This window comes from Gasterosteus aculeatus, chromosome 3 (genome assembly GCF_964276395.1).
Source record: "Gasterosteus aculeatus chromosome 3, fGasAcu3.hap1.1, whole genome shotgun sequence".
In the NCBI taxonomy this organism is placed as follows: Eukaryota; Metazoa; Chordata; class Actinopteri; order Perciformes; family Gasterosteidae; genus Gasterosteus; species Gasterosteus aculeatus.
In genome coordinates, this window is record NC_135690.1 from 3,058,233 (window position 1) to 3,126,688 (window position 68,456).

Below are 68,456 nucleotides of genomic sequence, written 5' to 3' on the forward strand. Positions count from 1 at the left end.
GACAATAATAGCACTCTTTACAAAGAATGTTCATGTAAATGTGTTGGAGTATAATATGCTTGTGAGATAAAGCAGAATAAGGGCTTGTGAGTATGGCAAGAAACCATAAAAGAGGATTACATGACAAATACAAACCAGCAATTAATGTTCAACACTTGATGGGATGTTTTATTCAAGGAACATGTTTTGGTCATGTGGGAAAAGCTTTTACAGAATTTGTTTCCCCAAAATCGTATTGATATTTGACCTCTGCTCATAGGTGCTTTTGGAGGAGATCTGAAGATTGCAGAGTTAGATACAAGTCAACCTCTGAATTGGTTTGGAAGTAGTCTCTAAAGTGATCAGGAATTCTCCCCTCACCTAAAGTATCCTGTAAAAACACATATTTGAAAAGTATCGATGTCACACGTGTGAATCTGCAATTTCTGGACTAGAGAAGCAGAAAAGAGCTTTGACTTCGATGGGATAGCAAGTCTGGGGGACGAGAAGTCTTTTCAGAGAAGCTGGAAAATATGTCTAACCTTTATAATTCCAGTAGATTAGTGGAGTTTTCTACTAACACAATGTTTACTTCAATTTAAACTCACGATCTCTGGTATTTTGTAGAAATCACAAGGCAACCACGGATTCAATTAGAATTTGATACATTATGGTATGATTTTCTGCCACAAAAAATAAATCCTTTATATTCGAAGTCGGTTTAATTTGAACCGTGTAGCATAGGCAACTAAAGTATCAGCATCCATAATTACAATTTGAATTAGAGAAAACAGTCATCCACGAACAAAATCGTAAAAGAATACATTACCAGTGGTTAAAACTTTTTGTCTGAGCTTCCTTTGAGGATGTGACATTGTGAGATCGCCCTCAAACAGTCTCCCAAATAGCATTGTTCCATTGTTTTAAATGAACTGCATAAACTTTATAAAGTGATTTAATATAATGTACCAACACCTTGTTTACATTAAAACTTCAGTGGAAAAGCAAAATAAATTTAATTAAAAATGAAGTTGGAAGAGTGCAAAAACACTTAACAGGAAGTTTTTCAAACAGTTTGTCGCTTAGTGTCTTTCTGATGCTGCACGTCTCCCACGCCAATGTGCTGATCCGTTTGCAACTTCTGACGCGCTCGGGGGGGGGCTGTGGTTAAAAAAAACAATGTCAAGTCCGGTCTGTTTCGCTTGGTTCTTATTTACCATGGCTGTGTGTTCGGGGTTGTGGCTTCATCACCAACCCTATGTTTTCCCCCAGTTTGGAAACTACTGCCCAGTAATATAAACTAAAAGAGCAAAGGAGGCACAATTTGCAAACCCCACATTGTTTCCAAGAAAGCAAGACGATTAGCTAACAAACTGTTAAAGACTGGTTAACATCGCAGTCAGTATGAAATCTTACTGAGCTTTTCCAATAAATTAGTGGTCACTATAGTCAGGGATTTCAAAGGCCTACAACTACCTGGATCAAGTGCAGGGATAACATCAAGGTGAAAAAGCCATAGGTTGAAGGATAGGACTCATTAAAAAAAAAAAGATTTTAATCAAAGATATAAAAATTCACTGCACCGTTTAAGACATGATATTCTTGTACTCCAGGACAGGTAGTGAAATATATCCTTCAAGTCGGGTTTATATAAATAGTTGGAGAATTATTCAGCGGTCTATAAAAGTCTAGGTTAAACCCATTCTGTAGCAAGTTGCTGAACAGATAGCATGTCAAACACGTCGGCTGAGAGCAAGCGATGATCAAATTAAAAAATAATAATGTCAACCATTAAAGACACGGACATGAGCATAAAAGTTACATCTTTAATGACTTCATTAGAATCTGAACAGGAAAGAGCATTACGCCTTGAAGAGTCCAAATAAATATACAATTCGGAGTGAAGTTGCAACATGAATCCAGTCCTGTTGAATACAAGAAAGTGTTACGTTGTTTAAAAGGATAAATGTTTAGCACAATGTGGAATGAAAATTACCCTAAGAGAACTTCAAGAAGTCGCATCAGTAATGGTAAGTGGTCCAAGGACTGCTTTTTGTGCCACTCCACGAGTCCCTGTTTGAAAACAGTTCAAGTTCACATCAAAACTAGACAAAGTTAACATGTCAGAAGTAAAGTACCTGATTCTATACTCCTGGTCCTCCTGGACTTGCAGTCAGAGTCACAGCAGTCACAGAGAGTGCTGTATGCGTAGTTGTCCAGCAGCTCCCAGCTGAGTTCATGATTGAGAAGAGGCACTCAATTAGTCGCCAGCATAGCAGTACTATACTGACCAAACAAATAATCGATCATTTAGACGTTGTTACCCATGCTCTTTGACGTAGTGGCAGGCCTTCTTGGTGCTGTCAAGACCGTTGGGGTCCCAAGCCACAAGTTTACAGTGGATGAACACCTGAGGACGGAGGTTGTAAAGCAGAGTTGGCTTCAAGTTTTGACAATAAAGCCCTGAAACTAAAACCTGCACAATTTACTGTTACCTCTTGACCAAGACCAAACCTAAAAGCCTGAAGGGATAGTTGGAGCTCTGATGACTTCTGCCTTGGTTCAAATTTGGAGCCAGACATCCTGCTGTCCACAAGACATCTGGAAGTGGAGAAAATAAAGTGAGGTTTCACATTCAAGTTCTGGACGTCATGAAAAGAATAATTGGGTGATACACGATTACCCCTTATTGCCGATTATCGGGTACGAAGGGCTGTCGGGCTGCAGCTCCGGTGTGGTCGCTGCTACGCATTCCTCAAGAAGCAGAAGCAAGGGCTGATGGGTTTTCTGTGACACGCTGGCCATGATTGGGATAAAAGAGCCTAGAGCGAAGGTAGTGGACTCAGCGGGGCCCGAGAAGTCATCTACAGCAGTAAAGGAGTGTCATTCTGTTACACATCACCCTAAGAACCACCATATACAGTACGGTCTTACTTTAAACCCACCATTCATGAGGCCAATGTGGAACACTAGATGACCCACACCGTGTGTACTGAACACAGGGTCATAAATCATGGGGTACCAGTCTTTCGGCCTGCAACAAAAAAAGCAAACCAATTAAGCAACTGCTGCCATTTTACTAAACAGTCAATGTGGTAGAATAAACACCCACCTTGCAAAGGCACAGACAACAGGATGAGTGAAGGCCGGAGATTGAGAGTCAGAAGAACCGTAGGTCAGGTCATTGCTGTACATCAAGTAATCACCAGTTACCTTAGAGAGACGAATGTCAATGCGCCGCAAGAAACAGACCCGCGGTTTGAAGGGTTATATTAAAGAAGGTTCTACGCACAAGTCTCCTGAAGTTACAGTCATTGAGATCCACTCTGAAAACAGCCTGGGTGGCCGAGAAGCTGGTGGGGAAGCAGCTTCCCAGACGGAAGAGCGAGAGATCAGCCTGGGATCGGCCCTCTGTCCACACCACCGTCACCGAGTCGGGCCTGCAGTCCAGCTTCATGTCTGGAAAGGGGAAAAACACAAGGAACTCAAACTCGTTCTTTCTGAGGAATCAAATCACATACCTTCATCCACCACTTTGTTACATCATTACCTGCATAGACCAACATGGCAGCAGCCAGGCTCAAAACCACTGCTCGTTGCCAAAAGAAAGCCATCATGACTGGATGCTTGCTCCTGGCACTGTGAGGGGTTTTTATTCCTTGTAACAGGGAACATTGATCAAGAAAACCTCTTTCACCTGGTGTGTGTCAACAGTCTCAGGTGCAGAGGCCATCGGACCGATTGCAGCTCATTACAGAGATGTGTTTCACTTAGATGGAGCTTGATCAGCTGCACGTGAGCAGGTTTTGTGGAAAGATTTTCTCTTTATGCATAAAACAATCTTAAAATGTTTCATAGTGCAACGTAACTAAACAACCTGAAACTACTTACCACTATCTATAACAACCAACAACTGACACAACAACGTGAGCAGTCGGGCTCATCAACAGAGCCGGGTCTCCCACTGACTGACTCAGTCATCCCACCGGTCACTCCCTTCACACTCCACATGCACATACACTTGTCCCTTTCCCGTGTCACTTTCTGTTCTTTTTTTTAAAAACTATTATTCCTTTATTTTTAAACTAACACATATCCTTATATACTAACCCATAGCATTGTATTTTATTTTATACCTCTTGCACTATGTCGTCTTATCTGTCTTGTTGTCCTTTGTATAACTGTCTGCTGCACCAATCGCCAAGTCAAATTCCTTGTATGTCTGACATATTTTGGTAATAAATGTTTCCTGATTCCGGGGGGGTATTGCACAAAAGTACAATAAAAAATCCAGGATAAGTGAAAAGGCGCCGCTTGACTTAGTGTGATCCGCTCGTCGCAGCTTTATCGGTTGCACGTTTGCCAAGCCACGATGAGAAGGTGAAGCTAAATCAATCCAGGTGCACACGGTATCGATCACAGATGGAGAAGAAATGGAGAAGACGCTCGCTGCATATCGTTAACCCGCTGAGCAGCAACTGATCATGGAAACTTATGAGGAGGTGAAGCATATAATGTGCAAAACTGCAGCTGTAATTAAACAGAGAAAAGGCCTGGCAAACAATTGCAGACCGACTGAATGCGGAAGGATTTGAAACTGTCTACTTACAGGAAAGTTCTCTATAAGCATTGTCAAATATCTTTCTACAAATAATGTTCATACAGAACAAACAAGACTGGAGAAAAAATATCCTGCCAACAGGTCACGATAAAATATAAAATCATTTTGCAAGCTGGTCTTAACAGTTTGCAAATGGTGTAGAAATTACTTACAAGATGCCTGCCCACATATTTTATTGAAACTGATTTTAGCAGTTAAGAAGAAGGCTCATTTGTCTGGCACTAGGGGGGGCACCAGCACCAGCACCAGGTTTCAACCCAGCAGAGGAATTGGCCATTGTGTTAAACCAAGGGAGGCCTGTGATGGAACGGATTCAAGGTGGGACAGCTACTGACTTTCCACCTGCAGAAACTGCCCTCTTCATAGATGGGGGGGTCGTCGTGGCGCAGGGGTTAGAGAAGGTGTGCTGGGAAGCACAAGGTTGGTGGTTTGAGTCCAGGCTGCCCCATGTTCCATGTCGAAGTGTCCCTGAGCAAGACACCTAACCCCTAATTGCTCCCCAGGCAAATAATGTGAATAAGCCATGGGTTTAAAGTGTAATGTAAGTCGCTTTGGATAAAAGCGTCTGCTAAATGACCTGTAATGTAATGTAATGTGGTACATTTGACTGCACATCAAACACAATCACCCATTTGTACGGAATATGTGGACTGTCTTGTGGAATTTTCTCAGTTGTTAACTTGAAGGCAAATAAGTATTTATTGTGGGTGATTTTAATGTTTGTGTAGATACATTTAGAGTTGTATCTATTTACACAATTTAATAAACAAGCGTACTAAAGATAAAATAAATTCCCAGGCAGAAAACCTACTCGGCTTATTTTAAACCTAAACAATATTTAAATATCACAATATTCTACAGAATATGAAATGAATACTCATAAGCTATGATGACCTGAAATATTTCTAAGCGATGTGATAGATGACAATAATAGCACTCTTTACAAAGAATGTTCATGTAAATGTGTTGGAGTATAATATGCTTGTGAGATAAAGCAGAATAAGGGCTTGTGAGTATGGCAAGAAACCATAAAAGAGGATTACATGACAAATACAAACCAGCAATTAATGTTCAACACTTGATGGGATGTTTTATTCAAGGAACATGTTTTGGTCATGTGGGAAAAGCTTTTACAGAATTTGTTTCCCCAAAATCGTATTGATATTTGACCTCTGCTCATAGGTGCTTTTGGAGGAGATCTGAAGATTGCAGAGTTAGATACAAGTCAACCTCTGAATTGGTTTGGAAGTAGTCTCTAAAGTGATCAGGAATTCTCCCCTCACCTAAAGTATCCTGTAAAAACACATATTTGAAAAGTATCGATGTCACACGTGTGAATCTGCAATTTCTGGACTAGAGAAGCAGAAAAGAGCTTTGACTTCGATGGGATAGCAAGTCTGGGGGACGAGAAGTCTTTTCAGAGAAGCTGGAAAATATGTCTAACCTTTATAATTCCAGTAGATTAGTGGAGTTTTCTACTAACACAATGTTTACTTCAATTTAAACTCACGATCTCTGGTATTTTGTAGAAATCACAAGGCAACCACGGATTCAATTAGAATTTGATACATTATGGTATGATTTTCTGCCACAAAAAATAAATCCTTTATATTCGAAGTCGGTTTAATTTGAACCGTGTAGCATAGGCAACTAAAGTATCAGCATCCATAATTACAATTTGAATTAGAGAAAACAGTCATCCACGAACAAAATCGTAAAAGAATACATTACCAGTGGTTAAAACTTTTTGTCTGAGCTTCCTTTGAGGATGTGACATTGTGAGATCGCCCTCAAACAGTCTCCCAAATAGCATTGTTCCATTGTTTTAAATGAACTGCATAAACTTTATAAAGTGATTTAATATAATGTACCAACACCTTGTTTACATTAAAACTTCAGTGGAAAAGCAAAATAAATTTAATTAAAAATGAAGTTGGAAGAGTGCAAAAACACTTAACAGGAAGTTTTTCAAACAGTTTGTCGCTTAGTGTCTTTCTGATGCTGCACGTCTCCCACGCCAATGTGCTGATCCGTTTGCAACTTCTGACGCGCTCGGGGGGGGGCTGTGGTTAAAAAAAACAATGTCAAGTCCGGTCTGTTTCGCTTGGTTCTTATTTACCATGGCTGTGTGTTCGGGGTTGTGGCTTCATCACCAACCCTATGTTTTCCCCCAGTTTGGAAACTACTGCCCAGTAATATAAACTAAAAGAGCAAAGGAGGCACAATTTGCAAACCCCACATTGTTTCCAAGAAAGCAAGACGATTAGCTAACAAACTGTTAAAGACTGGTTAACATCGCAGTCAGTATGAAATCTTACTGAGCTTTTCCAATAAATTAGTGGTCACTATAGTCAGGGATTTCAAAGGCCTACAACTACCTGGATCAAGTGCAGGGATAACATCAAGGTGAAAAAGCCATAGGTTGAAGGATAGGACTCATTAAAAAAAAAAAGATTTTAATCAAAGATATAAAAATTCACTGCACCGTTTAAGACATGATATTCTTGTACTCCAGGACAGGTAGTGAAATATATCCTTCAAGTCGGGTTTATATAAATAGTTGGAGAATTATTCAGCGGTCTATAAAAGTCTAGGTTAAACCCATTCTGTAGCAAGTTGCTGAACAGATAGCATGTCAAACACGTCGGCTGAGAGCAAGCGATTATCAAATTAAAAAATAATAATGTCAACCATTAAAGACACGGACATGAGCATAAAAGTTACATCTTTAATGACTTCATTAGAATCTGAACAGGAAAGAGCATTACGCCTTGAAGAGTCCAAATAAATATACAATTCGGAGTGAAGTTGCAACATGAATCCAGTCCTGTTGAATACAAGAAAGTGTTACGTTGTTTAAAAGGATAAATGTTTAGCACAATGTGGAATGAAAATTACCCTAAGAGAACTTCAAGAAGTCGCATCAGTAATGGTAAGTGGTCCAAGGACTGCTTTTTGTGCCACTCCACGAGTCCCTGTTTGAAAACAGTTCAAGTTCACATCAAAACTAGACAAAGTTAACATGTCAGAAGTAAAGTACCTGATTCTATACTCCTGGTCCTCCTGGACTTGCAGTCAGAGTCACAGCAGTCACAGAGAGTGCTGTATGCGTAGTTGTCCAGCAGCTCCCAGCTGAGTTCATGATTGAGAAGAGGCACTCAATTAGTCGCCAGCATAGCAGTACTATACTGACCAAACAAATAATCGATCATTTAGACGTTGTTACCCATGCTCTTTGACGTAGTGGCAGGCCTTCTTGGTGCTGTCAAGACCGTTGGGGTCCCAAGCCACAAGTTTACAGTGGATGAACACCTGAGGACGGAGGTTGTAAAGCAGAGTTGGCTTCAAGTTTTGACAATAAAGCCCTGAAACTAAAACCTGCACAATTTACTGTTACCTCTTGACCAAGACCAAACCTAAAAGCCTGAAGGGATAGTTGGAGCTCTGATGACTTCTGCCTTGGTTCAAATTTGGAGCCAGACATCCTGCTGTCCACAAGACATCTGGAAGTGGAGAAAATAAAGTGAGGTTTCACATTCAAGTTCTGGACGTCATGAAAAGAATAATTGGGTGATACACGATTACCCCTTATTGCCGATTATCGGGTACGAAGGGCTGTCGGGCTGCAGCTCCGGTGTGGTCGCTGCTACGCATTCCTCAAGAAGCAGAAGCAAGGGCTGATGGGTTTTCTGTGACACGCTGGCCATGATTGGGATAAAAGAGCCTAGAGCGAAGGTAGTGGACTCAGCGGGGCCCGAGAAGTCATCTACAGCAGTAAAGGAGTGTCATTCTGTTACACATCACCCTAAGAACCACCATATACAGTACGGTCTTACTTTAAACCCACCATTCATGAGGCCAATGTGGAACACTAGATGACCCACACCGTGTGTACTGAACACAGGGTCATAAATCATGGGGTACCAGTCTTTCGGCCTGCAACAAAAAAAGCAAACCAATTAAGCAACTGCTGCCATTTTACTAAACAGTCAATGTGGTAGAATAAACACCCACCTTGCAAAGGCACAGACAACAGGATGAGTGAAGGCCGGAGATTGAGAGTCAGAAGAACCGTAGGTCAGGTCATTGCTGTACATCAAGTAATCACCAGTTACCTTAGAGAGACGAATGTCAATGAGCCGCAAGAAACAGACCCGCGGTTTGAAGGGTTATATTAAAGAAGGTTCTACGCACAAGTCTCCTGAAGTTACAGTCATTGAGATCCACTCTGAAAACAGCCTGGGTGGCCGAGAAGCTGGTGGGGAAGCAGCTTCCCAGACGGAAGAGCGAGAGATCAGCCTGGGATCGGCCCTCTGTCCACACCACCGTCACCGAGTCGGGCCTGCAGTCCAGCTTCATGTCTGGAAAGGGGAAAAACACAAGGAACTCAAACTCGTTCTTTCTGAGGAATCAAATCACATACCTTCATCCACCACTTTGTTACATCATTACCTGCATAGACCAACATGGCAGCAGCCAGGCTCAAAACCACTGCTCGTTGCCAAAAGAAAGCCATCATGACTGGATGCTTGCTCCTGGCACTGTGAGAGTTTTTATTCCTTGTTACCGGGGAACATTCACCAAGAAAACCTCTTTCACCTGGTGTGTGTCAACAGTCTCAGGTGCAGAGGCCATCGGACCGATTGCAGCTCATTACACAGATGTGTTTCACTTAGATGGAGCTTGATCAGCTGCACGAGAGCAGGTGTTTTATTTGGCGGAAAGATTTTCTCTTGACACATAAAAGACTTCACATATACATTTAAACATGTATCACACTTATCTTTTTTACTGTTTCAGTACTGCAGCTATGTGAAAGGAAATCATAGAAAACTATGAATTTCATTGTAGAGTAACTTAAGCGTGAACAGCCACAAAGTAACCTCGTTACTAACAAAGTTTAAAATAAGACCCAAACCAAGTAATTCTCATAGGAATTGATATATCTAATGACACCAAATTTAGAAAACACCTGCAGATTAAAGAGGCCTAAATCTGACAATGTAGAGTGGGGTCGTTTCAGGTTTGTGAATTATCTATTGAAATTTCTGATACAATACACTAAGCGCTGAAGGAAGTAACAGGTATTTAGTTTGAGGAAGAGTGTGTTCAAAATCAGTTGCTAAATACTCTAGAGTACTTCATGAAGAAAGGTCTGACTTAAGTATGAGAGGGAAAACGGATACTTGAGCCTAAAATCAAAATTCATTGAGAGTTGGGCATCTTGCAAGAGCTAGGTGGGGTTGTCGTGGCGCAGGGGTAGAGGGGGCACCAGGAACTGCAGGGTTGGTGGTTTGAGCCCCGGCTGCCCCACGTCGAAGTGTCCCTGAGAAAAGACACCTAACCCCCAATTGCTCCGTGGGCAAAAATGGATAAAAGAGTCAGCTAAATGACCTGTTGTAGCAAACCAAATGTAGGGTATGGACCATAATTATAAGACGCATGTGTCCAAGATGACGTTTGCCACATCAGGACATCTGCAGTAACCTTAGTCAGTACCATTTTATCGTGTGATGACACAGGGAAAAAAAAAAAAAAAAGTAGAGATTCTGAGTAGGGTTTGCAACTGGTTTATTTGTATACACTGTTTATGATGACATTTGACAATCTGCAAACAGTTCAAGCTGAGATCATGTAAAGTGTACTGTCACATTGGCCGAGGCCACAGCCATCTGTTTGTCAAGCAGGACCACCAAGTCTGCGTCAGTTTGGACTGGGACTCCTAGAGAGAACAGAGATTTAGTCCTTTAGTTTAAGCCAAAGTTCCAGTTTCCAAACAAAGACCTTACATTTTTATGGCTCAAGGGGCAGGCACAGACTCCATAGACATGTTGGCCTTTGAGTCAGACGGATCCATTATGATCAGGGGTCCCAACACAGAAAAGTGACTGAAGCCGTGGTCTGACAAATGAAAGGTTAAAATTTCTGATGAAAAAAAAATTATATTTTAGAATGAGGTATATCAAACATCAGGTTTGGCAGAATAGTGATACCCAGTTCAACTCCTCTTTTGAAGCGGGATGCACAGGTGGAGTCACAGCAACTACAGATGGAGCTGTTCGAGGGGTCGTCGAGCAGTTCCCACCTAGAAAAGGCACAATCGTGGAGGGGCATTGTATCAGCAGGGAGTTGACTATTAAAGTTCAGATGGATAAAGCTGGTAAGTCAATTAAATGGATTAACATTTTCTCCTCTGATTAGCAGTTTTAAATGCAAGAGGTAATCTTTATTTTAAAGTCATTACCTCATACTTTCCTTCTTATAATGGCAGGCTTTATTAGTTTCATCAAGAGCGTCAGGATCCCATGCGACCAGTTTACAATGAATGTACACCTGAGGAGCACATGACACTGCAAAGATTAAGTTACAAAATATGAATTTACTAAAAACATTCCTTATGGCAGTTTCAACACTCACCTCCTCTCCGTGACCCAACTGGAAGGCTTGCAGGACAAGGGTCACTGCAGACGTCTGGTAGCGAGGAAGGAACAGAGAGTTCTCAGTCATGCTTTCCAGAAGACACCTGAAGAAATGTAAATGTTGCAGATTAGCAGCAAGTCTTTAAACCTAGAAAAGTCATTAAAGAAAAAAAAAAAAAAAAGACTAACTCCATGCTCCCCACCCTTTATTGCCTATGATGGGGTGTACGGCGCTACCAGCATGCAGCTCTGGTGTAGAGGTCGCCACGCATTCCTCCATGAGCAACAGCAAGGGTTGATGGGACTTCTGCTCCACTGTTGCCCAGATTGGCAGTAGAGCACCCAGGGTGATAACATTGGACTTTGCTACGCTTGATAGCTTCTCTGTAGGGAAACTATAAAGTTGAGAGCGGCCCTGCGAGTGGACCAAGTCAGCATTTTGTAGTACCAGAACTCACCGTCGAGCAGAGCCATGTGGAACACTAGATTGCCTCGGCCTTCAGAAACACCGTATCCAGGGTTCAGGGAAGATGGAACTATTCCTGGGGGTCTGAATTAGAACAGGAGAAATTTTTCAACTTAAACGTTGCAGCATTTAAAAGTGGAATTTTATTCAGTAATAAAGTAAAGATACTGCCACCTTAAATAAACACACTGGACGGCATGCACAAAGGCAGCTGGTTTGGACCTCGGCTCTGGCCTGTAAGTCATCTCGTTTGCGAAGGTGACATATTTTCGTGTTATCTGTAGGAAGACAGCTCATTGAGACATTTGAGAGGCAGGAATTTTAGTTGAATAGAGCTTTTGAATTACCAATCTTTGAAATTGGCAGTCAGCTAATTTTTGGTTGAAGTAGACTTCCCCCTCTCCACTAGGCAGCACATTCAAAGTAGTAGCCATGCAGGTTCCAAGGAAGAGACGGGCGGCATTCGGCACCAACTCCGCACTGATCTTCCATTTGATTCTTATGAAGTCTTTTCCACAGACAACTTTGATGTCTGCAAACAAACAACATGATTCACGTTTTAATTCATGAACAACTACCGGAAGGTTGACACATTTTTACGCGCAAAGAATACCTGAACTAGCAACAGCTTTTGCGTAGGCCACCAAGAGTATCACACCTAGGCACAGAATAGCCACCATGACTGAATTGTCCTGAGCTTGGCGGAACGGACACTATTTGTATACTTCCTGTCAAATGAGTTGAATGATTAACACCTGTGTGAGAGCGAGGTGTCAGTTGGTCAGCGTCAACTTATACTGTGGAGTTTCTGTATGTTCTCACAGTTCCATTTCTACTGTAGAATATTCATTTTGGACAAATGTAACTCACGTTAGGTGAATTTGATCATATAGCAATTAAAAACATTTATATATACATGCACTCATTTTAGTCTACACCTCTATTATGCAATGTATTCAGAGGAAAATATTGTTATTAGTATGTATTATTTGAATTGGTTGTTACTTGCTTCATAAGTTAGCTATATTAGACATAAAATAATGTGAATTTTAACCACCTAGATCAACTGCACCATTCAAATATTTAAACCTTATAATGATCCAAGAACTTTTAGGTCTATTGGAGTTCAAATTTCATTTTTTATAGCTTGCCACTTGATCAGATATTGATATTTTTTGATAAGTCAATGATGTAAATATTTGTGTCCACATGAAAGCTTCTGTGACTTATTATAGCTCGTTTCGCTATTTCTGCGTAAGGCCGGAACCATCTTTTCGTTCGGTTGGACGCTGTCATGCCCGGAGGGGTTAGCTGTGAACACAGGAAGTACGTGAGAGTCAGCCGGAGAAGAGCAGGTTGTAAAACGCCGATACGTCTAGTGTTTTTGTCAACAGAGACATTTCATATAATTTGGAATTGTATTGAATTAGTTATTCAAGATGCTGATCAAAGTTAAGGTAAGGCCATAGTTTGCTCCACGCTAGCGCGTCTCCGCTTCCTCCCAGCTGCTGTTTGCTAACGCCAGTCACCGGCTCGAAAACGTTAATTTAGTTTATACCGAGAGGGGGTCATTTATTATATCCTAATTTACACGTAGCTTGTTTTATGCCGCGACGTCTTTTGATTGAAAAGACCAGAAAAAGACTGTCTATTCGTAGACGTTGAAAATACGTCTATGTTCAGACCACATTTCAACGAGATTTGTTTACGGTAATATTTCGTCCTCTACTTTGTGCTATATCAGTATTTTAGATGTTTAAAAAGAAAGTACGTCCACATTTGTAATTTTACCACCGATATTATGAATCCTGTTGAAAACTGGTCTATACGTGAACGTCTACGAATAGACTTTTCAAAAAATGCTCACAGGGAGAGAACTGCCGATCATTTTCTGAATCCAAGTCGCCCACTGTGAGGATATTACTAGACATTATATGTGGGTGTCTGGTCTCACGAAACCAGACCTTTAACGAGATACTGGGTTCGTACTGTTGGTTTATTTCACTCTCCCCCCTGATATAGTGTTACATAAAATGATGTGACCCAACACAAATAAAAAAGGACACGGCCGTTTTTTTCTCGTGAATTCTTCTTTCTCATGTGTTCAGACACCAAACTACATGATTGTGTAATTTTGTTTCAGACTCTCACAGGAAAAGAAATAGAGATCGACATTGAGCCGACAGACAAGGTGAGAAATTATCGCTATTAGATGGTAAAAGGTGCTGTTGACTCTAAAGGCACCGTATCCTCTCTAAGTCATCTTTCTTTGTGTAAATGAAGGTGGAGCGAATTAAAGAAAGGGTGGAGGAGAAGGAAGGAATCCCCCCACAGCAACAGAGACTCATCTACAGCGGCAAACAGATGTGAGTTCCCCTACATGGCCAACACTTTTGCTCCGTAGTTGCTGCAAGATGCAGTTTGTCATCCATCTCTTTCTCTCACTCAGGAACGATGAGAAGACTGCTGCAGACTACAAGATCCAGGGCGGCTCCGTGCTCCACCTTGTGTTGGCGCTACGAGGCGGCTCGAGGCCGCGCAGGCCAGACACACGCTGCTCCTTGTTGTCATGAGTCGCTGTTGGGGCCAGCTGAGTGCCGAGATTTGAAATCACACGCTCCCTGACCGTCGCAGAGAAAAAAACAACAAAAATTAAGAAAAAAAGGACGTTCTAATTCCTTTTGTAGATGTTTTTTTTGTAAACCCACAGTGTCTTTCTGAGTTGATGCAGGCCCCCATGCCAATTGAGACACTCTGTGGTCTATTTGTTTGTGAATAAATACTGAAATTGAGTGAAGCTTTGTTCTCCAACACACAAACGCACACAAAATGCTGCTGAGGATTCTAAAAAGTGAATTTTGATTTATTTAGAAAAGGAGGCGAAACAGAAGATTAAGACAATTGACATAACTGATTGAATACACCTTGTTAGTTAAGGTAGTGGTAGAGACAAGCATCCGTTTAGAGCACCATGGCCGACATCCAGGAGGGTTTTTAGCAGGCGCTCGTAATCACGGGCCGAGCCGTCGGGTTACTGAGGCGACGCAGTGTCCCATCTGACAACGGTGTGTATTACGTCCTTGGAAAGAATCTTATCTAATTGTGCTTGCGTACTAATCTGAAATATACATCTTGTATCACTAAACACAATCTTCAGAAGATAAAATCACTCCAGACCCTTTGTAAACAGTAGATGGGGATAGTGGGAGGCAAAGGCATGCTTAAATGGTAATAATGGAGACATGTTTCTATTCCTACATTGCTAGTGTTCAAAAACATTTCTAAAATTAAATGGAGTTGCTTTTGTTTTGTACATGGGGGCGTGGGAACCTCAGGGCTTGAGGGGATGAAAGGCACAGGAAAACTAATCCGGAGAGTTCGGCTGAATGAGGCAGGACGAAAAAGATGCAACACATGAGGTTGTGTTTAAGATCCTGCTTTAGTCAATCTCAAATTCCTGTCACGGCGTTTCCTGGTGAAGTCAATTGTTCCGGGTCGGAGCATTTTCTAATTGTAATGGCTCATTAGTAAGTGATTAGCTGCTTGTCAACAAGGTAAGGTTGGTAAAGGCAAATGTTCAGTAAAGGACTCTCCTTTAAAAAGGGAATAAACAGGAGTGCTACAGGAGGACCGAGCATCTAGTGATGCGCACTGACAGAGCAGTCATGTAACACTACAAACCCATGAGGTGAAACAACTGCAACTGGAGTAGGTTTGTAAAGGAAAAAATTACCTTCGGGCAAAAAACTAATTGACTTTTTTTAGTATATTATAAGGGGAATATTCCAAACTCGTGCAGTATTGAATTACACTATCAGTCACATTTACAATTGGGACTGGAGAGCAGGGGAAAAGTCTTATTCAGCCGTAGAAACAAAATCAGGTCTTTCAGAGGCAGCAGTGTCAAGGGTGTGAAAGCAAAGAGCTTTCCATCAGAGAGGGAGGGGTGACGCGTGGCTACTCATCCACAGACTGTCGCCATAGTCCCGTCGGAGTGAATGTCTGCCGTCATTGGCCGGCAGCATCGAGTCCCGGAAAGGAGTCGATCTGGACTGTGTCCTGGAAGGGCGATCCTTGGCGCGTGTAAGACACACGGACCCTCATCTTCAGGTTCACCTGGAGGAGGGACGAGGATTTAGTGATGCGATGCGGCTAGAACTGACTCTGCTTCAACGAGGACGGGGCGCCACGCACACTCTAGTTAATGAGTTTTTGCCAATTACGAAGTGTAAAGAGACTTGTGTTCCAATTTCCCAAATGTATCCATCCTTTACTCCAGAAACATGTGTGTGTGTGTGTGTGTGTGTGTGTGTGTGTGTGTAACCCACCTTGTTTGGGTTGTTGAGGACCACCATCTGGGTCACCTTAGCTGTGCCTCTGGCAGGAAGAGAGTCCCCACTGGGAGCCTTCATGTGTAACTGGACACTCTGGGGGGAGGGGAATCAAATGGAACGTTGAAGTTTGAAGCACCACAACCCGTCCATGCATGCTGTTCACGCCTGTTGCTGCACTGATGTGCACTCTGCTACTAAAGTTTAATTAAAATAAATGATATTCTGCCACGAGCTGCAGGATTCTTTCAGTAAATGCTTGTTTGCTTTTGTGAGCTGGTGAGAAAACCTATAGACCCTTTTAGTCTGTAAAGAGCTTGTCAAGTTGTGTGAGGGGATAAACAAATGGACTTTACAGATCTGTGCTTAAGTGAGTGGATAAAATGAATTAAGCCGTATATGTGTGTGTGTGTATATGTATATTATATATATATAATATATATACACACACATATATACACACATACATACACATAGGTCGAAACGGACGCTAAGAACACAAGCCTTGTCTGACCTGTCCAGTGCAAGTTAACATGTTGAATAGCTTGTAGCTACAGACGTGTCTCGGTTTGTGTTGGAAACGCCTGGAGAACTTGTGGTTCTTCAGTAAAGCCTTCCATCGGTTTTAAATACACACCCACATAAGCGGAATGAGCCACCGCTGACGCGTTCGACTAGGCGTCGCCAGTTAACACTCGTTAAACGGAAACATCGGTTGCTGTGAAGTGGCTGTGGTCCTGTCTGACGTCTGTACAACTCGCCTCCTGTCAAACATGCGCGCGTCTATTTCTGACGTGTGAAAGTCGTCGGCGTGTTTTGCCACAGGAAGTGAGGCGGACCTTGGGCACCGCCGCCTGCAGGGTGAAGCTGCTGAGGTCTGAGTCGCTGGAGTTGGAGGCCGTTAGTGTGACGGTCAGGCCCGTGTCGGACTGCTTCTCACAGCTAAGTGTGAGAGTCACGCCCCCTTTGTCGTACGCCAGCACTTGGGGAGCTGTGGAAAAACAAGCGTTTCAAAGTAGTGAATTAGTTTAAATTAACCAATAAAATCAATCACTGGGTATATTTCAGGAGATTATCTATGCAGTGAACTTGATGCAGTGAACAAACTTTGTTTCATCTTCAAAATCATTTCCTCTTTGTGGTCTCTGTCGGCCTAAACTAGTGTGTGTGTGTGTGTGTGTGTGTCACGCTGAGGGGCTCACCTGGTGAGAGCTCTGCAGGCTCAAACCCTCCCAGCAGATCCAGGAGGTCTCCTCCGGCAGTGCCGGCTGCGTGAACGGACAGGCCGGACACTAAACAATCGACTGCTGGGCCGGGCTGCAGAGTCTCCTCAGAACCTCCCAGGAGGTCCAAGAGGTCACACACCTGGAAAACACACACACACACACACACACACAGGGGGAGGAAATGAGAACACATTGCTCTGCATATTCAAACCGAATGCTGAAAGGACACTAAGGCTGTGGGAACAGTATTTGAATACACGCATCTCTGAACGGTAAACTAGAAAAAACACAGTGCCTTGAACTTTGATCTTTTTGCTCATATATCTGCAGTGCAAGGAAATGAGGGTCAGAATAGCTAGAAAAGCATGTTGGCTTGCATATGGCAACTTGCAACAGGATGTAGTTTCTTTTCGGTATTCTGCATTCACTGGTTCTCTACTGGGAGTAAGCTGCGAGGGAAACAGTTCCATGTTATTGCGAAACGGGTAGCTGAGAAAACACGAGGCCGGTACACTGAACCAGGTCCAGAGGCTTTCAGTTTTAAGCCAGCACTTAGCGAACTAGAGTTTTGCCAGAGGAGAGGTGCTGATGCACTGCTTCATAATCATTAATCCCATAACACAGCTGGGAGCCTGAATTCATGATGCTTGAAAAGTTATTGGGGGAATCCTGCAAATCAATTGGTCTTCCGGCGAGAAGAGGTCGGACACAGATATGGAGATGGCAAACCTAGACAGGGTGGTCAGACCGGTCTTCACTAGGCCGCAGTCACACAACATGGCGTACCTGGTTAGCGGGCTGCTGGAGCAGCAGTGGCTCTCCCTGCTTCATTTTGGCTGTCGGGACGTCCTTGACGGCCTCCCCGGTCGACTCCCCGTTGGTGTGACCCGGGGAGTTCTTCTCGATCACAGGCATCCTCTCCAGCACTGCTGCCCTGCAGAGAGAGGGAACCTCTCAGCCCATTATGTCCACAAACCAAAGGACCTGCTACCACCATCATTTGTAGACAGATCACGACGTACACAAAAACAGCTCTACCAAAACAGAAACACAATATATGAGTCCAGTTGATCGCTTCATTGCATACCTCATGTGGTCATATTTTCTGAACAGCGCATTGTATTCAACTGCCCTCTGCTGGAGCTCCACATCTATACAGCTGCCATAGATGCTGACGATGCTTCTGATGCGACTGGCAGGAGGGGGGGAGACAAGCAGTTAGGGAAATTCTGAGACACGAATCTCGGCTGAAACTCGTATGAGAGACCCACACTAAAATGAAATGAATACATCTGGCTTTAAACCGGCCACAGCGGCCTGGTCCTGAGCTTTCAGCCTTATACGCTGGTGTTTTCTTACTCCACGTTATCAGTGATGCGCGTGCTCAGTTTCATGGTGGCGGTGAGAGCGAAGCCTCTGGTTGCCGGCGACGACATGTGCGACTGTAGAACCGTTTCCAAGGCGTCCAGGGCGTCATCCTCGGTGACCTGAACGAGAGACGGCGTCACTACATGTTCATTTATCTGTTATTTTTATTAAACCACAACTCAGGACACAAGTGTTCATTTAGCCGATGATTCATCCCCTGCATTTTAGAGGGACCGCAGCATCTAATTGTTCCATCGGTATTTGGACCGTCACGTGTTTGATATTGAATAATTCTATGAAACTGTGTTGGTACCTGAACAGGCTCAGTCTCCTGACAATCTCCTTTTAGCAGCAGGTCTCCGTACTCTCCAATGCACCAGCACGCCACCTGCACCAGCGATTGCTGCAGACAAAAATGTTAGACTCACACAACTAGGAAAAAAAGGGATTGGCCGGGTGGTCAGCGGGACGACAGAAACTGCACGACACTGCAGATGAGCACATGGGCTGCTCGCTCGACTGTGTTCCAAAAATAAACCTGGTCGCATCAGGACACAAGCTGCCTCTCAGGGAAAAACAAAGTTAGGGTACATTTAAAGATAGCCTTTAATGATCAGGGAGTGATCAGTGAATGACCAGAAGTTTTTATTTTTTGACCAACAAACTGATCTTCCTTAAACTTCTATGTGCTGAGACACACACACACACACACACACACACACACACACACACACACCTGAGAGATGTCCAAGAGCAGAGCGCGGTACAGCTTGTGGACGGTGTAACAGTGCAGCTCGGAGGCGTTGGTGATGAGCTGGATCAAGTTGGGCACAGTCTCGTCCCTCACGTCGCCCCCTGCCTGGCAGAGTGGAAATCACAGTGAATAAAACACGTGCACACACACACACACACACACACACACACACACACACACACAATACTCCATTAGCTAGACAGCTGGCCCAAGTATTAGGGTCGCCCTACATTTCCTTCCCGACACAATGACCTCACTCGGAGGCTTCCTTCACAGTTTGTTTACATTATAAAGAACATTCATTGACATGGTTTAAGCTTTTGGCCACATCTCCTCCGTTGCCCTCTCGATACACTCCGTCCGTCAGTTAAAAGGATTACCCATAGCATTAGCTCTTACACCAATATCAGTTTTTCCCTTAATCTAGTGGAGCACAAAATGAAAAGGGGGGGGGGGGGTAACAAATGGAGGCATTAGCACAGGCTAAAAGGCCTTCAGGAGCAGGGGCATTTCACCCCTAAATACGTTGTCCATATGAATGCAGTAAGGTGTCTCACAGCATAGCTACGCTAACCCACGTTCATGACGGCAGGATACAACCTACAGTGAGTCGTGGGGGGGGGGGGGCGAAGCGGTATTTACCGTGATGAGGACATGCAGCATGGTGTCAATGTGCCAGCGCTGGGAGGGAGCATACCTGACAGAGACAGAGACACACACACACACACACACTCTCAGTGGTGCTTAACGTTGAGTCAGACTGACAAACACACACACACGCGCACAAATACATCTGCAAATCCATCCACAGAAACAAAGTGCAATGAAGTAAAGTGTGTAGAGCAGAAACACAGGACTAATCATTGTCTCAGGGCCACTTAAAGAGACAGAGCGAAGACAGAGAGAGGGACATGGAGCCACACACACACACAAGCACAGAGACCTTTTTCTTATCCTCTTAGAACACTTCAAACAGTTGCGTCACATCGAATGTATTTGCGTGCATGTGAGCCCATGTGCCCTCCCATGCATGCATGGCTGTGCGTGCACGCTGTGGCGTCAGCGTCGCTCACCTCTCGGCGGCGTTGAAGATGCCGCTGGCGGCGTGCGCCCTGAGCTCAGGGGGGCAGGAGGAGAGGAAGAGGAGCAGCTCCTTCATCATGGAGCGGATGTTGGAGGCAGACACCAGCGCCAGGGACAGCTCCAACGCGCGGCTGGAGAGATGGCAAAGGAGGGTTAATGTTGGAGGTTCTGGTCTGAGTGTAGGCTACGTCCCGGCCCTTTAAGACGAGGCCGCTACAGCTGTGAGCCTGTTGCTATTTGCCTTTCACTTCAAGATCTAAATTTAGACTGCTGCTCTGCCTGTACAGACGCAGCCAGGGTCGGTGTGGGCTCAACAGACGGGACGGTGCAGTTCCGTGGGTTCACAAAACGTTAAATCTCTCTGCATCTATCCACGTCCGCTGAACGCTCCCATGTTATAGAAGCCCGTCTGCGGTCGAGCTCTTGAGCAACCCACTGACCTGTTAGTGGCCGCAGGTTGCCGTTGGATGTGTAGACTTTCTGAGAACCATGTGAGGAGAACCTACCCATAGCGATCAATTAAGTATTGCTCTATTGTCCTCCTGATTAGTGGAGCTGGAAATAACCGTGGAGGTCTCAGTGTGAAGCTATCTTCAGATTTTGTCCTTAATAGCGACATTATCGCCAGGCAGGTGATTATGTGAAAGTGTGCAGCTAAGCATTTGCAAGCATGAAATCAAACTTGTGCTTTATGTTTTCACGGCATCATGCAGGGCTTTGAATTTGACATGCAGTTGACATCAAAGTGTATCGATTATGACAGGAGACAAGAGATCTTTTACAAAAGAAACAACAAAGGCTGCTGCATTAGTTTTGTCCTAATGCTGCTTCATCGTAACAAGCTCACGCTTTATTTAGAAGTATGATGAGTTAAAAGGAAGAAGTTACCGCTTGACGGACGCGTCCTGGTCCTTCAGGCAGTCCACTATGGTTCCCCGGTGGCGCTGCACTGCATTGTGGTCCGTGCCAACAATCTTTTGAAGAGACGTCATGGCGATGTACCTGCACACGCACATAGGAGGCGGATGTGGAAGGTGTCATGTTGTGAAGGGCAGTGAGGAGCTGAAATCACTGCGGTTAGTTTGATTCAGAGTGTTAAGCATGGCAGAATATAAACAGTAACAACAAAATGACGAGCAACTGTCGGAACTGTGTAAACGTTTTCTACTTTCAGAGATAAATAATTCATCTTTCCACTTGAAATGTCTCGCGGACTGTTCAAATATTCATGTATGCACAGGGGAGATGTTATCTATCAGGCAGCTCTCGCAGGATTAAAACCAGTCAGGTTACTGTCAAACAGCCACAGACACACTCGGGGCCCTGCAGGTAAAAAGAAAAAACACACCAGCTCATCCAGCCCCACAACACCGATTCCAAGAAACAACAGCAAGTCAAAACCCGGAGGAACCTGCAATCTACACACTGCCCGATGAATAATGACATACACCCTCCCCCCAAAATTGCGAGATCCGCATTTACAGAGCGACAGTTTAGAGGAACGGCTCCAGGAAAAGTGATTAGTGGGCTCAGACTGATAACAGCCTGCTGGGGAGGTCTCTCACTCTCTCTCAGCCTCGTGGAATGAAAAGAGGTCAAAGGAGCCCGGCGGGGAGGAGGAGAGGATTGAGGGATGAGGTGTCAAGGGAAAGAGACGCAGGAGGAAAAAAAAGCAGCACCAACCGAATGTTCCTGTCATTGTTCAGGAGGAATCTTCCCAGGATGTTCACGGCCAGAACCTGCAGCACAAGTGAAGACAGGTGTGCATTGAGGCAGCAGCCAGGTAACCTTGTTAACCACAGAGAGAAGTGCTGCTGGTCTCTCACCCTGAGGCCGCTCTCCGACTTGATGTCCAGCACCGTGAGAACCGTCTCATACAGCACGGCGTTGCCCACCGTCTTTGTGCTGTCGGTGTTGGTCGCCACCTGTACGGCATCGCACACGCACGCCTTCATTTGTAACGGGGACTAAAGAATTTTTGGGGCTGCTGCAGAAGTGATTGAAGCTTTAAGATTTGCTGATTTTCACTCTGAGTTCCAGGTAAATCTTTCCAAAGGAGAAATTCTGGCAAGTGATTTGTTACACATGTTTGTTTGTGCAGAATGTGGGAGAAATCAGCATGAGCAAGGATACCCATGATAGCTAAATAATGAAACAAACATATACAGAAAGGTTACATCAATAGAAATTGGAAATTCTATTACTCTGTTTCAGCGATGAAAAACTTGATTTTGACCTAAAATAACTAAAAAGAACATCAAAATAAAGAACATATTCAGTTGTTGTGAAAAGGAAACATTATACCTGAGCTAGCAAGTCGTTCATAGAGTCACTGGCTCCCTCGTTGTTGCGGCCGAGGATTCTCAGCAGCCTCAAGATGCGCACCTGTGGGCGCAGAGTTGGAAGGCTCACAGGTTTATTAACGTAAAAGTTTGTGTGAACTGAACGCAAGTACAATATAAACAATTCATAAGCAATACATACCCATTTAAAACAAGAAAAGGTCAACATATCTTGAGTGTTTGAAAGTGGTTTGCATGAAGATTAAATCAAATTGGTTGATTGTTGCAGCAGATTCAGAAAGATGATGCATTACAGCAGACAAGATGTCTGATATTATTGAAGTTTTATTGCATTCAGCTTTGTTTAACAAAATTATGGTGCGATACGATGCAGCGATTTGATCCCACGGGTCCAGACTGACCTGCAGGAAGGGGTCGCTGATTCCCGCCACGTCGTGCTCTGGGGAATAACCTGAAAGGACCAGACCTTTCATGATCTGCACCAGATCTGGCACTGTCTGAAAGCACACAACATCATACACGCAGAGACACCTCACTCATCAGATGCACACGCCCGTGTGTGTGTGTGTGTGTGTGTGTGTGTTTAGCCGTACCTTTCTGAACCGCTCCAGGGTCTCCGGATTCTGCTCACACAGCTCAATGATGAGCACCACGGCGCCGTGCAACACACCTTGGGGCCAAATGAGAAGAGTGGTGGTAATCGGTGTGTGTGTGTGTGTGTGTGTGTGTGTGTGTGTGTGTGTGTGTGAGAAAGGTGGGCTCACAGGTGGGGGCCATGTATGTCCACTTACCGTGGTTCTTCTCCGAGAGGAGGGAGCGAGCGGCGGGCACAAAAAGCTCCCCCAGCTCATGGACTTTTCTCACGATGTGAACAGCACAAAGCGCAGCCTGGCGGAGCAGTGGAACACTTCATCAGAACAGTCACTGGTACATCGAGAAAGGTAAGAAACACGTTATATTTATCTGTAAGAGCCTTTGCTTAAAGTTGCCACACACTTACAATAACAATCCTGTGGCAATAACAAGTGTTTCTCATGATCGTATGCGACGGGGACAAGTTGGAGGCACTTTATTACAGCCCGTCCAGCATCTGCTGGACGCAGCTCCCTCAATAGCTCTAACAGAATCCCCTGTCTCAAAGTCTTTCAGAATGTTTTTTCAGTTCGATACCTGAAATAAGGCCTGCGGTAAGCACAGGCTTAATAGATTTTAACTTGTTGTTGCACCATATAAATTACATCAGTAAACACCCCTCTCTTCTACGTGTCTAGGGACAATCTCAGCGGAAGTGATGTGAATATGGTTACGTGCTCCTGGAAAAATACAAACACCTTCTTCTTTATGTAGGAGTTAGAGGCTCGCAGCAGCCTGTCGATCTCTGGTGCCAGATCTCTGCACATCTCAGCTGAGCCCATACAGGCCAGCGTGCACAGAGCCAGAGACTGCACATACTGGTTACTGTGAGATAGGTCACTGGAAAACACACACAGACATGACGACGGTGAGCACAAGGATGTGGCACTGAAACGAATGTCCCTCTCTTTGTACTTTGTCTGACTTAAGTGGAATACCAGTAGTAGTCTTACAGCATGACACACATATTACAGAACACTTGGTGACATGTGACCCCGCCCACTCATTTAGCATTTACAACACGTAAATAAATAGCTTGTAAAATGTTTCTAAATGTCACTTAATGTTTACTAAATATTACACAGTATAGTAAAGTATGACCATATAAGGCTACTGTAACTCCTCACCTGAAGGAGCCATAACTTGTGCATACAAAAATAGGGAATGATCAATTACGATCATTTATATGTTTGTTGTACTGTGTTATTAGACCTTTATTATTGGAAATACACCTGCGGCAAAAGCTTTATGTGAGGAAATAAACTTCTTGACATGTAATGAATACTGAACAGTGAATACAGTTAAACTAACAGTAGTTTTGCATTCCAGCACTGTCAGATGGACAGTTCCTTATTTTAAAGGATTCAAATCGCTGCATCAGAATCAGAGATTATTTTTAGATTTCACACATTTCTCCCTTGTCCAAACCAGATACCTACATTACCCACAATGCAAATTATCCACCAGCTTGGTTGGAGACAGTGTGTTTACGAGACTCTCTGTGCGGTGAAGATGATGTGTGAAATTGCTGGGGCTCCCCTTCAGCTGTATATAAATGCTAAGGGCTTTAATATAAAGGATTAGTGAAAATGTAAATATGAATTCCTTTAAATGGGTTTATCTTACTTTTTAATGGAGTTGGTTATGAGCAGGCTCGCATCCTGCTTCTCATCCAGCAGCATCATGGCTCCGAGGTATCCCACGCGCTTCTCGCTGTAGCGAGGGCTGGCTATCATCCGAACACACTCCATCTAGTACGGGGAGCGACATCCACTTTAAATGTCAAGTAACGTGAAAGGCCGACACAGGCGATAACACCGGCACCGGGGAAATGTTCTGCCCTTTGCTCACTCCACGGGGAAGTCAGCTTCAGAGGAGCAGCCCTCGGAGCCGAGAAGGATTTATTATTTCTTTCTTTCTTTGACATGGGTTTGCGATGCTGCAGACTTTGCTCTGGGAAATTAACCTCAATTTAAAGTATTCTAATGTAACGGAAAGTCTGAAAAAAATGCAACGAGAACTTAACGGAGCAGTTCACATCCCTAATATCATCAAAGCTTCATGGACCCCCCCCCCGCAGCTGGCCCCTTTAACACAACAGCAAACCCATGACGGGCATTAGCAAAAGCCCCTCACCTGACCGAAGTGAGCGGGGTAGCCCAACATGTGCACGTAGAGCAGCTTGGCCAGGTTGTGAGATCGCCCCCCATTGTCGGCTTGTCTGAACTGAGCCCGGATGGCTGCACACTCCCTCTGGATGACTCCTCGCTCCTCACACTGCGTCCTCGCTGACCTGATAGCCCGGATCATCTCCTGCAGGGGCACTGATGGAGACATGGCTGTGTGTGTGTGCATGTGTGTGTGCGTGTGTGTGTGTGTGAGTAGATGGGGGTGTGGATATTAAATTACACAAATGTTAGCAAAATAACTCGCATACAACAAACCACTTTGCTATGCAGAGTCTCACCGTGCTTCCTGATGTTGAATCAAAATGCCCAGTTGTGGGACGTTACGGTAATGACAACGTTGTTACTACACAACACTAACTGTTATTCGCCGTCCTGACACACACACAACTTTACGGTACAAACTACTATCGTTTACAGTCTGGTAAACTCGACTATCGGGGACGTGTTGTACCGAGAGTCATTCAACTCCACACAATTAAGCGCATGCCTTTAACGTAAGCAACTTGATGACGTTGTGAAAATCCATTCACGCATATATTGAAGTTAGTATGACGCTCGGTGAACCGGTCAGTGAGGCGAGCCAGAGGCTAGCCGAGGAACCGGATGTAGCTAAACTCGCAGAGGCTCTGGTGACGGGCTAGCAGAGCTAGCCGAGGAATGGCGGCAGCTCCATAGCAACAACGTACCTCTGCACTGTACGGAGAGTCGCCGGTAATTAAAAGGGTAAACCGGTTCAACCGAACCCCCCTCCAATACGCGGCGGCGGTCAGTTCGGTTGGGGACCCAGATGCTGTGTGTCCATACAGTGTCAGTACAGTGTCAGAGCATCCGAAACATAATCACACCACTTCCGGTCGCACCTTCCAATATAAAACACGGTGCGTAAATATCACATTCGGAACGCTAGAAAAATATGAATGTACTGAAATGTTAAACGTTTTTTTTGTTACTCAGCAGGTGTTGTGGGTCTGTCGGACCCGCTGTATTTTGGGGGGTTTAATTAAAAAGTAAAGCATTCGGCCAGAGTAATCATTATACATCATCTTATGCGTCATTCTCAGGATGGGGGACATTTTTGAAATATTATAGCAGCACGCGTACTCAATTCATGGTGAATGTTGGAACGCAAGTACTAAGTAGTAGAATTACTAGGACATCGTAGTGTATTTATGTAGCTGTCTCAGTGGCATGAAATCATTAAAAAAAACGCCGTGGAAGAGAGCCGCCAGGGTCAGTTCAATGTAAATCCCACCAACTAAACTGAGAAAAAAAAGTTATATAGATATCTTTCATCATGCTTGTCTACCTACATAATGTGTAATGTGTTATAATGAACAGCACGGTTTTGACTAATAAGATGAATTTTGCTTGCATATCAGGTCTACAGGGAACATGGTTTACTTCTACAGTAATAAATAAAGCTTAACTAGAGATCTGGCCAACTGTCTTACAGCCACATCATATGGCCTTAGTCTACAACATGATTAGGCCTACGAGTGTACACACCTATTCTTGTATAAATATAACCATTGAAATATACCTGGTCCTCCTGTAAACGTTACACAGTATATATAATTTAAAGATATCTAAATTGTTCCCTTTTAAAGGGCAAGTAGCCTTTCCTTGAAAAGATTCCATAACATTCTTTAAAGGAGTTGAAAGAGATTCCTAACAAACTTTAACAGAGTAAGTGGTCAATAGTAGTGAATTACTTAACGGCATTACTAAATGACATGTAATAGCGTTTCTGAAGTGCAAACGCTGGATTACCCAGCTAGCAGAGCGAATGCCCCTAAAGCTACGTCTCATTTCCTCCTGACACCGGCCATTAAGTCTGTGGTGGTTCTGGACAAAACTGTTGCCCAACTACTCATCCATGTGAACTGTTGAAATGTTTACATATATCAAAGATAAGCAGTTCAAATTGAGCTAGACTGCATGAATTAGAAGCGTTGGCTTGAACAAGCCAAAATGTCCAATCAATACGGCATTATTGGGCAGTCAGGAGTTTCAGGCTTTTACTTTGAAAGCAAATAATCTACTGTCCGTCCGTATGGAGCGCCGTGTGGAATCCCGACCCAGCCTGCCTCGCACAGCTGCACACTTCCGCAATTTGATCGCTCATCGTGTATGGACTCCGCCCCTTCTACGCCGGGCGTTCCAACAGGTGGCTAAAACATTAATGAGGCAGCAGACAGCCTCCACCAGCACCACTACAACGAGACGCACAAGGCCTCCCTAAAGCTGCAGCACTGCAAACCTACCAGCCAGTTCTCAACCTCCCATAGCGATGATCACAACTAGAATTAAGGGAAAACCATTTTTGTTCTTTGAAGGCAACCCTTCGATTGTTCATGATTAATTATATAACGTGGTTCAAATCCAAAGAAAAAAAAAATCAGGTAATTTTCATTTTAATTTTTTTAAGCGTATAAACAAGCTTTAACAATACATACAACTTACATGTTAAAATATTTTGACACTAACACGAAGATGTATATTCATTTCTCTCACTTCCCCAGGTACCACTTTTTTTTCTTTAAGCCCAAAGTGAGCATCATAGTGAGTGTTTGATTATGCATGTTTCAATCGGTCTTCTTCATTATCATTGTTGTGGTCTCAGTCTTTGTTTTGTGGCTCGCAGGGCTCCCATCTCTCCTCCGGCTGGACCACCGAACACAGCTTTTGGGACAAATGAGTAATTTTACCTGGATGCAGTTGAGGATGACAGAAACCAGAAACATTATTTTGACTTTTTAACAAATCTTGCCGCTTTATTACACCTTTGTCAAAGATATCTTTTCATTGTATTTTAAAACTACCTAATTACAAGTAAAGCCAGTTGACCAAATACACGAACATCTGTGTATCCAGTCAACCTCTGCATTTACTTTGAAGGGGCAGGCCACATTGGTATCCATCTCAGAGTTCCATTAACACTTTCTTTAATGGGAGACACCAGAACATCCCCTTACCAATGGTAATATCACAACACTTGGGCTTGTTTTCCGAGTACTCCCAGGAAATATACAGGGACACCAGTCAACATGACAGCCACACCAGTACAGGAGACGACAGGCTCGGAGTACGCGGAGAAGACCAAGAGGAAGGTCCAGAACAGCATGTAGATCGTCGGCCAAATCAGGTTCACCTGGTGGACGACACGCAGATGCTGGTATAGAGGAGCACGCAAGATAAATATCACTTACGCCGTCACCAATCCACATCCATACCTTTGACAAGTATTTCAAAAGGGTTCAGGAAATTGGCTCATCGTTCATGAACCAAGCAGAAGTGGTCTCGCTAGTGATCTTTACCTTGATGGTCGATGCATGTCAGGCTCTCTGATGCACAGCAGAATCTGCCTGGCGATAGTGATGCCATAGAAGAGGAAGTTGATGAAACCCACAAAGTTTGAGGGTGTAAACGTCACTGGTGCACAACATCAGCAGGGTGGAGATCAACTGAACGTGGTTAGAGGGGAGTGGGAGTTAGCATTCCTGCACATGGCGAAGACTCACTAAAAGACTGCGCAGTAGTCGGCGGCCCGGGGACACTGAACACCTCCGCAGTCGGCGGCGGCAGCTCGGGGACACGGAACACCTCCGCAGTCGGCTGCGGGGGCTCGGGGGCACGGAACCCCTCCGCAGTCGGCGGCGGCTCGGGGGGAAGGAACCCCTCCGCAGTCGCCCGGACCGGTACTGGCCCGGACCGGGGGTCGGCCCGGCTCGGGGACACGGAACACCTCCGCAGTAGTGGGCGGCCCGGGGACACGGAACACCTCCGCAGTCGGCGGCGGCAGCTCGGGGACACGGAACACCTCCGCAGTCGTCGGGCGGTGTCTAGGGGCCACGGAACACCTCCGCATTTAATTTAATAAATTATATAAATTCATGAAATGCCCAAAGTGAGGTTTGAATGCCGCGTCATGCTCTATCTTAATGCCCTAGCCTAAAAAAAAACAGCCACCTAATCCTGGTTTGAATTTAACAACAGACTCACACAGGCAGGCAGCAGCCAGCAGGCGCAGGGCACTTTCCGGGGGAAGGCAAAGGGTGGAAGAGCGGCTGCAGGATGTAGCTTGAGAAGGTGAGCGCAGTCACCGCCTAGTTAGTGGGGGAGATAACCAACACCACGACCCACAGACGCAGAAACCTGAATGACAGCACCAGCAGCAGGTTGTTGATGTGATGGAGCAACAGACTTCCTGCAAGTTCTCATCAACTACAAAGAGGCCGGCTACAACAAACCTTGCACAGCGTTTACAAATCATTTGAGCAAAAACCTGTAAGAAAAAAAAGAAGAAAAGGTACAGCAAACATTTATCAAAGCCTGTTTGTGATTTTCTGCCCAAAGAGCTCCAGAAGTACTAGACGATGCACCTTTAAAATCCCAGACTCAGCAGCTTCAGACAAACAGCATTGGTTCTTACCCAGCTAGTCCTCCAAAGATGTCTTTGGTGTAGGAGTAGTCTCCCCCGGACCTGGGGATGGTCGAATCAAAGTCTGCATAGCAGCGAACACCAATGGCTTCGATAATGCCGGTGGAAACCCACACAATGAGACAGTTTTTGCTCAACGCTCCACCATATAAATGTATTGTGAATAGTATAGTCACAATAGGAATGGACTGGATGACTGAAATAAGTCAAATTTTCGGGCTGAAAAGCATGATGTTGCAGACATTATGCTCAGCTTAAGCTTTAAAAAAGGGAAAAATACAATTTCCATTCACATGATTGTCGGGGGCATTTGTGCATAGTGCGAGTCTCTCAAGAATGTGACCTTTTAGGTGGGCCTGTGACCTAGGGCAGTCCAGGGTGAGATCAGGGTTGCCCTGACTGATTGTTACGGCCTGCCTATCATGCCATAAAGCCACTGCCCCCCCACTACGCTGCAGCGGCTCATATGCGCTCTACAAGCGCGTTCTGTAATGGTAAAAATGTTATAACATTGGCTTGTGCTAAACCTGTGTCTCAAGTGTCTGTTTGACCCTGATGTGCAAAAGCAGAAAAGATTTAAGGTTTCCATATGCAGCTGTGTCTGAAAAAGGGAATTAACTTGCTCTCACGGGCGCTCGTACAAAGGAGCAGTGTGTGTTACCCTCATCTTAACCTTGGTTCTTATCTCGACTTGGTTTGCAACTTCTCCTACCTGCCACTGAGAATGGCCTTCCTATGTGTATAAAAACTCAGCGTTTTTACTGCTCGGAGACGGCATCTCCACAGAGCGCTGTGATACGTGCTGGTGTATTTGGCCTCCTGCTTGCAAGCAATAAATGGACTTTTTGCAACTTTGATCATTCACCAAGACTGTTTTTATTAGATAAACATTGAAAGAATTCATTCTCTTCTCCAGAACAAGTTTTATTGAAATATTCCACAACAATTTGGCGTCACGAACAGGATACGCTGACCGTCCGTCAAGGCTCCAGGGGACCGTCCGGGGAAAAGGCCTTTTCCAGGATCACCAACTGATGATCCTGCCTCATACCTCCTTAGACAAGAGAGAAAGGACCGGCGGAAACCAAAGAGTCCTGATTGACGTCACGTGTATACAGCGAAAAAGAATTAATTTCTACAAACTCGGGTAAGAAGTTGAAATTCCAATTATACGTACGTTTAAGGTTGAACATAACGGACACAGATGACTGATCAAGTGGTTGTGATAGTTCGGGGAATTATTTTTTTATTTTAAAGTATTGTACATGATTCTGGGATATTTCCAAAGCATCACTTCATGCGGTTGTAGATAGGATTGTGTACGATTAGGTTTTCACTCGGAACAAATTCTCCGAGATCGTAACACAGATCGCTGGACTACAAGAAGACAGGATTGCTTACGGTAAAGATTTCACTCGGAACAAATTATCCGAGATCGTAACGCAGATCGCTTGACTACCCAGTTAAAATAAGACCGTTGTTATTGACCAAACGTGAATTCCACCTGTGGAATAAGACCGTGGAAATAACACACACGTGAGTTTTACACTGAAGCAGGTCAAATAAGACCGTTATTCACCTACGTGAATTCTACTAAAGTAACTGTAGACCGGGGTGATATCTAAACGTGAATTTTACGCTGAATTACATTCAAAATAAGACCGTTGTTATTTCACACTGATGGCATAAAGTTAAAGTTAAAACACTCAACGAAGCCCCATTATTAATGGACATGGCTGAAATCCGGTCATCATTGTCGACAAGCCGAAGTTGTATTGGGGCGCTCGCTGCTTTTGCGGAATTATTATTAATTTATTTATTTAGAGTACAACTTTCGGACAGAAACATTTGATGGTGATGGTGTCCATTTTAGCTCGAGCTAAAAATGTGCAGGTTTGTAATTAACAATTAACCACCAGCCCTGAGCTCACGCTTTGCTGCATAAAGCTGAGGCAACAGTAACGTGCGGACTCACCTTTTTGGGATGCCGGTGACTTGAGACCCCGTGACAGCTGCCGATAAAGTAACGGACTTGATTGAACGGCAGAGATGATTGAACACCTGTACTTAATAGCCTTGATCAAATTTAAAAGTTAGTTGTTTTCAACCAATCAGCGCCGTCAAGACGTCTCAAACCCCGCCCTCTCTAGCATTGAATACCCAGCGCTCCTCTCCCTATTGACTTTATACATTTATTCTTAGCTGGTTTAAATTCAACGCTTATTTTTGCTTATTTTAAATCAGGCTGAGACATAAAGCTGATATGATTGAGATTGAAAAGAAAAGTACCAGTTACCAAACTTACGTGGAATCATCACATGGGGAGATTAAATGTGTAAGCTTATACACTACTTGATCATACTCACCTGCATAAAATGGTTTGATACTGTGTATGAACTTATATAAGTATGCTGTGCATATTCTATATATTATTTTTATCACTTTAAAACCAACTGTTCTGTCTTAGTAACTAAAATTCATGATGTGAAAATGTATCAATAGAGCTGTAACCTTTGACATCTCAGCATGTTTTAGATTAAATCTCCCATAGTCTCATGGTATGTGACACACATACACATGTGATCATGCTTCTTCCTGCCATAATACATCTGATTATTAATTTCACACGTATTGAGGAGAATCTTTTGAACACTTGTAACACACGGTTCCATTATATTGAGCCAGATCAGACATTTGTGATTGAAGAGCATATTTAGCAGCTTTTGTAGTGTCTACAATGGTTAAATGGAATTTGACATTTGCATTGAAGCAGAAAAACACTCCGACTGCAGTTTAGAGCAGAATGACTAAGCTTTCTTACGCCTGAACGGCCGCAAAAGGTGCAAGACCCTTGAGACAATACATTTACACTAACAGCATAAAAGGTATCAGACAGTAAACCTGCGAGTTGTACCTCGATTTTTCGGGTACATGTATTATATACATTGTTAGAGTGAGCCATAACTCTTTCATGGGGGATTTCATGGGGAAAAGTTAATCAGAGAGGGAAATCTCCTTACCATACACATTAAAAACTATGCCCGTATGCCACCATTCTAGACTGATTCAGACATTTCTAATAAGCTACATCAGCGATTCCCAGAGAGGTAATTTACAATAAATAGTTAATTCTCAATTTTGAAAAGTTGGAAATTAATATCAAAATATTTATGATGCGGCACATTAGTTATGTGAAACGTTAACTGATGAAGCACAAACTAAACGAACAGATTATTAAAACAATAAGGTTCTCGCTCGAAACGGCTGCTCTTGTCCACCTGTCGTTATTCAACAGTCATGTCATGTAACCAGTCAGGTGTAGAGACCATGGTGACTGGCTCCGCCCCCTTACTGTCAAAAAGAACAGAGAGCACGTAGAAAACTCCTTCGAGCGCGAGCAGAGATTCTCCTCGCGAGCGACGAAGTTCACGTTTCGCAAGCGAGCAAATATCTCGCTCGAGACGGACTTTTGCTCACGGATGTTTGATTTACGAGCGCGCATCAACCGGATTTGCGCTCTCGAATTTTAAGTGATTTGCTGCCAGAGACTGCAGTAGCCTGCGTATTGTGGTATACAAAACATACATTGTCGGTTAATACGTTTTTAAATAGGTTAAATTCTTAAGGTCATTTAATCATTGTTTTGATCAGAGTTGTGATTAACGATTTGGGTGGGCCGCAAAAGATTTTCAGATTTCAAATTGGGCATTCTTGAGTTTGGGAACCACTGAGCTACATGATGAGAAACCCAATACTTTGTGGAACGTGGTTACACCAAACAAAATTCAGAGCCCAGGGAGAACGTTACGGACTTTTTATTGACATGGTTCAAAGACAAACAAAACGGTACTAAGAGACGGCCCCAAACAGAACGCCCTGTGACCTGAATGGCAGGACTTTCCTCGGACCCTGTGTCATGGCGATTGGCATTTCATTAGTACAGTCCAAGTATCGATATGGAATGCGTGTTTGATAAGGCAAAAGGTTCTGTTGGATTAGGTGTGCATGTCGGCTAAGGTCAGAATAGGCCAGGGGACAAAGAAAGACTAACAAACAGGTGAGTTGGTGTTTGACCAGATCTCACAGCAGTTAATACACTTTGTGTACAGGTGATGTCTGTGCCTGATGAACACATTTCTCAAAAACACACGGAAAAAATCTGGTTTATCCAACAACTGTTTTTATTTGCCGACTCAAAAGTGCCCAACAATGGTAACTTTAAAACGCAGCACTGCACTTTTGTTACACAACACCAGATATTCAACTTAAAAAAACAAAACAAAGAAAATAGGTGGGAACCTCAACTTACACGGCCATCAATTTTTACAGGAACGTGTGTGTCGTGATTACAAGCCAATGGTGTAGGACCGTCCAGCAGGATTGTGGATGGCGGAGCAGGAGGGCTCGGTCACGGCCCATTCATACCACACCTTCTTCCCGTTGTTGCAGCGCCAGAAGCGCACTGTGACATCCTCATCGTGGGATATGGAGATGGGTTGCTATCAGGGGGGAGAATTTGGGTTGATGAACGAATGCAAACGGGTATATGCTCTTCAAATTTGCATAACCTTTTTTTGTCTTTGTGACTTACTTTGAGGGGGAAGAGGATGGGAAACCAAGAGAACATTCCAGGTGAATGAGTTTCTGGTTTTATACCTTTAACACAAAAAACAAACATTTAACATTTTGATGTAAACGTTGCAAGACATGACTCGCCTCTTCATAAGAATGACATACTGAGTGTGACGTCTTTGTACAACGTGGTCTCAAAGTAGCCAGCGAAGCCGTGCAGCACGCAGTTACATCCCACTGAGAAGGTGAGGCACTGATACCGGTTATTGTTCATATCTGAAGGAAGAAAAGACAAGAACAAAGAGTGGTCAACACATTCACCACACATAACTTCAAAAAGATCCATTTGTCCCTGGGCATTCTATACGTGTCAATGCGTTTGCGTATACCTGTTGTGGGGTGTTTGAAGGTGAAGCACGCTTTGGGATCGGCCAACTGGTGGAAGTTATGGAGGCGCACCACGTAGGGCGTCTCGAAGTGGCACTCCGGGTCCTTGTCACGTTCCCGGCACCCCCGCACTTCGTTGTAGAGCTTGGAGGAGGACAGGGGAGCAAGGAAGGACGTGTAGGAACAGGGGATGCTCACGCCGTCATCTGAGAACGACGGGTTTGAGACGCATGAAACAAAAAGGTAATGGAGAAGGACAAATGCTTTCCTCTGGGTTGATGCGGCACACAACGACTTTGCCTCAGCAGCATCTGCATGTGTGGATCCTATAATAAATTTCACACTAATAGCAAAAACTCAAGTACCTTTGAGGAAGTGCTGCGCTCCATCCAAGCACTCGGGGGAAAGTTCGTTGTCCCCGAAAGATCCCAGCAGTTCGCTGACGATTATGTCGGCCTTCTCGGGCGCCGCCCAGTCCCGCATGTCACACGACACCACAGTCACCTGATCCCCCCACTCCTCAAAGCGCCAGTTCTCCAGCCTGAACAAGTACAGGAAGTTGTTGGACCGTTTGTCGGAGGCATCCTCACGCTTTGGAGGTTGGCTTGGCGCTAGTGCAGTGCCAGCTCAACACTTCAGAGCAGGCCGAATGCTCAGCTGATCCGTGGTGTTGCCGCTTTCATCTTTGCACTGAACGTGGAAAACGCTTTCAGAAAGTTCTGTTAAGTTGTTTTTTTTTGTTAACCAAAAACAGATGGCATGGGAATGTTATGCGGATAAGGCCTCACTGTGCGTTATTAATAGTTTTAGTTTGTATTTTCAGAACTTCTACGGCAAATGGCAGCATTCCAAGCTAAAAAGAGATCGAAAAGAAAGACAGCGTTTCCCAAAAGTGCTAAACCAAGTCATGGAAATACACCTAACAGATATAGTTTCCACCTAATAAAAGTGTATAAAGGACACACACACACAAGGACGGAGCTGAGACAGCATGAGCTTTGACACATATTCCACTCACGTGATCACAGCGTTGGGATTTTTCTCCACGGCGTACACCTTCAACTTCCTGTCGGCCTGTCTGGCAGCACGCAGGGAGGCGTTGACCAGAGGACCCCTACCGGCCCCCAGCACCATCAACACCCTGCGACATTGACACATCAGCGTTGGAGCTCAGCACCAAGTTACTTCAGACAGCTGCTGCAGATTTAATGCAGACAAAACAGCAATATTATTCTGTTTACTGATTGTATCCCTATGGTTGAATGCACTTATTGTAAGTAGCTTTGGATGACATGTAATGTAAAGGTTTACGGCCCAGGAACTACAGGTGTAAATTAGTTTATGGCAAAAACAGTATAGCCAGGAAGCTGTGAAATGTCCCTTACAGATGAATAATGATATCTATGTTAGTATGTTACCCTGTTCAGCCACTAAAGGCTTGAAATAGAGCTCTACAATGAAAGGAGTTTTTGCTGGCAAAATGTAATCTTGGGTGCAAATACTCACTGGACGTTTGTGTCTTTCTGCTCCTCTGGAACTCTGTCTAGTAGACATTTATATATAGCCTGTAGACACAAGCACAACGCAGGGAGATCAATACGTTGATGGTGTAACCGTGCAACACAAATGACAATCCGTCCTGACAGTACAAGCTCTCCCTCCAGTTACAGACGCACACGTTGACGGGAGAGCAAATTAGATATTGGCTAATGGAATGGATGATCAGCGTCAATTAGCTACTATGAACACGCCACCATTTGTATCGACCTAGAAGAGGAGGGATTTGGTTCAATAGGCTTACCTGTTGGTACTGGGAATATTTAATAGGATCCTTCTCAAACACTTCGTATGTCTGAGACTCCAGGTTGTCCATGAGTGGCTGAAGGGAGAACAGTATTTCAGTCTTCATATAATTTTTTTTTTTTTTTAAAGGATAACATTTATATTGTAAACATGTGAAAGGTGCTGAGCACTTCCTTACCTGCAGGGGGGACTGCAAGTAGTCCTCGTAGCCCTTGGCAAAAAGCTCGTAGGAATTGGGTGCGGGCCGGTTCTGGTTGAGGTATTCCAGGTACTGCAGGTAGGACCGGAAGTCCTTCTCAGTGTGGCGACTGGTGCCTGTGAAGACGAACTGGGCTTCCAACTAAAAAAACAACAACAATTGATTGTTTACAATAAAACACTTCCGCATTGGGAAGTTTTTTGTTTTATTCAGTTGCAGAATTGTACCTTGAAAAGACTGAAGATTATTTGCTGATGGGCTTTGGACAGAACAGGAAACCCCTTCTTATTAGTTAAGAAGATACTGGTGGGAAGTATGGCTGCTTTGATAGGCTCCCCGAGCCACTTATCAATCACCGCTTCTGAAGGCATGTCTGCTCCAACCTCAATGGCTTCAGGAATAAAAGAAAAAGAACAAAAAACATTTTCAGTAGCAGACACAACACATAACCATTTCTCTGTAATGCACTGACTTTGCCCCAGGCTGGTGCTTCAGTGTGCTCCCTCTCTCACTCACCGAGACAGATCCTCTTGTTGTAATCACAGAGGGTTCTAAATGAGTGCCACCTAAAGGAAGAGAGGGATGTAAACAAAATGAGTCACGGATTTAAAGGAAATCGATGGCAGCTGTATTAGCATGCAGACGGCACCAGACAGCTCAGGAAGCGGACTAACCAGCTCCAGGTCTTCTCATCAACACTTGTGTCTTCGTCCGAAGTGGTCGGCTCATTCTCAATCAGATCTTCCCGCATGTCCTCTGACGCCATCAGCGGGACACGTAACCAGAACTGATTGGACGACAACAACAGTTAGCGGTGCCAGTTAGAAAGCAATGTACATGTGCATGTTGCGTTTGTTTGGGCCTGGTCTTACATTTGAGGTGTGGTGTCCAGTGTGGATGTGGTTAAGCAGCAGACGGGCTAAATTGGCACAGTTTGGGCCTTTCAGAGGGATCATGAAAACCGGCAAACCCAGGTATGCTGAGAAGTTCAACTCCTGGACCAGAGCCTGGACGGAAACAAAGAGGGGCGGAACGATGAGACGCCGATGATACACAGAGATTCAGAGGGGGTTGACTGGAGAAGATAGTAAAATCTGGAGATCAAACTATTTTTTTTAATAGTGTCCACATTCAAATTATGAAGAACTTTCCAGGTTGAAGAACTTACAGCCTCTGAGTTTCGGCGCTCTGTCTCGAACTCTGAATCTGCGTCGATCCATTGAGAGAGTTTCCCAACAATAAGAGTATTCCAATCTACACAAAGCACAACGGTTAGTTGTAAGGAAAGGGGGCATTCACTGATGTTGATCAAAAATACTGTACTTATATATAAAAGCCAATTTTGAGATGCCGGTCTTTTATTCTGTTAGTGATGGTATGACAGCCAGACCAATGGATAAAGTAAACATGTTTACGGTGCACAACAACTAACTATTCATTCTGTTGTAATGTATTGTTTCTGTGTCTATGATACAATATAGGCAAGGCAAGGCAATTTTATTTGTATAGCACTTTTCATACACAAGGCAGACTCAAAGTACTTCACATTATAACATTTCATACAATAAAGTGAAATAAAATGCAGGAATTAAAAGAATTAAAAACAGCAAATAAAATTATAAATTAAAATCTTATTTAAATTGTTTAATTAAAAGGCAGAGGTTAAAAGTGCAATGTAGGTAAAATTTAGCAGAAGGCGAAGCTGAACATAAAAGTTTTCAGTCTTGTTTTAAACGTGGTCAGAGTTGGGGCAACTCTTAAATCTTCAGGAAGTTTATTCCAGCTGTTTGTTGCGTAGTAACTAAATTATGCTTTCCCATGATTTGTATTTACTCTGGGAATCACTAACAGATTGGTGTCAGAAGATCTTAGTGATCTTGAAGGCTTATGTAGTGGAAGCATATCAGTGATATACTTTGGCCCTAAACCATGTAGTGATTTATATGTGAGCAGTAGGATTTTGAAATTAATTCTCTGACATACTGGGAGCCAATGTAAGGATTATAGCTTGTCAGCTTTGTTAAAAATATGTATTTTTCATCTAATACCAGCTTTGTCGCGCTACTTTCTAAAACTCCATTCAAAAGTGATTAATAATAACCCAGTTAAGACAATAGAAAACAGACCTCTTCCACACAGCAGCAGGTCTGACCGAGTGTGCGCTCCGGATCGGGACTTAGCGGGCTCCAACTCAAACTCTCTCCTGAACCTCGAGTGGAACAGCGGCATGCACAGGAAGTCAAACCTGGACGCAGGGAAAGAACGCATCGCACTTCAGCATTGTTATCGTTTATAGTGCCAGGTAGAGGTGCAACACATACAATCACTCTAGTTAACAACCCCCCAGACCGAAGACACGAATACAAACAGCCTATGTCAGTAAAATAAACACTTCGCACCAGTATCATGGTTCGTTGTGATTGGGCACGTGCTGGTAATTCACCGGCTAGCTCAGCTAGCATCACGCATTGACATGTTGCTAGCTAACCAGTGGGTTCCTCTTAGGCTCCGTCTTACCCAAAACAACCTAAATTGAACGTGTAGGGTGCAGTAGTATCCTCACCCAAGTTTGGCGACCGCAGCTAAAGTGTCGGCTACCTCTGGCACACAGTTCAAATCTCTCCCGCAGGATACCCTGCTCCCCGTGCTGCCGGACGCCATGATTTTAGCCGACTGAATGGGTTGACTTGGGACCGTCTGTTAAATACCGCGAACGGGGAAACGGACGCCATCTTGGATCTGCGGGGAGCATAACGCCCGTTGGGCAGCAACGTGACGTAGACCCGAAATGGCGTTGTAAGCGCTGCAGTTGTATACATCGTAAAATACCACGATGACTTCGCATCCAAGGTCTTCAGCTTCTGAAAACGGAAAACAACGTTTCATCTTTACTATCAAAACTTAACCGGACATGTTTTAAACATCCCACAGTTGTATTTAGTTATTTTAGAAATAAACAACAGTAACCGTTTTTTCAGAATAATTAGAAAAAATGTATCCGTATTCAATCAAATTAAATGTTGTTTGCCCTAAGTCTGTTTCAATTCCTTCAGAACTAAATTCTATATCTTGAGGTTATATAGTAGAGAACAAGAGGAAAGAAATTAAGTCTGTCAGAAGATCTGCTGTTGGTGGACGGTGACTTAACAACAAAGTGAAAATGATGAAATGTATGAACTTGCACACAACTAGAAAGATGACTCTGCCACTCTGCAAAACATTAGTGTTTGCAGAAAAGGGCTTCTCTTGATATCATTTTCACAGCAGGCTGGATAAAATTGCACTTATCTCAATTCAAATTGTTTTGAATGCAGGCCTGTGCGTGTGTTTGTATTTGAGAGGGCTATAAAAGGCGAACTTTGGTTCTTCAGAATAGAAGTCAGATGAGCAAGACTTGTCTGCCGCTGGATTTAAATACTGTTTTTCAGACCAGTTTTTCAAAAGGAGAACTTTGGTTTAATCATTACTTTTTGCCCACCAATCTTTGGAAAAGGCACTCGAGAGGCACAAGAATCTATCGGTATCTGCCACATCATGGCGTTGGAAAATATTTCTGGCTTCAGAGACACTTCTGTGCATCGTGAGTGGTTTCCTGCCTATCATTTCGAAGATACAGCAGCATCCTTCCACATGACTGACTTATGCAATTTTGGATTGCAGAGACTGAATACATTTGGAACAAACAGGGGAAACCTACAGGAGTTCTTGTCGCCACCTTTGGTGAACTCTGCCCCTTTCCACCACAGACCTCCAATGGCTGCTTCCCCAGCCAACAACTCAGTGATGGTCCGCAGGCCTTTCCCTCTGTCTCATGGAACAACAACCTTGGGTTTCATCTTCCAAGGCGGTGTCATTGCGGCTGCAGACACACGGGCCAGTGCCGGGGGACTTGTTGCCTGCCCAGCCGTTCACAAGATCACCCCGATTCACTCCCATTTAGTGGTCACCTCCTCTGGAAGCGGTGCGGACTGCATGCTGTGGGAACGAATTCTAGCCAGAGAGATCAGACTCTACCAACTGAGGCACAGACATCGCCTTTCGATACGAGGCACCGCCAAGCTCTTGTCATTCATGCTGCACCCCTTTAAAGGGACTGAATTGTGTGTTGCTCTTACACTGTGTGGCTGGGATGAGGAGACAGGTAACGGCAACTGTGCAATGAGGTCAGAAGACTCATCCTCTGCTGCTGATGATCGCTCCTTAGCTGTTGTCAGGAGACAGGACGTTACTTTGAGGGCACATTCCACATCGCCCAACAGTGGCCCGAGGCTGATATATGTGTGCAGCGATGGAGCCCGGCTGCAGGGGGACGTCTTCTCTGTGGGCTCTGGATCTCCTTATGCTTATGGAGTCCTGGATGGAGGACTAAGGTGGAGCCTAAGTAAAGAAGAGGCTGTCTCCTTGGCAAGGGAAGCAGTGTTCAGAGCCACTCACAGGGACGCCTACTCGGGGAACAGCGTGGACCTCTTCCACATCACAGCCCTAGGCTGGAGCCAAAGGAAGAGAGAGGACCTGAGAGAGGAATATTACAGAGACATGGAGGGAAGGGAGAAAAAAGCAGAGGAAAGAAAGAGAGGGACCGCATCAGAGGATTCGGGATGAAGTAGAACAATGTCGGTTCAGGAGGTGGCTGAGGGTATAGTTTAGGTTTAGGAGTTTAGAATCTCCCTCAATTCATCCACTTTTGTCAGATAGCTAGAATAAATCTTTACTATAAGTATTTTCAAGCTTTTTTTAGCCTTCATTCTAAAATCTCATGTTTTCATCTATCCTTTCATCGCAACAGCACATCCGCTGTCCGCCCAACAGCAGGGGGCGCTGTGGGGTTTCACACCTCGACTCAATAAACGTTCGCCCCGTGTCCGGCGGAAGTTGCTTGTTCATCGGACTATTTTTCAAAGATGGCACTTGCTAGTGTGTTGAACCGTGATTGTGCGAATTTTTCTTTTGATAATTGTCAAACTTCTGGCTTTGGTTGCGGACCCGAACAGAGTGGCCTGGGATTAGACGCCACGCCGGGAAACGGCCTCAGTTTCTCGGTTAGAAACCCTCTGTGTGGTGGAGACGAGGACGGAGTCGAGAGGAAAATAGAGTTCCTGCATGGGACCACCACTTTGGCTTTTAAAGTAAGTTAATGTTAGCTAATTGTAGCAATCTGTTGTTAAACGTAAACGAATCATAGTAGCTGTTAACATAGGTGTTTGTTTGGTACGTTATATTTTGAAGGATTCAACATACGCTACGTTGACTGGTGCATGTAACCGTTAGCATGCTAGCATAGCTACAAACCGCTTTCTCATTGCAGACGTTCACTTCACCATCAGCGTTGTGGTGACTTTTGTTAATCGTGTCTAGCTCCAAAAGCCGGTCGGTGATCGTAAGCTAGTCATCACTGTGTGGACTTCACAGCTTTACCGTGTCCCAGATGCATTATAGTCTTTCCGGGAGCATGAATGGGAAGGCGACAGTCCTGCAAATGGCGCTTGTGCATCATCTACTCATCCCTTATGTTGACATAACGTTAGTTATGCATCTGATCAATATGTATATTATCTATACATATTTTAGTTTGATTGTTAACGAAATGGTTTCATCTGCAATAGGTATAGGTGATTTGTTGTATTGCTATAAGGCGTGTTATAAATGTTATTAACTGTTTCAACGCGTTCAACATAACGTTGGTTGAGTCATTAAAACACCGTATGCCAGATTAAAAAAAAACAGTTTTGCATTCTGGAAAATGTTTTTTCATCCCTAATTAAACTATGTTCCAATACATGGATATTGAGCTGCGCCACAGATTTTTAAAGTATGTCAAAGATTTTTACTTAAATATTTTTTCACTTTTGTTTCAATATCAGACAATCTGAATATTTGTTCAGAACTAGACATCAAATAAATACACCAGGAGTATCCAATAAATAAAACTCTAAAATAAGAATAAGGTGGGAATTCATATAAAAAAAAGAGAATGGAAAATATAAAGTGTTCTTGCCGATTTGGGCTGCAAAGGGTTAAACAAGTCTAAGAAAAGAGGTCAGAGGTGTTTGCGTTCCACTGAAAGAAAAAGGACTGTAATCTCATAGGACAAAATAACAGAGCACAGCAATAAATTCCTGCAACTAACAAGATTATAGTATGAAACACCTTCTGCCTCTGTGCCACAGGACACCATAGTGTTCTGTGGCACTATAACTCATAATAAAGCCGTATTTTGGGGGCATATGCTGTTATCACAGTGAAGCTTTTCCCCTTTGAGAAGTGCAGAGCCATCTAAATACTGGACCAAGTCTCCTGCTGTCGCTTGTGGAAAAAAATAAGATAAAATAAATCAACTTTATCCGTTAATCCCTGAGTGTGGGGGGGGGGGGGGGTGAAAACCTCTCCAGCAGACTGCTTCCTCTCGCTGACCGAAATCTGCTGTCTTTAGTGCCGTACAGCTGCTGTTACTGCCACTTAACTGATGGAGGATTTTAGAGGGAGCAAAGGTCTTTTTATCCTGCAGCTTTCAGACCGAGCTTAGCCGTATATCTCTTCTTGCACAGTTCCAGAACAGCCGCACATGCTTGCTTTGTCTAGATAGGAATAGAAGGTAGCTCATGGGGAATAAAACCGATCGCTGATCCATCGGTGTGAGTGTCCCCCTTCTGCAGTTGTGTACTGCCATTAATGTGTTTCCCTCCTGGGGCTGCCTCTCTCAGTTCCAGCATGGCGTCATTGTTGCGGTGGACTCTCGGGCCACAGCGGGCGCCTACATCGCCTCGCAGACGGTTAAGAAGGTGATTGAGATCAACCCCTACCTTCTGGGCACCATGGCCGGTGGAGCTGCCGACTGCAGCTTCTGGGAGCGCCTGCTGGCCCGCCAGTGCCGCATCTACGAGCTTCGCAACAAGGAGCGCATCTCGGTTGCGGCGGCCTCCAAGCTGCTCGCCAACATGGTGTACCAGTACAAGGGCATGGGACTCAGCATGGGAACCATGGTGTGCGGCTGGGACAAGAGAGGCCCAGGTAAATACAACCCCTGTATATGAAAGCGCTCTCCTTGTAAAAAGAACGACGTCTGCCCAAGGTGATGTCCTCCTTTGTCCATCCAGCAGTCTAAAAACAAATAAAAATACAGAAAATGAGCAACACCATTGAAACATGAGCTGATCAAGCCTAATCAAACCTGTATCGACGCATACATTAACTGCCCACTCGCACCCTGTAATTTTCACACATTACTTTAGATTTACAGCCTGTGCAAGGAGCAAAAATAATTCACTCATTTAAATACAGTTTCAGGGGTATTGGTCACAAAAGACCTGCCATGTGCTTTAGCCTTAAAGAACATATTAATTGCATCCATTACTTTCCAAACTCTGGTTTAACTAGAGTGGTTAGCTGTTCAATATTATAAGACATTATATATAGCTCTGTTCTTGCAGTGCAGGATAAGGACTTCAACTGTCTTGATACAAGAAAGAACTGACAATCAACATTTAATCATGAGATCATTTTAAAGAACGTAAGTTTTTCTTTTCAATGTACAACCCTTTCATGCAGGGACCGTCAATTCATATGGCTTCCCAGTTGTGTGTGCTTTAACCGTAAGCCCACGTAGTTCCCAGACCTCCCCACCTGGTGGTACTGCAGCCTCTTGTACGGCGCGGCTTTTCGACCACCACCACGCCGTGTGAGGCCGTACATCACCGAAGGTGTGCTTAAAGAGGCTGTCACACTGACCCAGTAATGAGAAATCAATGAAGCCGGGACCGCGCGCCGGCCAGAATGCGGCGCCATGATGGACGCCGGGTTCCGGACAATTGGATCGGATGGCGTAATGCACGTGCACCCCACGGCAATCAATACAGGCTTCGTTTGCGGAGCAGAGAGGGCTAGACAAAACAAAAAATGTTGGCCCGCCCGTGTGCCGAATGGCGTGCGTCAAGTCCTGAGCTATCAATCCGGGAAATAATGATCCCTGCGTAGGTTCAGCATGTGCGTGGCGCTCTGCAACGGCCGCCATGATGCCAATGGCCGACTGTAGAGCCAAATGTCATGTAAATAAATCAATCTTGATTAGACGGAGAGCTCATTAGCCGGCTACCATCAAGTCAAGAGCCCTCGTTCCCTCGATGGAGTCGGTGTCTGAAGCTGCGTGTGAGAGAAATCGAATAACGTCCTTGTTGAGGAAGATGTCAAAACCGCCTGTATGCAATAAAACTGAATACTATGACACTCGTAATCAGTGTACGCTAAATGCTTGATAACTCCGTGGAGGCCTTGCTCTCCGAAAGACTCCTCTCTGCGGCGCGCCCCCCCCCTGCACTGCTCCTCACAAGGACATGAAGGGGATGTGTGCAGTGCAATGCTGCTCCCCCCCATGAGCAAAACAAATAAAATCCACATTGGGGTTTGAGACCTTGCCAGAAGACCCATGTGTCAGTTTTACCACCACTCCCTCGAGGTAGCCCCCCCCCCTCTTCCCCCAGGTCTGTTCAACTGCTGCTGCTATTTTTTAATTTATTCTTGTTATGCTCCCGATCCAGCGGTGAATTGTTGTGGGAAGGGCGACACTGACCCAGTTGATGCTAGCCTGTGCTCCTCCCGCCCCCCACCCCCACCCCCGGCCAGCTGCAGGGCTCCTTAAGCACCTGTCAGGGGACTGACTGAGTGGGAGCAGTCTGTTGGCTGCAATGCTCCACACCTTTTTTCTTCTCGGCATTCATCAGTGGCTGCATGCTTTTCTACGTCAGTGTTTGAAGCGCAGAGCCCATTAAGCAGAAGCGCGTCGGGATCCACAAAGACCCAGGTGTCTTTGGGAAGGGAAATGGATGTGGAAAGTGCTTTTTGGTGCCGCTCGGCAGCTATACTTGGACCCCCTAAAGAGTCCTCATCCACCACCGTCACACTCGACACGAGAGGCCTCCCCCCTTCCCCGTCTGTTATGTTTTTAACGAGTCCCTTAGTTTTTCAAGAGGAACAGACGGGTCTCAGAATGGCAAATTACCCCCCTGCATAGACAGGCACGGGATGATTATCATGGCAAGCTAACGACGGGTTGAGGAAGTTGCAATTTGCCAGTTGAAAGCAATGGTAAGATGCTCCCTCTTTTTTTTCTCCCCCAAAAGAGCAAGTGGCTCTCATCCGTAATAGACTGTCACTAGTTTAGTCGGCAAGCGAGGATGTGCAGTCCAAGGGCATTTTCGGAGTGTTTTTTAATGTGGGAGATTGAGCGGTGGATATCGGGAAATTTCCTGCGTGCATTTCTCTGCAAGAGTATAATTTTCACAGGTTTTCAGAGCTGTGAAAAACATGCTTTTTTTTCCAGAGGCTGTCTTTTTTTTTTTTTTTTTTTTCACCATCTGCGGGGCCGGCCGTGGGCGGGCTTACAAGCTGGGGCTGGCTTGTCACCCACTCCACGTCACTCTGAGGGTTAAGGCCCGAGCCAGTGTGTCACGGATACCGACACGCGTGTGTCCATGAAGCGTGGAGCAAACTGTCGCTCACAGGTCTGTTGGGTCTTTCTGCACGCGCGTGTGCGTGGACCTTGAGGTTCCAGGGAAATGTTCAATTGGAGTGTGTGTGAGGATACGAATGTGTCATGTCCAGAAGATGTGAGCACGCTGTTTTTATTTCATTTTTTCCCCCTTTGCTGCTCCCTTATGCGGAGTGCACTTGCACGGATCTGGGTTGCTGGTCGATAGTTCAATTTTGGCCTGTTTGCGGATCAATGAGACCCGGAGCTGAGCCCCCGGGGCAACGATGTTGCCCGTGCCTTGTCAGCAGGTTCCACGTCTGGCTTGGTTTTTACATGAAGGGGTGAGGCTGTTCATATCGGCCAGCCATACTCCACTTTGAGAGCTTGCAGCTATTCCTAGTCGCTCTCTTTCTCTCGCTCTCAGCCTGCCTGACGTAGCTCATCACCTGAGCCAGGGGAACGAAGGACGTTCCTCCCCTTAACACCCTCTCTCCCCTGCCCCCTTACCCCCCCCCCACCCTCCTGACATGCCTTTTTGTCCTCCCCAGGGCTCTACTACGTCGACTCCGAGGGCAACCGCGTGTGCGGCGACCTGTTCGCCGTGGGCTCGGGCTCCATGTACGCCTACGGCGTGATCGACAGCGGCCTGCGGCAGGACCTGACGGTGGAGGAGGCTTGCGAGCTGGGCCGCCGCGCCATCTACCAGGCCACGTTCCGCGACGCCTACAGCGGGGGGCAGGTCAACCTGTACCACGTCCACAGCGACGGGTGGACCAGGGTGTCCCAGGATGACGTGCTCATGCTGCACCAGCAGTACAAGGGGCAGGCTTAGTCGTGTCGTATCGTGGGGGTGGAGGGGCGACTGGGGAGAGTTGGGAGTTTCTACTAGTGTTTAGGATGTTCTAAAATGTCAGTATGGTTTGACACATGAATAAAAATAAAAACTTGATTTCCACTTGTATTACTTGTCTTCTTATTGTACATCTCCAGCGGTGCCAGCGAGCTCCTCCGGCACAGAGGGAGATCTCAGGGGCCGACACGCTTTGATGCCGTGTGGGAGGAATGCGGTGCTCGCTCTGCATACGTTTAATTTGGACCCCACACTGGAAAATGATCTTCAACAATAAAACCTGTGAAGTTTTTCTTTTTTTTTTCCTGAAGAGTGCAGCTTTTTTTTTTTTTTTTATTCCACCTTTTGCAGGTTTTGAGGCGGTGAGCGGCATGCCTCCGAATTGACCCTTTTTAAAGAGTTTTATCTGCTCACTCTCCTCTGTTCTATAGTCGTTTCCCACCGCTGCTGTTTACATTTCAGTCATCTGTTCCCCCAGCTGTGGGGTTGTGAGGTACATCCCTTTTTCCCTTTGTGTTTTGTCGCCCCTGTGTGTCCTGCGTGTATTAGCGCTGTCTAAACAGCACTATTTAATTGCATACCGCCAGCCTCAGTAATTGTGCCTCCTGAGTTGTAACGGTGCGTTTACATTTCATTGGTAATGCTCCCTGCCTCCGCCCGCACTGCAGAAACACGTCTTTTAATTGGAAGCGTGCTGTTTCTTCTTTTAACCCCCCCCCCCGACACTGAGGATGGGCGCTGCTTCGCGCCGATGTGCGCGCCCTGTCGCCGGGTTTCACAGTTGGATATAGACACTAATGCAGGGGACGGGGTGGACGTCCGAAGCGCGTGCACTTGCAAATCAGGGTTAAAAACTAGTATCACAGGTGAGCAGTCTGCTGACGGAGTAGAAATGGGATTTCGATAAATAGAAATGAGCGGGTGTGGTGAGCTTCTTAGTGAATTAACTTCACATGAAATACGGCGTCACAAACACGTTTTGAATTTCCTCTTTTATTTTACATTACATGTATGTGTTTATTGGATAGGTTTGCAGATATTTTTGCACATATGCTCATCAGAGCTGCCAACTTTTCAAAAAACCTTGGAGTGAGATTTTGTCGGGGGTGACCAAAATTTTGCCGCGCACGCAGCCACACACGTTGGTGGCTCAAATATCAGGAAATTGGAATTCATTTGGCGTAGTACCCATGTTGTACCCTGCATTCTGGTGGTTTGTGGGGCCCAAAGTCGTTGATAGGGGCGGCCTACTGGAGATGGACAACATTGGTTACATTCTGTGAAGCAAAGACATAGCTGATGGTCCACCCCCAGGACATTTTGGTTTAAGTAGATGTTATTTCATGCATTCTCGTGGATTTTTGGGTGGTATGCCTGAACTTATTCTGATTTATGTTCATCTGCTCATGACTTGTTGGGCCTTCTAGACTTGAGCTGAACATTCAACCAGAAAACTATTGCTGTGCCTCAATGACTGTCTATGTACCACAATATAGCCTAATTAATAGACCTGTGTTTAAGATTAGATTAGCAGCAGTGCTGCTTGTTATGACAGCTGAGTTTACATTCACCACTCAAAATCACACGCACAAACACAACAAATAATTTCTTTCAAGATTTAAAGTTTAAGAGAGTGAGTACTTAATTGAACCACATGTCATTAACATACCTTAGTCTTTGCTCCTCCTGAGTTTCTCCCGCGGTTGTGTCTGTTTGAAAATCTTCTTCTGTTGCTAACTTCGGGACTCTTTGGGGTAAATAGGATGTCTATGCAGCGAATGGGTTTACAGATGCGCTCCTTAGCGCCATCTATTGTCGGGGAGTTTGAAAAGGAACGAACGCGCTTCGGCCCAAAATCAGATTTTTTTTTTTGCCGTGAGAAATTGGTTGGGTGGCGTGAGTGCGTGTGAAAACATGCAAAAGCGTGTGTCACACGGCGAAACCGTGAGAGTTGGTAGGCCTGTGCTCATGGTTCCCAGAGGAAGAACCCCACACTTGGTGGATACCGTAGTTTTTGTTTTGTCTAGTGGAACTATAATATAAAAGCATACAAAGCAAATAAACTAAGTATAATTGTAAACCGATACTTTACACCTCTTAACGATGTCGTTTATCTTGTTATCGCTGGATGCTTCAGGGCAAAGTGTCTCTGTGGGAAGGGGGGGGGGGATCCCAAAAAAAAGGAAAAAATTGTGTTTTCCCTCCCAAATTAGACATACCGCTATGAAAAACAGACCAGCTGGATATTGGTCGATGCCAGCGTCACCAAATCCCCAGCCCACGTGCTGCCATCTGTCCGCTGGACAAATGGGTCCTCGGTCCCAGGCAGCAGATCCCGTCTAAACGGTCCTTAAGGGTTCCCGACCACTCTTCAGGGACTTCTCCTTCCCAAGGCGTTTGTAATGGGACCTTCGGTAGGGGGCGGCGCATCTTATCAGCTATTGGTTGTTCCTGTTGATGCTTTACTCGAACAGAAAAAAAACAAAACAGCCGACGAAGAGTCTATTTGGTTTGGGTAATGACTCCCTACTGGCTGCCTCTTGCCCCCCCTCGAGGCTTCCCGGGCTTCACATAATCAGCGCGCACTGAACGCACGCCGCTTCTGACAAACAGTCGTCGCGGAGGTTCCGCCCCCCCCGCGAAGACGGCAACGCTCTTGTCATTCCCGTCGGCTCCAATCGCGACCAGCAATGTTTACGGGCAATTCCATTTTCTTTTCTATTTTTTGGACTCAATCAATTCATTGACACGAACGGACGCAGCCTGTTAAAGCGAGCAGCGCCCCCGCTTCCCAGCATGCACCTTGGAGCTCCTGGCGCTCCGGTGATGATGATGGTGATGATGATGCTCATGGGAGCTGAGGAGCACCTTACCATTAACGCACACTGTGCCTCCTGAGGCCTGGAGCGGCGCAAGTGTTTATCCCTTGTCATGACACCTGACTGTACAAATGGGGCCTGTCGGTTTGTTTTATGGTCAGCAGCGGGGGGGCCTGGCCCCCAGGCAAACAGCAGGCCGGGTCAGGGAGACCACGGCTAAAGACGTGCAGCAAGAGCGATGGTGGCTGCCAAGGTCCCTCCGCTTACTCCCATGTGGCTCCTGGCTTTTTCTTTCTCTCTGTCTGTCTCTGTCTTTCTCTCTCTCTCTTTATATATATATATACAGCCCCCCCCCCCCCATCCCCCCCCACCGACAGACTTAGTTGCTACATGTTGAAGGAAAATGTGTAATATACAGATGTATATCTGTCTTTATTGCTTTGTGCTTAGCCCCTTTTACCTTCTATAACGGCGTCAGTGGAAATTCTGAATTGTGTAGGTTGTCATTTTCGTAAATCGTTGAAAAGTAGGAGAGGGGTTCTGCTTTATAAAATGCAGCTTTTGGACTGCGTTTTTTCCCCTTGTGGGCGCTTCTGCTTTATAATTCTGACAGAAGAGTACGACCCTGCAGTGTGTTCTTTGTCGGTTTGAAGTGTCACTCAGAGCTGTGGTAGCCGGCCCCAGCGGAAGACCCATCTCATGAGGGACAACTCTTCATCCAGGCTAGGAGCCCCCCATCTCTCTTCTCTCCCTCCATCCATCCCTTTTTTTTCTTCCGCTTCACATTGACTTAATCCCCCCTGTTGTGCCCTTGGCCAGTTGCCCGCCTCCCCTCTGGCCTGATCCCAATGCTACGTTACCCCCTGGTGATACGGACGTGGGAAAATGGAGGCATTAATTACCCACCCCGGAGCTCATTACCCGGACTCGGCCCACTCAGTTTCCTGGCTTATCACCGACTCGGCAATTGTGATTCAGCTGCAGCCCCGAGACACAAGGGTAATAACGGAGGGTAGCCGTCCAAACCGGACGATCGCCCACTGATAGATGATCCGCAGGGCCGGACGTGACGGAACTGACAGGAAGAGGAGGGGGGTGCCTTCCCCGAAAGTGATTGACACGCAGCGCTGGCAATGGGACGGTGCGTGAGTGAAATAATTTATGGCGTTCTCTTCCGGAGCCGAAACAAATGCCAGAAATGAGTAATGACCCCCTTCAGAAGTTCAGCTTCTCTGATCGCAAACAATAGCCCAGGTTGTCACCGCTGTGGGAATGACAGAGTCGAGGAGGAGAAGCTAATGGACTAGATCATGGAAATGGCAGTTTAATTACACACCAGGGCTCTGTCACGAGTCGGCATTGTAAAATTGGAGACGTCGTCTACGGTCAATGTGGTTCCTTGTTGCGGCACAAAGAAAATCGAGGCAGATTGTTGTTTTCTTTTTGACTGCCTCTCTATCAGTGTGTCCTGCTGCGTTTCTTCTGCCATTGGGGGAATTTGGTGTGAATTGTGAGCCAAAGTCTTGAGTGCCGAGCAGTTGGCCTCGTTTGTGTAACTGTGTCTGTGATGTTTTCAGAAGCACTGCGGTGGTAAAGATAAATGTTTTTATTTTTCAGTCTTTCAAGCATTTCCCCCCATTTGTTCCTGCCACATCCAATTTACCATCTTTAAGTCTGTATCCCTCTATCAGCAACTTCCCCTCATCCTGCCGTGCTATATACGCTGTCCACCCCCCCTCCTGCGCATGCAGCATTCCCCATCCTCACCCTCCCCTCTACATCTCACCCACTTTCTCTACCCTTTTTGCCTTATGCTCAGGACTCCGGCTCTCGTTACATAGTTTGACCTGATGATTCAGTTGAATGGTGCCCTTTCTCCCCAGTGCCCCTCCAAGGTCCCCCCCAAGCAGCAGCACTTAGCGTCTTCGGCAGCCTCGGCTCTTTATCCGTGGACACAAAGACAGCGCGGCTTCTGCTACTCAGCCCCGTGACCTCTTGATATTATCACACAGGTTGTGTGGTAAGAGGGTTGCTTTATTTAAGCCGGACTCTCCAGGTGTAAACGCTTCAGGCCATTCATGTTTCTTTCTCTGAAACACTCTATTTCAGATCTCAGGCTTCCCCTTTGACTCGGGCTTTTGCCAGTGAGAGCCAGCAACCGCGCACCTCCTGATCCGCAACCACCCTGCATGATTCCTTCTTCGGAGCGCATGCTTCACACATTCGGGGTCACCTGCTCTGCAGCTGACTGTGATTTGCCTTTAGTCCCGGTTAATCTCCGCTATGCCACTGCATGCTGAGATGCAAATGGTATAGGCTCAATCTGTCCCATTTCTCCCCTCCGCCCTCCCACTCGATGCTCCCACATCTGGATGTACAATCGTAAGGAATGGGATGTTAATCCTATACATAGGTTAATGTTTCGATGAGACTGTTTTGCCCTCCTCCTCTGCTTTGAAACGCCACTTCTTTTGCAGCTTAGTTTCACCCCTTGAAATCCACTTTACCCCCCCTTCCTTTTAGCAGTCCTTAAGTCACTTTAAAGTAGTATGCTGATTTAGCTCTGTGAAATTGATGCAGCAGAACCACTGATGCCATCTTTTCTGCTCCATGCATTCTTCTCCTTTGTGAAAAGCCCTTATGTACATTAACCACACTGCAGCTGGATTGCAAACAGTTGGGTCCGGGAGATTCAGGTGTTTTGTGCAAGTAGCGGCTAATGTAGCTTGCTTGCTTCTTTCTTTTTTTCATTTTTTATAGTTTCAGTCTCAAGTGATGTCACTTAAGGTTTTGTAACAGATCCAGAGCCGCTGAGGGCTTCAAAAAAACTATTGTAATCCTCAAGAAAACAGCGTTTGATGTTTGAACTCGTTTGATTTCCCTATTAAGGATGGAAAAAAAAACATATTTTAAAAATGTATTTAAATATATCACGGTGTCTGGAAATGCCATATATTATGTTTCCTGATCCTGATTCCTGATATTCTGTATTGGCTTGTTGCGACTACTCTCTTTACAAGGTTAAATAAGTAAAGACTCCACATTGGTATGGCAGCATTATTATACCACATGGAATTTCCAAAAATATCTGGTACATAATCTTTTACAAACAATTGCCAGGATTTTAGCCTCACACATTTGGTCCATTTATAAAAGATGAGATCTCAGCTATAGAGCTTAAAATAAAATAGTCTGTCTTCAAACAACGCCTGGCTGCAGAGCATTTGTAATAAGTGTAGAGTAGATGTTTGTTGTGTAGCTTAAAACTCATTGGTCATTGTGATCATCATCATTATTGATCATTGTGTGGTCAATGTATTACAGCAGACCAACACACCATGTTTTGCTACAGAAAGCAATAAAAAACATCCCGTCTTGGTTACACGTTATTATCTGCAGGGCCCCCTGTAAATGCTTTCAATTTGAACTCTTTTCCACCAAAGAAATGGTCCCAGCGAAACTACAATACGAACATATCATGAAGTGGGCGGATGTTCAGCTCAGTAAGTGAACGGCCCAGAGAGTTTAGCTATTTCTCCAAATCCCCAAAATGGTCCACTACAATTGAGGTCCCCACTGAGAAAAAGTAGTTGATCATCGATTGCAGGTGAAGTCATTTGTATCTGCACTTGACACACAGACCTTTTGTACAGCGTACTATCGAAGGATGCGGCAATGCACAGAGAAAATAAAGGAATAACTGTCCAAGTATCTTGTTATAACGGATAACTTTATGAACAGAGGCTTTTCTTCTGAAAGCAAGATTCTTAATGCAAGATTAGGTAGAAGACGAGAGGAAAAGCCGCAAAGGCAGTGCAGTAGATCGCCTGCCATTGATTAGAAAAAAAATCACGTCACAAATGCATTTCGTGTGTCTATGTTGCTCCTATAGGGTGTGACTCAAAAGCAAGGTGACTTTAAAATGAGGGTGAGAACTGATGAGACGATGCCCGGTACAGATCGACACCACACAGGGATGTGTACTCTCACTGGGGTGAGGGTGGGCAGAGGGGGGGACCATATGCCATGGAGAGCCAAAAGCCAGCAGCTTTTCATTCTAGCAGCTCTCCTCAGCAGGTGACTGAGCGGATGAGCTCTTCTCCTTCTACCTGACAGAGTGCTAATTAGGGGCTCTTTGGCGGAAACCTGCAGCAAGTGGTTGGCTGCACAAAAAAATCCACAAATGTATTGCCAATTAAACCGTAAAAACGGAATAATGTCCAACACCACAGAAGTATATGATAATCTTAATTCAGGGAGTTCAAATCTTGACAGTGTGGGCTCCAGTGGAACTCTATAAGCTTAGTGGGTGGGGGATAGCAGGGGTCGAGTATTTGTGGCACTTTGTGGTCACCACAAGCCGCTCATTTGCACCATTGTTTGCGGGAAACGTAAGGTAAAAATCTAGTAGAAAGGTGGGGGTAGTATTTGATGGTAGCATGGGAGGCACAGATGTAACTAATTGCACAATTAATGGCTTGATTTCATCTCACTGCATCAGTGTACCATCACCGAGAGCCGGCATGCAAAATAACCGAGCCTTGGAAGAGGAAGAACATAAATGGCATGCAGATGTCATTGACGTTATTAGTTAAGCCCGCGTGTGACAATGGCCAGCTTGCAAATGGTCTGGAGACTTTGTTTCTTTCAGGAACATATATTCCAAGTAGTCACGGCTGGGAAAGCAGGTGTAACTAATAGCATCAAAAACAGCTGGATTGCATTGAGGGGTGGTTGTTGCAGGGTCCTGATATTGTGCACGCTGACTCCATGCCAGTGGCTTAACGGGACCTCTCAATGGAAAAGACACATCATTAATGTGATTAGTTCCACCTGCTCCTCCCCTTCTGTGCCAACTCGTCAAAACGTTGGATTTTTGAGAGAAAAAAGGCCTTTCCGCAATGCACTTTGTTTTCTGGGATTCTGTGGATCCACTGCAGACATAGACACTGCAAAAATCTATAACCTCAAAGGTAAGCGTCTGATTTGTGTTGGAGGGCTCCCCCACAGTATCAGGGCTCGCGGTTTTACACTGTTCTATACGGGCAAAACCCTCGTGGATGATGCAGTGATGCGAGTTACTCCACCAATAGTGGCCTTCGGTGGAATGCAAGTGGGAACGTTTTCTCTGTTTATTGAAAGCAACATCTTTTTTTATTTGCAAAATATCATTGTTTATTATCAGAGTTGACTTTGCCCTTGAGTATAGGTGTATTTTAGTAGAGGCAGTGTAGTATGTTAAAATTCTCGCTATGTCTCAGCGATATGTGTTTCCTCCACTTCCCATCTGTTTCCTCCAAGGCCTTTGTGCAAATTTGCTACCCCCCCCCTCTCTTGTTTAAACATATGAGGGTAAGCCCGGACTTTGCTTTGCCTTTGCCTGTAATCCCTACCGTTCCTGTTGCTACAATCCCCTTCATCTAACTATTCGGTGGTGGTTCTTATTGCTTGGGGAAGGTCTTCCGGTGCCACTGTTCATCGAGGATATTTAGAGCCACGGGTTGTAGTTCTCCAACACAGCCTTGTCAAACTGTTCAGGTGTATTTATACAATGTCTCCTCCGCAGTGGGCGGTGGTGTTTCCGTCCCTGAACATAAACCATGAAAGTGTTCTAACTTCTGAGTGTGCAAACACTTTGGTTTGTGTAGTTGCTCCTTTCATAAATATATATATTTTTCACCTCCAAACAGATATAAACTCTTTCATGGTCTCGGTCTTTAACTTAACCTTTTGCTAGTCTTATTCCTGTAAATGAGTTTATGGTGAACTCAGGAGAAGAAAAGCCCTCCAAGAAGCTTTTGGCTGGCTTCCTCTTTATCTGCAAATCGCACCGATTCTGGTGGCCTTAAATAAAATTAGTTTGCTTGAGTTGCTCAGTTTTGATAATCGCTCCCCTAGGCCCATTTAAGTGGACCAAAGCCCCAAAGCTGCCATCTTCCTGCATAATTGGTTCTGAAGTCCGCTTAGGGGAGGTCCAACTTTCTGGACTAATAAAGGTTTAACGCAGCACAGAAAAGTGAAGGTGCTACCTACAATCCAAGATGGTTCTTCATAGGGATGCTATACCAGAATCATTAGCTGAAGAACCCTTTGGGCCTATAAAGAATGTTTTTTCTTTAAGATCCATTGTCCCCAGGTTATTGTTGGCACACAAACAACATATGTATATACTGTACTGTAGCAGATGGGTCACTCAGCTTCACAAGGCCGGATGTCCTGCCAACTAACTGTCCCCCGATTATTTTTCTCGTTGCAAATGTTTACCATCCTAAAACATCAAAGATGGAGGAAGAACCCTTTAATATCCTGAAGAACATTATGTAAGCCATGTAGAACCATCTAATAGATAAGATGGTTCTTCAGTCAGTCACATTTCTTTGTGGATCGACGCAGCCTTTTAAAGAACCATTCTTTATGGCACACGGGGGGCTGGACATCCGACCCGGCCTTGTGAAGCTGAGTGACACAATCTGCTCCTCTCCTTCCTACTTTCTCCCTCCTACTTCCTCCTCCTATCAACTGCCAAGACTCCTCGCACCAGCCAAGGTGAGTTAGAGTAGCGTTGGTGGCGCCCCGTCGACATGTGGGGGATTGCATTTTGCACGCCTGTCTCCGCCCGTGGGGGCGTCTGCAATGCACTTGTATCTGGTGGATGGCGAGCGCCTGCACGGCAGAGTCCGTGCAGGCTGTGTGCGCACAAGTGGACGGCATCAAGGGCCACCGCGCCCCGATTCTTCCGTGCGGTTTTATCCTGTGCATCGGGGGACCTCGGGTTTTCTGATGGTCTTCCACTTGAGCACAGTTCCTCCCTCCCTCCCTCTGTAAAGGGTGCAGACAAGTGTGTGGGTTCAATTGCACGACTCGGAGACACAAGAAGGTGCAGTAAACCAATTTTACTGTTGGATGGCAGTACAAACACGGGTGTAAGAATCCGACAGGAGGCAGGTAGGTGCAAAGGTCGTAAACGTTCCGGTCCAAGGTCGGTACATGGGCAGGCAGTTGATCACCAGGCAAGGTATCCGGCAGGGAAAAGGCAGAGACGTAACGCGTTAACCAGGCAGGGGTCGGTAACAGGGAGGCTATCAGGAGTAAATGCTGGAACGCTAGGAACATTGTATCAAAGACGAACTGGCGACAGAGGACAGGAACCCACAGACTAAATACACCGGGTGATGAGGGCCAGGTGCAAACAATCAGGGAGGGGCTGACAATCACCCAGGTGGAACCCACACACCTGAGGGAGGGAGTGAGGAATCTGAAACGAGAGGTGAGTAAACAATAACACATAACCGAAGAATTATAAATAGCCCGCCAACTTAACTTAATACTCAGGGCTGGACATAACACCCTCCACCCTCTGCATTGTCTCACCACACCTGAGGTCTCCAGGTGCCGACTGTCTCCCCGCCAGGTGTGTCTCTGCCAACGTGTACAGAGCCCTGAAAGTGAGAGCACCATCCATCAGATGCATGTGGAGGATTCCTGAGTGTGTTCTCACATTCATTTTCTGTCCTTTATTGAATATTTGAACAGGCAGAACGTCTGAAGAATTGTCCTGTCACCCTTTGCTCTCTTTCAGACGACTTCCATCAGAGTCTTCCATCTCCAAGCCAAATATCACTGTCTCCGCATATGAAACACAAACAGCGCTTTGAGTTGTTGAAGGTTACCTTACCGCGTTTTATTTGTATTTCTTTGAAAATGTCCAAACTGTTTGTTTTTCCTTTTTTACCCTGTTTCCGTGCTTCTGCTTAAAGATTCACATCAGAACGAGGCAGTAAGGACTTGCATAGCAAAAATTCTGTCTCTCATTTAGTCCATCTATGTGATTGTCCAGCAAGCCCATCAGACTGTCTGCTCTGCCTTTTCCAGCCCCCCCACCTCTGTGTTGGCTCTTGCCACGTGTGTCTGGAGCAATCGCTCTGCTCCTCGGGCTCATGCTGTCTGTCTCGCTCTGCGCCCAAGCATGTCTCGGGGCTCGTGCGTCTTTTCTCGGGGGGTATGTGTGTCTGCATGTTTGTCTCTGTGTTTTTGTAAGGCCGCCGCATGCCCACCTGTCAGTCAAACGTCTCTCGGCAGTGTTATTGTTTTTTTTAATCTAACCCACGAAGAAGATGCAAGGTGAAGGTGACTGGAGACGCGGTAACGTGTGGAGCTGCCCGCGAGCCTTCCAGGCAGCAGTGTCGTCATCTTCTTTGAACTATTCAAATGTCCTTTATTACGAACCAGAGTCTATTTGTACAGCTTTGTCACTTTTGTTAATAATTCAATTGTTATACCTTGGGCAAGACACTTAACCCAACATTGCTCCTGTAGCTGCGACTACAGCGTATGAATGTTAGTTACTGATGGGCAGGTGTCACTGTGTATGGTTCTCCTGTCATCAGTGTATGAATGGGTGTGAATGGGTGAATAATGTCATGTAGTGTTAAAGCGCTTTGAGTAGTCGGAAGACTAGAAAAGCGCTATACAAGTACAGTCCATTTACCATTTACTTTTTCTGCTTTGGGTGCACTCATTTCAGGGTTTTCTTAGAAATCATGTGGCGTGTTTACAACCAGTCTCATCACACGTTGGCCTTTCATTTTGAAAGCAATAGTGTGACTTTTTGGGGGAGAGGAATATGATTATTTGCTTTCTTGCAGAGAACAAATTGTAAAAAAAGAATGAGAGCGCTAAATATGAAGCTACAATCGAGAGAGTGTTAGCTTAGAAGGTAAAAAAAAAGAGTTAAGAATGATCTCTACATTTCAATACTGTGCTATTGACAAGCCATCTGCGATGGCGGCCCCCACAAGATTCTACTGAAAACTTCAAACCCCTGCACAGGTTTGTGATTTATGAAATGTTGTCCTCCCGCTGTGTGAAGTGATACGGTCAGGTTTTTGGCACAGGGCCATATGGCGCTGACCTGGGTGCTGAATGGAACAGGAAGCTGGATGTAACTTATCGTTTTAGCTCAGGCTTGCTTGCTTTTCATGGTATATAGATATTTCTGCTCAAAATATACATTTCTTTTTCAGTGAAGCAATCCACATAATAGAAAATAACAGGAAAAACTATTTTAGTACTAGTAACTATATCTGAGAAAGCAAATCCTTCCTTTTAATCTCGGAGAAAAGGCGCTTAGCATAGCCTGCGTTATTGTTTTGCCTCATTGTGTTCTGTATTCGACAATAAACAAGTAGGCTTTTCTCATTTTGTTTTAAAAACGGGTTGATTTAAAAACCAGTAAAGTAATTAGAAAAAAAAGTAATAAATTAATTAACGCCTTCAAGTTTGTACAAAATTCTTAATGTAACCACAATAAATTATTGTTTTTACAGAATATGTCTCAGCCAGGAGCAGTCCTTTTGATTTCTGCAACATTAATCTTTGTTTGGATTGAGGGTTGATTTGTTCACCTTGAACACAGCGAAACAGCGAAAAGTTCAATCTTCTCATCTAAACCAAGATGGTGTTTTTCCAAAATTCAATCCAAACTACGCCTCTTAACGATGGCCAAGCAAAGAGGGGCATAGTTGCATAGAGATGTACCAGCCAAAAGTTTGGACACACCTTCTCATCCAGTTGAATGAAACTTTTGACTCGTACTGTAAAGAAGCAGTGTTTACCGAATCATCCCATGTACATTTCACTCTCAAGCGAAACCCAATTTAGTCTATAATCCGATAAACACCTCCCTTCCAAACCCAAAAATACATCCTGACCAAAAACAGATGGTCAGGATGCTGCATACACACGCAGACAAATTTGGCTACCTAGGCAGATGTGCACACCCCCACACACACACACACACACACACACACACACAGCACAAGTTTCAAAAGGAGCCGTCGTCAGAAATATCTTCAAAAGTGCGGGGGTGACCAACCAGATGCATACCCAAAACACACAGTCAAACCCCACTGTGAGCGCACAATGTCCGAGGCAACTGAGGGTCCTTAGCATACAGAACTTGGACCACGCGAATCACGCAGTGCTCAGGGAGGGAGACGGAGGTGGAGAGCGAGGAAAAAAGGGGGAGCAGATGGGTCAGCCATCTGGTTGATAGAGGAAAAAAAGCACGGGAGATGAAAAGAAGAGGGAGGGTGCACTGACGAGAGAGAGAAGGAGGGAGTTGAAGAGATGTGTGAGGAAGAGGAGGAGGATGGGAGTATCCATGTGTGTCTGAATGGAGTACGAGTGTGTGCGTTGTGTTTGCGTCGGATTGTTTATGCAGCAAAGTCGTTCAGCCGAGACTCAGGTGCCAGCGGACAGTGCGGTTGAGTCGGTCTGTTGAATACACTTATGTCACGCACACACACACATACACACAGACACATGGATGGTAATTAGGACCCCTGCACAGACCATATATCTTACTTTGAAAGCTGTGATCAACGACTGAAAAAAGTAATTACATTACCCATTATTCCAACAACTCCAGCCTGCTCACCCTTTGCGACTGTTGGCTTCCTGGTTAAAGCTCATTGCAGCTTAGTTCGCTCCACCACAGAGCCCCATCGTTTTCCAGAAGTGATGGAAAATACACCAGTGAGTCCCACTGTTGCACTGCGGGACATGTCCCTCACTTCCATGAATACCATTCTGACTCAGTCCCCACACACGCCGTCCTGCTGCCAGAACTACTCACCAGATCACCAAACATGAATTCATGGTTGAAAATAGTCCTCAACAAACGCAGAGGCTGTTTTTAGTCACGTTCATGAGACACGCGATCACACACTAGGCTACGCATTGTGTTAAGCCACCCACATCACAGTGTGTGCTGTGAATAAGATTGTGTCATTTCATGGTTTAAAAAGTGAAATGCAAATTAAAGGTTCATGTAGCTTTATGCTGAAGACACTGTGTTGTTCCTGGAAACAAACTTGGCAATGTTAAGCCTTTTTGTCCAGAAAAATGATACAATACAGACACATTGCATATTAAAGAAAAGAAAAGCATATATTTGGAGACAAGAGTGACTGGAAGCACGCTCAGGCGGGATGTAATAACACTCAGGTCGGCTCTCAAACAGCGGCGCTTGCCCTTCCCCAGTGGATGTATATTTTTCATTGCCGTCATAGGTCAAATTTACATTTTGACCGGTGCAATATGAAATGGAGCTGACCAACGGGAGTGAGAATAATTGCAGCTCCATCTGGCCATCGAGTTGGCCCAATCCGCAGAGCCATGGCAACCTGCAGATTGAAGACATCAGAGCGACTGCCCATGAAACATCCACGTATTGGATTTATTGGCTTGAGCCACCACTGCTCGGCCTCACTTGGGGCCAAACGGTTTACATCTTAGATGAATGAATACTAATTCTGAGACGTTGCTGTTATTTTTGCACCATATTTCCTGCAAATGTGAGACGATTTTTATTTTAATGAGCAACGCTGTGACAGCCTTTACTGTCAATGTGATGGTTGACTGCATGTATGATTAATTAATTACACTCCAGTGGCTATAAAAAAAACCACAGCTGTGCTTAATGATGGCTCTTCCAGCATTGTTGAGGGATCTTTCTTTCCAATGCAACTTAAATGCACGGCAACACAATGATTCCTCTCGGCTCGTCTTTTCATTGACAGATATAAAGACTTGTGGGCTGGACTTAGGGATTCATTAGCAGTCGATTAAGGTTGCGTCTGGTCATTTTAGCAGCGCGAGAGCGTGAAATCATGACTGTGGACGAGTTACATTGTGTTAAAGATAGCGCTGCCTACTAAAGCTTTCTTTATAGATCCCGAATGTGTATTAAGGTATTTAATGTTTGCCTGCTCATATGACTACTTTAAGACTCCAACCTGAAGACACGTTGAAACTACGGTGACTGTCCCAGTTTGTCCCTGAGTGTCAATAACACTTATACTTATACTACTTATAACACTTATATACTTGTTATTTCCTATTAAAGAATAAGTACACATCAACACAAATAACAAATAGGAAATTCAAATTTATTGTTTATTATTATTATTATTATTTTGAGGCCAAATGAGGGACGGGTGACTGGTGGACGGGTAAGAGACAAAAAAATATAGTTCAGAGTTGATATTCAGTTCATCTCTGAACGTCTTCACTGTTCCATGTCCACCATTGGTAACTCCAGGATCCACCCAGCTGAAGGCCAAACCATGGATTCCAACATGGCTAAAATGCACAGATCGTATTTTGGTCATGATGTTCAAGAACCTTTTTGTCTGGGGGGCCTTGACTAATGTATCACACACACGTCGTCGAGGAGTGTATTCAAGTCCCGGACCGTTGGAGCCAGCTCTGCTAATGGTGACAGATTTCTCTGCTTCTTCCAGGACTGTGCTGCAGTTTATTCTGCTGGTTCCACTTACAAGCGCTAAACACCTTGTCTGCATAATCCTTCCCTTGCATTTGGGTTCAGGGCATTGTGGTCCAGAGCTGTGAGGGCCTGTCCTTGTTTGAATGAGCTGTTGGCAGCTTGCTGTGCACGCAGCCACGCCTTGAGAGCTTGGACTGACTGCCGAGTGTGTGGGCAAAGCAGGTAAGACCCCGCCCCCCGGTGACTGGCGTAATTCTACTTAATTTGCGGCGCAATGAAGTGCTCATCATTTACATTCTCAACCTCATAGAATTCAAGCATTTGATGGAAATGTGCGTTTCACCGTCGACAAGTTACGTGCCGGGTACGTTACACAGCGGTGTAACGTACCCGGCACGTAACTTGTGTGGTGATGTATCGGATTGCGACCGTGACCAGGTCCCAGACACGCACACAGGGAGAGCAGCTGGAAGCCTGACTCGGGCTGCATTCCTTCAAATTCCTTCAAAAAGTTTTGCACGCAGGCGTTTGCGTGTTTATTTGTGCAGAACGTAACCGCCGTGAACCAATGAAAAAAAACAAGGTCTCATCCTTCTCTTGGCAGCTTTGGTTTTTGCAAATTTCTGGTCCCTCTCATCATTCACCCCCTCAAGCCTGCTTTGCCCTCACTGTGCTCTCGCTCCTTCCTGCGCACTCTTGAGGCACAGAGGAGTCGCAACGTTCGAATGCTGTGTCTTCAAACAGCAACCGACAATGTGACTAAATATTATGTACTAATTTAAAGTAGCGGTACTTTTTACGTGACTATGGCGCTCTGAAACTCTTTCCAAACCTGGTTTACAGAATTAAATAGTTTCCCAACTCTTCACAATAATTTACATTAAACAGGCACATACACTCAATCAAAGAATGTGGTGTCTAAGATCACTAAGATGCAACCAAAGGTATGACATACCTTACAGATAATGACAGCGGCACAGCAAAAAGTGAAAGTAAAAAGAGGATGAAGCCGGGAGATAAGTTAGACAAGCGATGAAGAAAAGATAAGTGACAGGACTGAAAATAAATAAAAAAATAAAGAACAGGGGAGGAAGACAGTTTGATGACACATAAAGAGAGATAGACGGGGAAGAAGAAAGAGAGGGAGACGGGGGGACTGATGATATAAAATGGCATAGCAGAAAACGTCTGGTATAGGGCTGAAGAGATCAAAGAAATCATACTTCCAAAAGCACAGATGTCACAAAAATGGAGACCAATTTATTGGGAATGGCAGGAAACCTGGCACCACCTGTAAATTACAACTCTGTCTGGCCCCCGATGAAAGAGAAAGCGAACATGACGGGGAACGACTCCACACGGCGGAAGGACAGACTCCACTTCTGCTTTCGTCCCTCAGCCGGAGGCCCCTCTGCGTGCGTCTCATGGAGTCCACTCTCAACACTGTACCAAATACATTAATTCAGTAATTATTGTCAATATGATCCCAGGTAAGGACAATTTATCATTGTTAGCTGCCCGACCGCCGCCAGCTCAATTCTCTGCGTGCGTGTAATTCGTTCAAACTTCATTCCCTCCCTGCTCGGACGGTGGGTGATTATTACCATTATTGTGATTATTGCTCACTTGGCTCTCGCCGTATTTGTTGTCTACGAGCACGTCTCCTTCTAGCACGTGTAGTTGAGCAGCGGCAAAACAACCAAAGGGCTCTGGTGATGTTAGAACAGGTGTGTGCGGGTGTCGTCTTGGCATCCCAGCGTGGTCGTCTACCTCCAGGGACACGCTGACGCAGAATCTTTACATTACAAAAGTGTGTGTGGGCAGGGAACCACAAAAGACATCTATGCGCTGGCAGCTTGACATTGAGCCTGTGCTGCTGAAAATGAAAGATGGCGCCACACGCACGCGCTCACATTCAAACCGCACGCTCTGAGATGGCAGACGGATACACAGCCAGGCGCTCCCCGCATCAACAATGCACACGGAGGCCTTTCTACAATATTCAGTTTGAACATTCCAGGGAATTGTTTGTTTATTTAGAGTGAAGTTTGCAAAGGTATTGGAAAGGTTGGAAGGTATTTCTTCTTTTTTTTTAAGTTAAGTTTCTAAGTATTTACTTGTACTCTGACATGGTAAAAAATTCTTTAGATGTTTTGATGAAGTACATTTTATTTAACAATGAAATGTCAAATAATTAAACAACATTTGGTAAGTTGCCTGATACACGTTTGACTTCCAATTTGACTTCCAGTCCTTCCAAACGCATTCCAATTCGAATTTCAAAGTTAACAGCCGTAATGTTTTTATGATTAGTGGTGGTAACACAATAATTAGAGAACAATGCTGGCTGATTTTTGTGTTGCCTTCATCTGTAGACAGTGCAACAGAATCCACAGTTGTACCAACAGTGAAGCACATGAAGGTAGTCCACGAGAACGAGGATGTTACTCAGTGTCAAAACACATCTGAAATGAAAGGCTTTGGGAGAGCAAATTACAATGATGTACCACTATTGCAACCTTCAGAGGCCGCTGTCAAGGTGCCAAACTGTTTGTGCTTCTCAGATAGTGCAACAGCATCTACACCCCCCAAACCACCGCCCCTCACCCCTCACTGGTCTGCTTTTACTGGGCTGATGGTCAACAGGTTCCACAGGCTCTACAGGACATTCATTCATGACAAAGCTCTCCAAAGAAAAATTTAAAAAGTGCATTGCGGGCCGCCAGCCCGGCTCCGCTAGAAGACGGCGCACAGGTGGCCCCTTCGAAGAAAAAGAGGCCGGCACCTTTGAATAGAAAGACATGCCGGAGCAGTGAAAGAGCGTATTCATCCTTTGAAATTGAGATGAATCCGGAGATGATTATAGACACGGCCTGTTTAAAAATGAGTTTTGTGGAATGCCCGATAGTTGTGAGTGATTTTAGTCATCGCCTGGGTGAATGGGGGTTTGGAGTGCTTCTTTTTCCAGCAATCTTGTCGGCCGTCTCCTTCACAAAAAACGTGTATGATGATGATGATGAAGAGCGAGTGCAGGTTAACGGACCCTTCAAGGAGCTTTGGAGTGAAGAAAAGTGAGCTTACGCTGTCCCACTTTGGTGTGTAAACATACAGTGACCTATTGTAGTAGCAGTAGTAGGAGAGCAATGCATTGTGTGAGTATTTCACAGTGATTGTCAGTATCCCACTGATAAATGTAATCACACTACGTTACTGTTTTTCTTCCCATACGGTAGAGGGACTGTTCAGAGCGGTAACTTTTTAAAATTATTACAACAAATGACCATGTGGTTAGATCTTTTGATACAGTGGATGTTCGTTAAACTGTAAGGTGATTTACTCATTTTACACTGTACGTGAAGCTCCTGGACCTGCTGTAGGCTTGAGTGTTGGTTTATAATCACTACTGGGACCCAGGCGTTTAGCAATTGGATGACATCTTTGAGCCACTAATGTAGCATCCTCTCACATTGAACACCAAACATGGAAAAGCGGTGTTCAATTTTCTGCTCCACATATCTAGAACAAAGTCACAGAAAGTTCCTTCAAATCCAGATTAAAGACTTTTCTGTTTGCTGCTGCCTTTCATCTTTTTTTTTTATGGTACTCAAATTTGATTCTATTTTTTGTTTTTCAACGTTGTTTTTTTTAATGACTGTTGTTCTGTAATGTTTCAATCAATGTTCCTAACTATTTTTTGAATCACCTTGCTTCATGTTTGGATACTTCTAATGGTTTCATGTGAAGCACTTTGAATTGCCTTGTTGTTGAAATGAGCTACACAAATAAAATAGCCTTGGCTTGTCTCGGCTTGGTGTGCAACAGGACTCCCTGCTCGGTCAATAAAAACTCTTCTTACGCTCCATTTAAAAATAAATCATTAGCTTGTTTCTGTGAGAAAAATTGGACAGCCTTGTCTGAACTGATGTGATCCTAAACTGTAAAATTGATTCAAGGCAATAATGGCAAATGAATAGAAGCAGATAAAAATAAATGAACTTAGCAAGCAGAGCCTCTAATGCATCTAGTCCCCGGGACCAATGTGCCCTTTTTCCTCATTCAATTTCAGTCCGCACATGATGAGTCGTTGCCACGTTGAAATCACAAGATTTAAGATTAAAGGCGGATTTTGGATTATGGATCAGATTCATTCCATGCATGATCGATGAAAGAGGGTTTTAAACCTGCCATAAAATCAACTTACAAGGCGAGTTAAGAGAACTCTCTCTGGAGCCCTTAGGATGATGGAAATGTTACGCTTGGTGCAACGTCTCAAATTAGGCTGATTTAGCCAGCGGCCGGGCGGTTTCACCTGTTTTTTTGTGCTCCGCTGGAGCCGCTGCTGATGTTGACAACATCTTCTGCTTGCAGACTCTGTTTGACTTTTGCCTGGTTGTTTTGCATTTAAGATTGGCTGGCAGGCATCTTGCTTGTGAGTGCATTTGCTCCACCAGCATGCACGCTACAATTGAATAACCCCACTGACGATGTTAATATCCATCAAGCAACGATCTATGTAGCTTATTGACCCCTCTGTCCCACTTTGACATCAACATAAAGATACTGCAGTGACTTTCTGCTATCTGATCAAATAAGCGTCTCTACAGGCTGGCCGAGTTATGACATTTCATTTCTATTGTGTCTTTCTCCTACATTCCAAGCCTTACATAATTATGAAAGAAAAAAAGACCCTGAATTGCATTTTTTGTCTGAGCTGCACTTCTTGCAAAAAAGGGGGTCATAGTTCTGTCCAAACAGATGTTCTCTTTTGCACTGAAATAATCCTGAGGAAGCATTCCTAGCTGACTTATTAACATGCTGTGTGCTTGTTCATGGGCCTTTGTCTGCGGGGCGTGAGGCAGCATACATCACGTTCAGGTGTTGTTTAATCGACACACAGTACATCTTCCTAACTCATCCTCATATGTGAGGTTATGAACGTTCTCTACTGGGGTGTGTAGGTGAGACTGGTTTGCTAAATACAAAAAGTATATGAATGCAATGCAGAAGACAAAATATCCTGAGTGAACTCATCATGATCGCCTTGGTACAAATGTGACAGAATCTGACTGTATTTAGTTTTTTAATCCCAGGATTAAATGAGAAGTTAATGATCCAACACTACAATTAAACTCAATAGCAAAGTCTACAAATAACAAACAAATGTGCAAATTTGACCTCTTGTCGTTTTGCTTTCATGAATGTACATTTTGTTGAAAGATATGTAATGAAATCTCAGCTCTAAATATCTCAAAGATGAGATGACTGTACTTGGCATCCATTAGATATCTGTGATTCACATGCTGTTAATAAAGGGAACCAACATTCTTCAAATACTGCAGTTATTACTGCTGGAAGCAAGTCTTTATTTTTATCTTCGGGTTTATCATGACACAAAGTGCTTCATTGAATCCGAATCTCTTCAAACCTTCAATTCAGTTTAAGCTCCAAAGCTAAAGAAATGCTTAAAAACGTTTTCCCGTACTTTTGTTACTATGGCAAGTTTACACGCCAAGTGTTGCTGGTAAGAGATAATGTCCGCTCTGCCCAATAAAATTTCCATTTTAGACGGTAAAGCGGCTTGCAGGCATATATTTTCAGGTATGCGATTGTTTGGCTTCATGCTGAACTTCCAACTGCCATTTGGACTTGACAATCCTATCAAATGTGACCAGCTGGACCACTTGCACATGTATATCATGCACACTGAGATACTGTTCTATGAATACTTTCCAATGGGGCCATGTGAGAGTCGATTGTCCAGATTTAGCGTAGCGGCGCGGCTTCTTCACCTACACCTTTTTTCTAAATCCATATATTTCTTTCTTTCACCCAATTGTCAACAGCCGTTTAAAGGCTGATATAATTTGCTCAAAGAGCTTCTGCCAGCTGGATGAGTGACAGAGAGGCAGAAAGGAAAGCAAAATAACAATGCATCCATAAATGGTCATTAGCATTCAGACAATCGCTCGTGCAGCCTCTTTGGCACGGAGCCCTTGTCATATTCATACCAAAACAGACGAACCGCTCGCTGCTGTCTGTCCCAGGTATTCTTTGGAGGGTGGCGGGCGTATAAATGGCAAATGCCACAAAAAAAATTGAAAGGAAAGGAAAGGAGGGAGAAGGAAAGGAATGGAGAGGAGACGTGAGCGGGGAGAAGGGAAGAGGGGGAGAAGATGACAGTGCCCGAGGGAACAAACATCACCTCCTGTCTGGCTCCCTGACAGCAAGGAGCAGACAGGTGGAGTCGGGAGGAGGACGAGC

The 68,456-nt window shown here is 44.8% G+C and overlaps 8 protein-coding genes across 9 annotated transcripts; 3 read left to right on the plus strand and 5 right to left on the minus strand.

Annotated features, from left to right (window-relative positions):
- Positions 1–1,791: 1,791 nt before the first annotated feature.
- On the minus strand, positions 1,792–3,988 carry LOC120816052 (zona pellucida sperm-binding protein 3). The gene is made up of 11 exons (XM_040171302.2): positions 3,871–3,988; positions 3,530–3,637; positions 3,272–3,438; positions 3,092–3,192; positions 2,925–3,013; positions 2,663–2,843; positions 2,475–2,580; positions 2,304–2,389; positions 2,118–2,209; positions 1,976–2,052; positions 1,792–1,904 (listed from the first exon to the last, which is right to left on the minus strand). The coding sequence occupies exons 2-10, from the start codon at positions 3,594–3,596 to the stop codon at positions 1,988–1,990; spliced, it is 954 nt and encodes a 317-aa protein (XP_040027236.2). The 5' UTR covers positions 3,597–3,637; positions 3,871–3,988; the 3' UTR covers positions 1,792–1,904; positions 1,976–1,987.
- A 3,326-nt stretch (positions 3,989–7,314) lies between these two features.
- Positions 7,315–9,132, minus strand: LOC144405463 (zona pellucida sperm-binding protein 3-like). The gene is made up of 10 exons (XM_078098696.1): positions 9,053–9,132; positions 8,795–8,961; positions 8,615–8,715; positions 8,448–8,536; positions 8,186–8,366; positions 7,998–8,103; positions 7,827–7,912; positions 7,641–7,732; positions 7,499–7,575; positions 7,315–7,427 (listed from the first exon to the last, which is right to left on the minus strand). Exons 1-9 carry the CDS (start codon positions 9,117–9,119, stop codon positions 7,511–7,513), a joined length of 954 nt encoding a protein of 317 aa, XP_077954822.1. The 5' UTR covers positions 9,120–9,132; the 3' UTR covers positions 7,315–7,427; positions 7,499–7,510.
- Positions 9,133–10,154: 1,022 nt separating this feature from the next.
- Positions 10,155–12,208, minus strand: LOC120816053 (zona pellucida sperm-binding protein 3). Its single transcript, XM_040171303.2, has 10 exons — positions 12,099–12,208; positions 11,833–12,017; positions 11,660–11,763; positions 11,478–11,569; positions 11,223–11,403; positions 11,018–11,123; positions 10,845–10,933; positions 10,594–10,685; positions 10,390–10,501; positions 10,155–10,322 (listed from the first exon to the last, which is right to left on the minus strand). Exons 1-9 carry the CDS (start codon positions 12,163–12,165, stop codon positions 10,401–10,403), a joined length of 1,017 nt encoding a protein of 338 aa, XP_040027237.2. The 5' UTR covers positions 12,166–12,208; the 3' UTR covers positions 10,155–10,322; positions 10,390–10,400.
- A 544-nt stretch (positions 12,209–12,752) lies between these two features.
- nedd8l (NEDD8 ubiquitin like modifier, like) lies at positions 12,753–14,277 on the plus strand. Its single transcript, XM_040171235.2, has 4 exons — positions 12,753–12,942; positions 13,629–13,676; positions 13,769–13,851; positions 13,935–14,277. The coding sequence occupies exons 1-4, from the start codon at positions 12,925–12,927 to the stop codon at positions 14,056–14,058; spliced, it is 273 nt and encodes a 90-aa protein (XP_040027169.1). The 5' UTR covers positions 12,753–12,924; the 3' UTR covers positions 14,059–14,277.
- Positions 14,278–14,321: 44 nt separating this feature from the next.
- Positions 14,322–26,244, minus strand: ap1g2 (adaptor related protein complex 1 subunit gamma 2). Of its 2 annotated transcripts, none has more exons than XR_013467059.1 (22): positions 26,059–26,241; positions 25,320–25,522; positions 24,810–24,934; positions 23,882–24,023; positions 23,342–23,438; positions 23,144–23,220; positions 22,952–23,047; positions 22,552–22,632; positions 22,074–22,172; positions 21,931–21,986; positions 21,136–21,249; positions 20,238–20,378; positions 19,807–19,861; positions 19,147–19,269; positions 18,724–18,813; positions 18,402–18,529; positions 18,130–18,234; positions 17,829–17,976; positions 17,019–17,181; positions 16,578–16,807; positions 15,814–15,912; positions 14,322–15,601 (listed from the first exon to the last, which is right to left on the minus strand). XR_013467059.1 is itself a non-coding variant. In XM_040171233.2 (22 exons), exons 2-22 carry the CDS (start codon positions 25,518–25,520, stop codon positions 15,494–15,496), a joined length of 2,400 nt encoding a protein of 799 aa, XP_040027167.1. In that variant the 5' UTR covers positions 25,521–25,522; positions 26,059–26,244; the 3' UTR covers positions 14,322–15,493. The 2 variants fall into 2 exon arrangements, 1 of the variants encoding a protein (XP_040027167.1); XM_040171233.2 differs by having other exon boundaries at positions 16,656–16,807; positions 26,059–26,244.
- A 7,732-nt stretch (positions 26,245–33,976) lies between these two features.
- prmt5 (protein arginine methyltransferase 5) lies at positions 33,977–40,095 on the minus strand. The gene is made up of 16 exons (XM_040171405.2): positions 39,338–40,095; positions 38,901–39,019; positions 37,943–38,028; positions 37,647–37,781; positions 37,449–37,561; positions 37,291–37,340; positions 37,002–37,165; positions 36,754–36,915; positions 36,574–36,651; positions 36,279–36,337; positions 35,791–35,913; positions 35,138–35,313; positions 34,775–34,978; positions 34,551–34,661; positions 34,405–34,469; positions 33,977–34,312 (listed from the first exon to the last, which is right to left on the minus strand). The coding sequence occupies exons 1-16, from the start codon at positions 39,433–39,435 to the stop codon at positions 34,160–34,162; spliced, it is 1,896 nt and encodes a 631-aa protein (XP_040027339.1). The 5' UTR covers positions 39,436–40,095; the 3' UTR covers positions 33,977–34,159.
- Positions 40,096–40,308: 213 nt separating this feature from the next.
- Positions 40,309–41,376, plus strand: psmb11a (proteasome 20S subunit beta 11a). Its single transcript, XM_040171406.2, has one exon. It carries the CDS (start codon positions 40,309–40,311, stop codon positions 41,374–41,376), a length of 1,068 nt encoding a protein of 355 aa, XP_040027340.2.
- A 202-nt stretch (positions 41,377–41,578) lies between these two features.
- psmb5 (proteasome 20S subunit beta 5) lies at positions 41,579–47,198 on the plus strand. The gene is made up of 3 exons (XM_040171407.2): positions 41,579–41,900; positions 43,476–43,782; positions 46,786–47,198. Exons 1-3 carry the CDS (start codon positions 41,676–41,678, stop codon positions 47,067–47,069), a joined length of 816 nt encoding a protein of 271 aa, XP_040027341.1. The 5' UTR covers positions 41,579–41,675; the 3' UTR covers positions 47,070–47,198.
- Positions 47,199–68,456: the final 21,258 nt, after the last annotated feature.

Coding starts and splice junctions, on each gene's coding strand:
- LOC120816052 (XM_040171302.2), bottom strand. CDS start 3,596: ATGATGGCTTTCTTTTGGCAACGAGCAGTGGTTTTGAGCCTGGCTGCT. Junction 2,210..2,303: donor CACTACGTCAAAGAGCATGG/GTAACAACGTCT, acceptor TCATGAACTCAG/CTGGGAGCTGCTGGACAACT. Junction 2,053..2,117: donor GACCAGGAGTATAGAATCAG/GTACTTTACTTC, acceptor GTTTTCAAACAG/GGACTCGTGGAGTGGCACAA.
- LOC144405463 (XM_078098696.1), bottom strand. CDS start 9,119: ATGATGGCTTTCTTTTGGCAACGAGCAGTGGTTTTGAGCCTGGCTGCT. Junction 8,716..8,794: donor ACTGTAACTTCAGGAGACTT/GTGCGTAGAACC, acceptor CGTCTCTCTAAG/GTAACTGGTGATTACTTGAT. Junction 8,537..8,614: donor GTTGTCTGTGCCTTTGCAAG/GTGGGTGTTTAT, acceptor TTTTTGTTGCAG/GCCGAAAGACTGGTACCCCA.
- LOC120816053 (XM_040171303.2), bottom strand. CDS start 12,165: ATGGTGGCTATTCTGTGCCTAGGTGTGATACTCTTGGTGGCCTACGCA. Junction 12,018..12,098: donor AAAAGCTGTTGCTAGTTCAG/GTATTCTTTGCG, acceptor GTTTGTTTGCAG/ACATCAAAGTTGTCTGTGGA. Junction 10,934..11,017: donor AGTTGGGTCACGGAGAGGAG/GTGAGTGTTGAA, acceptor TGTGCTCCTCAG/GTGTACATTCATTGTAAACT.
- nedd8l (XM_040171235.2), top strand. Junction 13,677..13,768: donor ACATTGAGCCGACAGACAAG/GTGAGAAATTAT, acceptor GTGTAAATGAAG/GTGGAGCGAATTAAAGAAAG. Junction 13,852..13,934: donor ATCTACAGCGGCAAACAGAT/GTGAGTTCCCCT, acceptor TCTCTCACTCAG/GAACGATGAGAAGACTGCTG.
- ap1g2 (XM_040171233.2), bottom strand. CDS start 25,520: ATGTCTCCATCAGTGCCCCTGCAGGAGATGATCCGGGCTATCAGGTCA. Junction 22,633..22,951: donor TCAGCGACCCCTTCCTGCAG/GTCAGTCTGGAC, acceptor CTGCGCCCACAG/GTGCGCATCTTGAGGCTGCT. Junction 17,977..18,129: donor AGAAAATATGACCACATGAG/GTATGCAATGAA, acceptor CTCTCTCTGCAG/GGCAGCAGTGCTGGAGAGGA.
- prmt5 (XM_040171405.2), bottom strand. CDS start 39,435: ATGGCGTCCGGCAGCACGGGGAGCAGGGTATCCTGCGGGAGAGATTTG. Junction 39,020..39,337: donor GCTGCGGTCGCCAAACTTGG/GTGAGGATACTA, acceptor CCCTGCGTCCAG/GTTTGACTTCCTGTGCATGC. Junction 36,652..36,753: donor ACTTGCAGTCCCCCCTGCAG/GTAAGGAAGTGC, acceptor TTCTCCCTTCAG/CCACTCATGGACAACCTGGA.
- psmb11a (XM_040171406.2), top strand. CDS start 40,309: ATGGCGTTGGAAAATATTTCTGGCTTCAGAGACACTTCTGTGCATCGT.
- psmb5 (XM_040171407.2), top strand. CDS start 41,676: ATGGCACTTGCTAGTGTGTTGAACCGTGATTGTGCGAATTTTTCTTTT. Junction 41,901..43,475: donor CCACCACTTTGGCTTTTAAA/GTAAGTTAATGT, acceptor TGCCTCTCTCAG/TTCCAGCATGGCGTCATTGT. Junction 43,783..46,785: donor CTGGGACAAGAGAGGCCCAG/GTAAATACAACC, acceptor TGTCCTCCCCAG/GGCTCTACTACGTCGACTCC.